This window comes from Idiotropiscis lumnitzeri, chromosome 10 (assembly GCF_059441095.1).
Source record: "Idiotropiscis lumnitzeri isolate Australia: NSW breed Sydney's pygmy pipehorse chromosome 10, RoL_Ilum_1.0, whole genome shotgun sequence".
Taxonomy (NCBI): domain Eukaryota; kingdom Metazoa; phylum Chordata; class Actinopteri; order Syngnathiformes; family Syngnathidae; genus Idiotropiscis; species Idiotropiscis lumnitzeri.
Genome location: NC_142400.1, coordinates 12,001,792 through 12,073,880, shown reverse-complemented (window position 1 = coordinate 12,073,880; position 72,089 = coordinate 12,001,792). Strand labels below are relative to the sequence as shown.

General features: G+C 40.6%; 2 protein-coding genes and 2 long non-coding RNA genes across 9 annotated transcripts in view; 1 reads left to right on the top strand and 3 right to left on the bottom strand.

The window, feature by feature from the left end:
* LOC148329379 (serine/threonine-protein phosphatase 6 regulatory ankyrin repeat subunit A-like) overlaps nt 1–6,052 on the bottom strand; it is a 17,509-nt gene extending 11,457 nt beyond the window's left edge. The window contains exons 1-5 of the mRNA XM_088307520.1: nt 5,777–6,052; nt 2,428–2,511; nt 2,061–2,139; nt 836–906; nt 510–710 (exon numbers count right to left, since the gene is read on the bottom strand). Coding sequence (XP_088163646.1) covers nt 510–710; nt 836–906; nt 2,061–2,139; nt 2,428–2,511; nt 5,777–5,803 — 462 coding nt within the window. The 5' untranslated portion in view covers nt 5,804–6,052. The remainder of the gene's footprint in view (nt 1–509; nt 711–835; nt 907–2,060; nt 2,140–2,427; nt 2,512–5,776) is intronic.
* Nucleotides 6,053–25,231: 19,179 nt separating this feature from the next.
* Nucleotides 25,232–45,512, top strand: hdac9b (histone deacetylase 9b). 4 transcript variants are annotated; one of them, XM_088307524.1, is made up of 11 exons: nt 25,232–25,675; nt 31,348–31,589; nt 31,920–32,127; nt 32,976–33,093; nt 33,217–33,338; nt 37,839–37,970; nt 38,540–38,655; nt 39,862–39,978; nt 40,415–40,592; nt 40,713–40,927; nt 43,815–45,512. In XM_088307524.1, exons 1-11 carry the CDS (start codon nt 25,567–25,569, stop codon nt 44,139–44,141), a joined length of 1,884 nt encoding a protein of 627 aa, XP_088163650.1. In that variant the 5' UTR covers nt 25,232–25,566; the 3' UTR covers nt 44,142–45,512. The 4 variants fall into 4 exon arrangements, with proteins under 4 accessions (XP_088163650.1, XP_088163649.1, XP_088163648.1 ...); XM_088307523.1 differs by having other exon boundaries at nt 32,976–33,099; XM_088307522.1 differs by having other exon boundaries at nt 31,920–32,129; nt 32,969–33,093.
* LOC148329377 (uncharacterized) lies at nt 38,747–45,604 on the bottom strand. 2 transcript variants are annotated; one of them, XR_015845676.1, is made up of 4 exons: nt 42,460–45,604; nt 40,957–41,107; nt 40,709–40,882; nt 38,747–40,607 (listed from the first exon to the last, which is right to left on the bottom strand). It is a non-coding gene; the product is annotated as an uncharacterized LOC148329377 (long non-coding RNA). The 2 variants fall into 2 exon arrangements; XR_015845675.1 differs by lacking the exon at nt 42,460–45,604 and having other exon boundaries at nt 40,957–41,649.
* A 4,680-nt stretch (nt 45,605–50,284) lies between these two features.
* LOC148329376 (uncharacterized) lies at nt 50,285–57,477 on the bottom strand. Of its 2 annotated transcripts, XR_015845673.1 has the most exons (4): nt 57,347–57,474; nt 55,589–55,696; nt 55,230–55,317; nt 50,285–50,723 (listed from the first exon to the last, which is right to left on the bottom strand). It is a non-coding gene; the product is annotated as an uncharacterized LOC148329376 (long non-coding RNA). The 2 variants fall into 2 exon arrangements; XR_015845674.1 differs by lacking the exon at nt 55,589–55,696 and having other exon boundaries at nt 57,347–57,477.
* Between the last annotated feature and the right edge of the window lie 14,612 nt (nt 57,478–72,089).

The following is a 72,089-nucleotide window of genomic DNA, read 5'->3' as shown; positions in this document are numbered from 1 at the left end:
GCAACAAACAAATAAGTATGCCCAATTGAACAATTTATGTTTCACTCCAGTAAGGCAGCTTGTCTAAAGCTTGGGAATTAATACATGATTAGACCAGGAATTTCCTCCCCTAAAATAACTAATCCACTTGAAAGTACATACATCCGTCAAATAGCTACTTGGGTGCAGCATGCAGTGAATGTTAGAGCACACATTCCGACTGTTGTTTTCGGATCGTATTATATTGTGAAGACCAACTAGCGAATATGCTCAGTAAATTCCACCTATCAAGGCATCTCTAACCCAGGCTAAACTTGGCTCTTTACCAAACCAAAACGACCTTAGTCTTTCAGTCACGATGTAACACTTCATAAATACTTATTGGGCACCAAATCCTACTTTTCTATTACAACGGACGCAAACTTGTAGTTTCTTACATCATTCCAGGGAGGATGGGTTTCACAGACAAAATGCAAATGGTTGAAGTTGAGGACAATGTACCGCAAATAGGTGAAGGTTCACTATATTACCTCCAAGTGACCACTGAAGGCTGCATGGTGGAGTGCGGTCCGGCCAGCTCTGTCCGATACATTCACATTGCTGAGCAGAGGAACGAGCGCTTCGGCACAGCGGACTGCTTTGTTGGCCGCGGCAATGTGTAGCGGCGTCTGCCAGTTCTTGTCTCGGGCATTTACATCTGCAGAGTGTTTCAGCAATACTTGCACAGCCTCCTGCCACAAAATGGAACAAAACATTAACACCATCATTTGACAAGTTTATTGTTTTCTGTGGCGTGCAGTGTGTTCTGTGTACATGTTTGCGTGTGTGAGAAAGAGTCCGAGGGACATTTTCATACCTCGCTACAGGAGGCAACAGCTCGGTGCAGAGGAGTGAGCCACTTGCTATCTTTGGCATTTACTCTGGCACCTACAGCAAGTCAGGGGATACGAGCAGTCAGTGGATTTAAGGACATGAACAACAATTGGCAGTTTGTCACAAAATTGAGCCTTGTGATAAATTGTCAAAATTCATTCTGTGGAAACCTTAAAATTGTAAAGTGACGTACAACATGTAAAATTAACAATTTTCATAAAAATATGCCTTATACCACACAACAACATATATGTTGGAAATGCCAATTGTGACATTATGAGAGGCCACCCAGTATTATGAGATTTAAGTCTCATGGGTGTTTTATTTTTTTTTCTTCTGTGGAGCCACCACAGAAGGGTGCCAGTGCTGGACAACCAAAGAGCCCTAAATGAATCTTATTGAATCGTCGCAGTAATAAGTATGGTTGCACGACATACCAATCAGTATCATTCGCCGTCAAAAAATCTTACTGCAACCCTAGTCCAAGTTATGTCGGCAGTCGGTTGGTCAAAAACAGGCACAATAGACTTGTTCATTTGAAGACAAATTACCACATGAGTCATGATGTGGAAAGCATCAAAATGCAAGTAAAGTTTAGGAGGTGGGGCCCCTGGAAGAAAAACGAGGATTCTGACCGTGGATCTACTGCATGCGAGAAGGCAGCTCTTGGTTGAGCGAAAAACTGGTGGGTTGTTGCTTTTTGGCTAAATGTTTTCAATAAAACCTTATGGATCGAACACTAAAGCATATTGTCTGTCTTCATTGTTACAGGAGAGTGTTTTGTGAATTAGCTGATGGTTAAGAGAAGGCTGCTTATCAGCTTGTGTTTGTGTGTGCCTTTTCAGACTAAATTTAATTTGTTATTAGACTGTGCATACGCAATTCGGCTATAGAACCACATCTTTGATTTTAAAAGGGACACCTCACTATTTCCTGAATTATTACCATCAACAGTGATTCTTTTCTAACCTCAAAGATAGTCACAGGTTTGGAAAAAAAATAAACTAAATAGTATTCAAAGGAGAAGTGGTGAAATTTCTTAACTGAATTGGGATTTGACTCGGAAAATACATTGTGAGGCAATATTGGTACTTGAATAAAAGATGTGACCATATTACTCAGATAGAACAAAACTCAACTTCTATTTTGGAATCATCAGCATAACTCAAAGTAATATTTTGATATATGCATTGTAAAATGAAACAGACCTGATAGGATCAGAAGTTCTATAATTTCTGCATCTCCAAGGTAAGCAGCAGCATGGAGTGGCGTCCGCTTCTCATTGTCCTGTAAGAATGAGAGATGGACTACTGTAATACAAGGCTCTGAGGTCCTGATAAGTAGTGAAAAGAAATACATTGTTCAGCCCCACAAAGATCACTCACATAAACAGTGAAACAATTACAATGTTTCACAGGAACACGTTAGATGGAACAAACATCCCTACTGCAGTCGTGAGAAATGCAACAAAATAAAGCGCCGAACACTGCTATTTTCATACTAAAAATCAATTAAAGTACAATAAAGTGTTTGACCCCCCCTCACCAAAAAAAAAGAACAATCAGCGGCGATTACCTGGGCATTCACGTCCTCCTTTTTGAATATAAGTGAGCGCACTTCATCAGGGTCCACATTGAAAATTGCTTTCAGCAAAGAAGGCTGTGGAACAAAAAAAGCATAATTTGATTCTAATTTCTATCAAAATGTTGACATATCACCGCAGTAGTTCCCATTAAGTGAACGCATCCAAATGGAATAAATGACAAACTAAACCCCTTGACCTCAGCACTACGAATGTCTGTGGGATCCTCACCCTCAAGAATCACTACACACATCCGACTCATCTGCTCAATGTTGTCACCCCAAAAAAGGTTCGACTTTCCGATGCACTTTCAAATAAAACGGATGACACGGGATTATCTTGTAGGCCCAGTGAAGCAATCACTGTGACATGTGTTGAGAGACAGCGATAACAGTCTTTAGAGGAATAAAAGTCCAGTCACAGGCTCAAAATGTTGCCATACGTGTTGGAAGTACAAACAACACTGCACATCTTCGTTTCTTTGCCAGCGAGAAAGAGATGATGCTGCAGAACCTCCCTCCTGCTGTGAATTTGAACATCCTTTGTGAAGCAAGACCAAAACCATTATTATTGGGTTGGTGGAGTGGTAGACAGAATCATCAAACAGGTTCTCCATGAAAATCGATTTAGGGAGCACCCTTCCTGCCTCTTATAAGGGCTATGTGTTAGCTCCACCCCATACAGAGGCGTTTGCACCAAAAAAGTACCAATGAACGCTTTGCATACAAAGCTACCCACCATTAAATCCAAAATGTTCTTTATCCACAGTTCGCCCCTATATAGATAATGACATTTTATTCTCTAATCCTAAACTAGAGAAAAAAATGCAACCATGTTGACCATCTACTTAGATATAAAACTCACTTGTTAAAGAACCATAATCAATCGGTTGCACTATGAAGTACTGTGGATCATTTGCTTCGGGTACACACCCCATTTGGAATATTTTGACCCAATCAAGCCCAATGCGGTCAAGAATTTATTCCCAACGAGAGGGGAGATTGAGATTAATTACTAATCTGATCTGTGTGCATGAAAACACTTATTCCGACATGTCTGAACAAACCGTTTTTACCGCGCATGTGTGTGACGTCAGTATACGCGTTTCGGTTATTTTCGGATGCTAGTAGAAGCAAACCGAGAGAAAGAAATGGCGGGCGCAAGACTGAATTGGTACATTTGCGCCTCCATTAGGAAGTCTTACCTCTATGTAACATCGCAAATGGGAAAATTACACAAAATAATACCAACATTTAAAGGACAAATGAACTGAGCAATGCTTTGTTGACACCGAAGTCGCTACAATTTTTTCTTCTTCTACTATTATTTCCAGTACATTTGGTCAATTTGCACATGTAAAAAAAAATTCTGATCGAAAATGTGATGCATGGGCACATGTCTGAATCGCATTCACATTTTCAGTGGCCATGAAAACGGTGCATTCCATTATAATTTTAACCCCAATTGGATTAAAGAAAATGATGTTCATGTAAACGTTGCCAGTGGCGGTATCACAGCAATAAGTCAAAATAGGTATCGGGAGTCATCATTCCTGATTAGAATAATTGCCCATGTAAACTGAATAACTATTAAATGTACCTTTGAAATACAAGGAAAATTGATTTCATACAAAACCACTTCCTTTGTATCGCGCATTTCATAACAGCTGCAGCTGTAATAAAGCGCTTTACACAAAGTCTAATAAGACAGTGAAATTTGCAGCGTATTTCCTTCCCTAAACCACAAGGTCAAGCCCAAAAAAATGCTTTTATGCTTTGCTTCAGGAAGCCTTCCAGTCTTTGAGACCCCTTTGCAAAATTAATTGACCACCTCAGTACAAAGTATGGGTTGCCTGCAATGATATTGAAGATCCAGCAGGTGTTTGTGTGCTGGAACAACAGACTTTGAACAGAATTTGCTCAGTGTGTCGCAGCACTTTACATACCCATCAATATGAAATGCATTCAAGTCTTGCACTAGTGATGAAGAGCTTGAAAATAATGGCAAGACTTACTATACACTGATAGTGTATTTTATACTCTCCTGCTCTGAATCAGTAGGAGACACGCGATAAATACATCTATACAGGTATTCTGCATTCAAAGCAAGTCTATGGCCTGAGTCACTGGCTTGACTTTACTGTCACTCTTAATAACACCAGATAATTATGTTACTTTGAAATGTCCACGGAAAGACACTACAAGGGTCATTTCAAGCTAACAAGTGGGCAGTTGTTCTTCTCAAAGTGTCTCATGTTGTTACTGTGTGTGGGACAAATGTGCGTTTTGTTTTCAGCTCAACTGCTGCAGAAGATTTTCTATACTCGACCAGAAGCGCAACTGCGTAGCTCCATGCCCCATTCAAGGCCTTTAATACGGTCACCATGGAGACTGCTCTTAAAGCAACCACACTGACGAACAGAACATCATTAGAATACAAGGATGACAGGAGGTATAGACATGCGTGATAAAAGAATTAAGTTTGCCATAAGTATAACAGTTATAATAACTGTTAACACACTGCATTTATTATAACCAAGTATTCGCTAAATATGCAAGTAATAACAAAAATCAGAGCAACTTGGACACTTGCATTTTTGAAAATATGGATTACAATAGTGATGTAAATATACGATACTGTCAAAAAATCGTTCCCCGTCCCAGTCAAATTGTATATACATGAGGTCTTGACCAGTTTATTAACTGGTTTCGTCAGAGTTACGAAGTCATTGAGCAGGTGTCACAATATCCATCACTTTCTATCCCGTTTATGTTCAATGAGTGTACCTTATTTGTTGACATGTGCCGCAATGGCGCAGTTACCGCAAAGAGCCAACAGCTTAAGGTTACCACGAAATGTCACAAACATTTAAACGTCACAGTCATTATCTCAGGTTATGTTGCCATGGTACGCGTCTCCAACAACGTTTTGGGTGTCATTTACCAATGGCCAAACTTGAAAGCAACTATTGAAGATGATTTACAATTGTTTTATATCACACGTTAACCAATAATACGCTATCTTATTAGCTGCGAGGAGGGGGCTGGCTAATTGTTGGAGAAAAGCAGTCCTGTTAGCAGGTTAGGACTCATTATGGTTGAGTATGGGTGATGTGTATCAACATTACAAGAAACGCTAAGCTTAAGCTTTGCTTAAACAACAGCGATGTCGCCAATGACGCATAGCATTTGACGTTAAATAAAAAAAAAAAATCAATTATAGCGCTACACGAAGCGATTCCGAATGGCTACTCTATTATAGTCTGTTGGAAAAACTCAAATGGAAGCTAGCAGTCAAACGTTATCTCAAACTTAAATGTCGCTTTCACCACAGCGCTCTTACCTGGTCTCGAATTTTGAGAACCACCATATTTCTGTGGTTGCAAGTATTCTCATGCAGGCTCGTGAAGGGCTATTGGTTTCCCTTGCCACACAACAAAGTGTTTGATCTTGTTGCTATCTCTGTCGCTAGTCTGCTGGAGGCCTAGCGTGACGCTAGCTTAGCTACCTTGCTAGCCCCCTGGCCTGATCGCACGCAAGTCAACGAGGAGCGGAAACGCCATAACATTACAGCCGCCATATTCTACCTCCCAAAAACAAGCATTTTCATTGGTCAATTTCCCATGTTGAGGACAGGAAGTTATTGGCTGTTGTTCGTTGACGCATTTTAGCTGCTTGGTTATGGTTTGACAGCACGTGCGATGTGGATTTTTAAGTCGTCTTCGAGTTGTGCGACTTGTTTTCCACTTGCAGGATTCTGTCGAATGAATGATTTCACTCAAGATGTTCCTATTAAATTTTGTTGAGGAACCACATAATGATGATGTCATCCACTATTAAAAACGGGCTACTATTTAAACAAACATATTTCTGCGAGATTTTAATGAAAGTTGCAGGTCCAGATGCAATGTAAGTCACTATTTTAAACTTGACAGAAAATAAAATATCATCAAACTCAATTAACATATCTTATGTGTGTCAAATTACATCAGTTTGTCGTTGGTGACCTAAAATTCTATTTGTGGACAGTTGTTCTTACGAATTATTCTCACATTAAAGGGGCACTTTAAAGATATTAACATTGGCTCTTGTATAATATATTTGCATGTAAAAATGACATTAGTACTAAAATGCTCCCCCCTAAAAGATTCTGCAGTGAGTTAAGGTTTTTTTATGTGATGAAATTTACAATTGTCACGCCCCCTTTTAGCTGGTTATTTTTTTCTGGTTTCAGCGCTCTACGTCACAGCAGGAAGGCAAGCATAGTGATATTGCTCGCTTTGTCAGTTCTGTTGTCTAAATTGGCGACTAATAGTCACCAAAATGCAAATGGACACTACTGCTCTTGTCCACTTCAACCTGTCAAAGTATAAAAGTGTTCTGCACAATAGTTTGGATTTCTTCACATCAAATGTGAGTTCATGTGATCACCTCCAAGAAATCAAAAATACTGTGCCGATCAATTCTTACGCAGGCTGAAGCGGACAAGAGCAAGAATGTGCACACAAACCCCGACTGGTTATATTTTGGACATTTAGCCATGCTAATATTTTGCTAAGTGTGAGGAGGCAGCCAACCTCAGCCTCTGTAAATATACAGCCTGGTGCTTTTATGCCGTGTGTCCTCACCGTGATCAGTAAAGAAGCAGTGTGCGAGTATGCCCTCCCAGTATACATCTATGTACCTCTACTCACTTCCACAGTTACTCATTCTCATATAAATCAGTCACGGAGTGGTGAATCCTTTTGATATGTTGAAGTGGACACAGGTAGGGATGTCCACGTGAATTTTGGTGCCAATTGATCACCATTTTTGGACGTTGTAAGCAATGAAAGTACAATGATTTCCAATGGAGAGTTTGTAATTGGTCCCTCTAATGACTTTTGTAGTCCATGAGGCTTGCAATTCGAATGTCTATGTTCTCTCCCGTGCTTGCGTGGATTTCACATACTGATTGATAGTCACTCTGCGTATTAATGTTTCAGACCATGCACTCCAGCGGCTGGAATGCAGCAATTGCTATAAAGTGGCTCTGGATATCCGATTTCTTATAGGTGCTCGAACTGATCATTTGATGGGAACAAAGTTGCCTTGGGGTGTGCTTATAAATAAAAATGATCCCTGCTGAGTCGTAACAGTGAGGCGGAAGTGCAGTGCTCACAGACATTATCAGAAAGAGGTGGTTAAAAAATATTTACGTAGTTGTTTAATTTCTCACGAATGTGTGAGCAAGGACTCCGGATACCCAACTGTTTTTAAACATAAGCCTAATAGGCTTGCAATCCAGGAGAGGACAGCTATTAAGCTCAAGCTAAAATGCATATGAGGCCATTTATTTGTCGATTAAAAAACTGGAATGCATGTTCCATACTGTGTACTATGCTATTTTTACTAAGAGTAAATGTGTTCTACTGTATCGAGACTGTTGTCTGTTGTAATGTGTACGTATTTGCAGTGATTTCCTATTAAGTAAGGGGGTTTAGTGAGCAAATGGGGTTCCAGTGAAAGAATGTCGGTTATCCTCACCATGGGGCTTTCTTGACTCATCTCATATTTCAAGGGCCTGAAGAACTGAGGGGGAGCTTGTGGCAGCTATGCTTATGATTTTAAGGGTAGGCAGTAGGTCTTTGCAATGAGGTAAGTTCTCCCGATGTGCTGCTAAAAAAATTGTGAAGGCCACAGTAAACCTCCGAGGGAATGCTTTAGCACTGAGGGCAGATGTTTTCCTACAAATTACATTTTCTAGCTAAATGGATGGAGAGAGATAAGTAGCTCTTAATATGCATTGCAGGAAGAAAAAAAAAAGGTTGTCGCTTGATTATCCATGAAATAGTATGACCAGTTCATGTCACAATTTTCAGTATTATTGTTGTAAGAAACGTTAACCAAAAACTGATAGATGCATTCACCAAAAGCACTGCAGCGAAGTTAATTAAAATACAAAAACTATCAAATTAATAACCCTGCGCACGTTTTTCACATCAGAAATTGTAAATAGCGGTAACCAAATTAAATTGCCATGCATGCCAGACGCTAAGAAAATGAGGCACAACAAATCACACAACACTTTCTACATTTATTCATCACGGGAATGTTAATAGGAAGTAGGTGTCCTGTATGGACTAACCAGTGATAACTGAATAAAGTGCCACAAATAAAAAACAAATGGAACAAAAATGCCATTTGCGGATTCATAATTATCTCAACAATCTAAGCAGGCAACAATACACAGACAAATAGCTGAGTGCACTTTAAAAGCAAGATGCAAACACAAATTATCGAATTATCCTCATACGTGATGTGAAAAGTCTTGTTAGCCAAAGACGTATCCATTAATTCAACAGTTTAATCTGCTTGCATGCCACCTGCAGATACGTCACCATAATGATTTTCAAGCAAAGGTGAGAGTATCATAAACGCCTTCCTTGGTCGTATTGTCGGATTCGTTGCTAATGCTATCTTGTTTTGGGATCACCTTGTTGCATCTTGGTGCCAAGAAACTGTGTTGAAGTGAGTTGAGGTGCTATATTTTGACAAAGGTGTGTTTTGCTGCCATCTTGTGGCATCTATAGACAATTCCAAGCCGTTTTGGGGATAGTCAAAAAGTCATGTTTTTTTGCTATACAGTATCCGGCAGGGCTTGGTCACTTATACACTGTGAATTTCAGAAACACTGTATTGATCATAATCGTCTTTTTAAAGTGTAAGGCTAAACATTTCAAATCTTACTTCGGTTGATCGGTAAATCCCTTCCCCTGTTGCTCGCTGTGAACTGAGCTCGTGTGGGTAAAATCTTCTCAAAGTCTTCTAATGTACTGCTAGCTTTAGCTTCGCTTGAATTATATTGAGCGACTTTTGCAACGCTTCTTGCGACTACTTTTTATCTTTTAAACGAGAGACTAGCAAAAATTAGAATTTGGCCCTAATTCTAGCAACATACTTATTTCCTCTCTGGTGGGGGGAAGAAGGCCAAGATTTGGCCTGAGAATTCTGTATCCAAATCTGCACTTTCATATACTGTTGGTATTGGGTGTAATAAAGGTCATAACGCTATCATTATACATTGCTATCTATATTATTATACTTCCTTTTTTTCTGCATATTTGTGGCTCCTGACTAGGAATGTAATTTGACATTTAATGAATGAACTTTTGTCAAAAAACATGTTGACATTTGATGAGTGGGACTGTGAGAAATATGTATAGGGAGAACTTTGTTGTACTCCTAGAATGAGGACATTTCTCCACTGAGTCCAACAGTAAAAGAAGAGCCCGACAAGAATGCTTTGAAGTGACAAACACAAATGCGAGACTGTGAAAAGCTGTATGTAGATTTATGACAATGACAAATATATGTATAATCTGAAGTAATCACTTTGGGCCTCACTCCTTTACCCAAAACTCCCACCAGTGGGGAAAGTGCTCCAATGGCACCTGCGTACTATCTACTCTCACTCAATCTGTACACCTGCTCAAGACATGAGGTATGAAAAAAAAATTCCTTCAAAAGACAAATGCTCAGTTTTGACTGACACTCTCAGATGATATTGTGCCAATTTTAGGATCATTTTACTTGGGCGAATGCAAACTGCAGCTCTAGTATTGGCTATCATGTAATGAAATGTCAGGTTACACCAGTGGCACAATACCATAACCGTCCATAACATACACAATGTTACGTGGATCAATGTTACCCACTGTGGTTTGCGTCATCAAAAAATATCACACAATGCAAATTCATTATTTCTTTTTTATTTCAACAGGACTCCCTCCAACATCACTGGAAAGTTAAGTGACCAATAGGTGGCACCTTTTCCATCATTACGATAGCTGCCACAATACAAAGTATTAAATACATAGAGAGGATCCTAAATTTGCAACAGAGTTCTGTTACAAAGGCAGCAAAGTGACCCGAATCAAATGTGAATTGAATATTGTATGGGAAAACACTTTGTGGTCAAACTGTAAATTTGGCGGGAAGTGAGCGTGCCACGTGGTGACGTATTCTTCTGCTGCTGCGCCAAGAAGTTAACTGCACGCCTTTTGCAAACCCAAAACGTTGTCATTGCCGAGGACATTCTGTACAGTACAGGTGACAAACTCAAGGTGTGCGGGTCAGATCCGTCCATCCTCGTCAATTCAGGTTGTGCTTATGCCTCATTTCCCCCTTGATTTCTGTTTAAAACAAGACATCAAATTGATAAGATTGAGCAACAGTAGGAGTACACTTGAACAATGGACTGGATTGGATCATCACTTAAATACATTATGACTGCATATGTACTTAACCACACTTGTACTACTTGTGTGCCCATTGTGGTGGGAATTGGGCTATATTTATATAGATCTACAATTTATTACTGCCAACAGCTAACACCTTCTCTTTCTGCGTCGACACCCTGACTTGTACAGTTTTTACCCTGAATGTCAAACAAAAAAAACTTTTAATGTCACATAATTAAATTAAGTTTTTTATCGCAGCACCGCAGTCCCGCTAATGACCAGTAGATGGCGCAGTATGTCCGTCTGGAATGAGCGTATACCCTACAGGTGCTCTGATGCTTCTTGAGGTTTCAAAATGCCAAGCAAACTCTGCTTTAATTCAAGTGTCGGACTTGACCGTAGCATTTAAAAATAGTATTTGTGAGCCAGTCGCTGTCATAGCTGCATATAAAAAGAGTTCACAGTTTCTGCATGATACATATGAATAGTGATTTTTTTTTTAACGAAAAGTGCACCTGCCGGGGTCTTTTGGTAACCAGGGGGCGTTATTGTGTCGGGTTGTCGTCATTTGTTTTTTTTTCATTGAATATTCAACTATTTATAGTTCCGTCGTCATACTGGCGCAGACACAGCTCGCCTCCTACACGTCTTCTAAATTTAACACGAACCGGTCAGACCCTGCTCTCAAGGTAGCAAAGAAGAACATTTCCTCCCTGTGGTACTTGGAACTCGATGGAGCGTGTGTGGATCAAATCATACTTTCCAACGATAAAAAGTAACGTAAAATGCAAAAAAAAAAAAAAAAATCACACACGCACAAATGTGACAAAATGCGCTCATTTTATTAACACCACTCGATTATGCGTGAAACACTTAAGGTAAGCACATTTTTTTAGCTAAGAGCTATAGACGAACGTTATTATGAAAATCATTTGTGCAACCGGTGGTTTGTTCGGTTGGCCCAATAAAATCTTATGTGCATCTCGGAACGATTGCCTAAAGCAGTATTTCCGTCACGACAAGAACAAAGTTCTGAGTCTGGGAAAAAGAGGTTATTACTATTTGTCCTCACCAACACTGTTTTCTCATACAGTTCCGAGAACATCTATAAATAGACACGTGCTTAAGGATGTATGATGTCATTCAGCGTACCAGAATGAAAAAGCTGATTCAGTTTCATCACCCCAGGTCACAAATATACAAAATGCTTTTCTCCTCGGACTCTGTTTCTAACTGATAAATGTTAAGTACATTTTTGGAATGCGAATGTGAAGTCAGTCAATTTAATGGCTAGGAACATTACCAGAGCAAATTTATTGTGCCTTAGGGCTTGCCTATAAGGCCTGAAAATAAAATATCAGATTTTTCTTTTCACAAAAAAATGACGTTCTGCCTTTAAACCACTTTTAACTTGCACATTTAATTAGTCTCCATTTGAGGTTCCACATTCTACAGTCACCAAATTATTAGCCTTCTATTCATATTTTAGGTTTCTTTACGGTTTTCTGTTTTTACTTCAACAGGTACGAATGCAACAAATGTGTGAAGAGACGAGACTGCAATAACATGCTTGAGTAAGTTGGTGTTTTTCTCAACTTAATTAGCCATGCAGCTGAAGCAAAGCATTATGACCGCCAACAAACAAAAACTATACTCCTGCTCATATGCAGGATTACATCAAATCTAACATTCAATTTTGATGAAATTATTCATTTTCCTCCTCCTATCCGGATTGGTGGGAGACACGTCCAAGTATGGATGCCCACACTTCCCTTTCTCCGGCCACCTCCCTAAGTTCCTCCGCTGGGACTCCGAGGTGCTCCCAGGACAGCTTTTTAACAGTCCAGTCCCTCCAGTGTGTGTGTCCTATGTGTTCCCTGAGGCCTTGTGCCGTTTGGTTATGTTTGGAACACTTCCCAGAGGATGTCCGGGGGTATCTAAATCCAATGTCCAAGGCTTCTCTGGATGGCTTCTCTCTAACTGTGATTCTTTCCCAAATGACTAATCCTCATCCTATCTCTCAGGGTCAGTCCATTGCAACCTTGTCACTGTAGAGTTCCTGACCATATTTGTGAGGGTTGGAACAATTGACCACCGTTTGGCTCAGGTTTCTCTTCATCCGATTCAGTAATACTGCACACTTTCCGCCAGTCATTCTGTTAATGTCACAGTTGACGTCTGCCTTACTTATCAACAAGGCCCCCAAAATTCTGAAATTCCTTCATTTGAGGCAAGGCTGCTCCCCCAATCTAATCCAGTTTCAACTCCTTTGAGGCAGGAGGATGTGGGTTGAACGGGGGGATGCAAACACTGACATGCACCAAAACCTATTCGTCAACGGGATGACTGACGGCAGCCGACATGCTACGCAAATAATTAGTCGACGGGGGTTGGGGGGAGGGGGGTTAAACCGACCCTGGTGTGTGCCAATCTCATCCTGGAATGGACTGGGCATAATAGTTCTCTCCCGAAATTCCCAATGGCCAACACGCCTCTGGGTGACGATAGGGAAACGAACAACAGAGAGTCGGAGGTTGCACTGCAGAGATGGATGTATTTATGGCCCCCATTCCTTATGCTCATTAAACTCATCTCAACATGCTTATTTTGGATCAACCATATCCTCTACATTCACACCTATACCGCCGCGTAACGCCACGTACACAGAGTTCCGCATTTCTCAGACAGCTTGCATGTGCCCTCCAACCACAAATGGGTGATGAATATTGAGCATGAGGCTGGACTCGGGACAGTTTCATTTGTCCACTGTGACATGTTCGGTAATGTCATTGGTCGGATGTAACGAGACGTTGGGTTAATATATTGACGGCTTGAAACTCGTCAAGATGAAAGACGAAGGGTTCAAATCCTGGGGAAAAAGTAGCAGTTTAAAGTCCGGAAAATATGTTCGCTTAATATGGCCATCCTTAGCCTTTGCAGAGGTCTGCAAATTCAGTTTCATAATTTATCTTAGTTTTTTTTTCTTGTTTTGCCATTTGTTAGGATTTTTCTTGTTTGAAGCACCACTTGAGTGACCAGCAATCTTCCTGAAGGTGTCAAAACATTCTGGAGTCTCTCTGTGCAAGGTAATTGGAAAGCAAAAGAACCACAGCTCCTCCAGTATACATATTTTCACATGACACTTGAAAAACACCACTCAAGCTTTCATGAAAGCCTTCTGTCGTCCCTCTGAATGACCTTTCATCCATCTTTCCATTTCACAATATTGAATATTTTTACATTAGACTTGTTCTTGGCAGGTTAATGCTCGCAGATGTCTGCACTGCTCAGATGGCTTGAGGGGGCAGGTACCATCTGAGCTGTGTCGAGGAGAGAGAGTCATTTTAACAGTACTCTTCACTTTGCCCGACACATAATTTCCTAGTACCAATGAATGTGCTAATGAGGCAAAAGGTTTTTTTTTTTCGATCGAACAAATCTTGGCAGGCATCTGTGAATTATTCACTGGACTTGATAAGTTTGCATAGAATCTCCAAACAGAATTCATAGACACAGCATGATGTATAACATCCCTGCTGTGTGCTACATATTCACCATTATAATAACCTTAAAGTTGCCATGTTCATGTTTGTTGGAATACAGTATAGAAAAGCATGGCACTTTAGATACGCCATAAGAAGTGTGAGTGAGCCTGTTTACACAAAATTCCGGTTACACAATGTATTTAGCCAGTGAAGGTGATGCATGACACATTCTCGCTGCCGATTTGTTTCTTGCGTATGTGGGCCATCCTTGACTGACCGTGACAGTGTGAAAGCAGTCTTCATGTCACTCTGCGCAAACGGCAGTAACAATAGACGAAAAAAAGAATCCCTGGGTGTTTTGTGCCCAAGAGTGTGACAAAGTGATTGATGCCAATCGTTTTTGTCGACTTGGCCACGCGAAATTCACACATGTAGGTGTGTGTGCAGGTGTGCTATTGTAATACAGGATGTTAAAAATAATGTGACAGTTGGCAGTTGGTAGATTTATTGAATTTCTCAATGAGCAGAATAATAAATATTCAGTAGTTTGTCAACTTGATAGCTCACTGCTGTATAAACTATCTTTACGTTATCATGTTGTATGTCCTGAATCATTAATCATTATTTTATAAGGTTTACTATATAAATATATATATATATATATTAGTGCTGTCAAGCGATTACATTTTTTGAAACTAATTAATCGCCCAAAATACCTAATTATTTGTGATTAATCGCCTTTTTCTACAACTATTAAGCTTTTAACAGGTATTTACTTGAATAATATATTGGAATTAATGTAAAATCACCTAATATGAAGTGTATTTTAATTCTAAGAATATCCTAATAGTTTTCTTTGATCATCTCTATGGGAATTTTTATGGTTTATTTTATTAATATGGTAAAGTGTTTGAATTTGGCTTTGCAAGCTATGCAAATACATTTTTGAAGTAAATAAAACTGAGTTAATTGAGTCAAAAAATAAATAAAAAAATAAATAAAAAATAATTTATATATATATATATATATATATATATATAGTGTATATATATGTATGTGTGTATGTATGTATGTTATATGTAGTGTTGCATCAGGTTACCAGTCACCGGCACCAGCCCGTGTTCACGCCACTGCTCAGTGAAGATTTATTTTGTTTAGTTTTGATGCTTTATAATAAGTGACTACATGGCAGATAGCCAAAATTAAGCACTGCTAGCAGAGCCCCGTAGAGTCTCGTGGATGTCAAGAGGCAGGCTATATTTGGCTGCTATGTTCCCTTCTCAGAGATAAGTTCTAGATCTGGACTTGACATTTCTCTTAGACTGGAAAAAATGGGTTTGGGTCAGTGAGTTTTGAAAGGCGGCAGAGAATTGTTGATGCCCAGAGGACGCTGTAGGTCTCTGTTCTATGCAAGCTTTTTGTTCCCTTTGTCTTTGCACTGTCCATGGCTGAGATGAAGAAATGTACTGCGGCATGAATAGTCCCAGTCAACTGGTAAAAACTGTGCATGTTTTTTTTCTCATATACAGCAACATGACAGTCATATGGTGTTTGGTTTTGACAAATCATTAGATGTCTGAATGGTTCTTTTGTAGTGTGCTGTCTGTCCATGGGCAGAAATCATGGTGTTGTCACAGGCTGAGGGTGTTAGTAGAGATACAACATATTAATATGAGATGTCAAATATCAGTTCACAGCGAGGATGACAGAAAGTGTCAAACCCACTGAATGTTTGCATTGTTACCGACATTATTTAGTCATTGTGAACGGAAATGCAATGTTTAACTTTCCTTTGTTTGCTTTCAAGGTGCACCACAAGCATGGAAGTCAAAAGCTATTTGTTGGTATGTTGTCATGAAAAATTAATTTAATTCACACCTTTATTGGCTTCTTGGCTACATTAGCTCCATTCTTCAGTCCTTCAATCAACACCATGGTGATGCTCATAAATATTCAAATCATTTTGAATCTCAAATCCGAGCCAGCATCGCTTGCTGGGTGAAAAGTAGTGTGGTTTTCACAGCGTAGAGTTTGGGCTGCGGCTGTTGATTCAGAAAGGAGCAAGAAGTGATACATGTGGGAGGAATAGCTCTCCTTCTGCCAAGATGCTTGAGGAGGAAGGAGAAGGTAATGCCCAGAACGAGAGGTTCTAGCCCAATTATTCTGTGAGTCGGCAGTGAGCAATCTGTTTGGACGTACCACACATGCATTTGTCACAAGTCGGGCAAAATTAGGCAGTCTTTGTTTGCTGCAGCTTTTAATTTCTTTTGTCAGTAGTATGTACTATGTAGTGTGCATTATTGTAGTACAGTTCATGAGATAACTGTAGAAGTGTTTGTTTCACAGTTTTTTTTGGTTCATCTTATTTCCCCATCAGTCTTAATGTCAATCAACACGCATTGTGAGTTAAATTCATGCTGCTGTCGTCAATCACTGAAGATGATGAATGAGCTATGCTTCCTAAGCTTTGCTACGACCAAAATGATGGGCAGATTGTCACCCGTTGCAGGGTGGGGTCTTCTTCCCTGATGGTCTAAACAGATGAACCTCAGACTTCACGAGCCCATTGGTCTTCCCGTCATCCTCCAGGTCTCGCACCTCTTTTCACAGTGCGTTACGCCAAAAATGTCTTTGTTGTTACCTTTCATCTGCGGCCAGCCACCACCTCTCTCAGGACATCCCGTGAGTTATGTAGCTACGGGCGATTGTGGCCGCTGCCCCTCCCTACTTGGCGTAAAATTTGCAGAACTAACCGATCCAGGAATTCCACAGGGACTGGACACACGGGCCGGATTTTTCTGAGCAGAACTGTCTTCAAGGCCTCTGTGGTCAGAGATGTGTGAAGGGGTTAGTGACCCACCTGCTTCCCAAAAAGATTTTCGCTTCCTTTGAGAAGTTAGAAAATTTTTTTTTTAATTTCATTTTCGTAGTATTAAGCATATTTGAATGCTAATATTAAACATGGCAATTACTGAACATGCAGCGAATCACTCAACCGACTTGACTTTTATCCAGTCTGTATTTCGTTACCACTCAGTGAGAAATGTAAAAAAATAAATAAATGTTTCAATGCGCCCTATAATTTAAATGATTAAACGATGAGCATGTTTTATATGACTGCCCTATTTTTTTTAAATCTATTTAATGAGGAGCTCTCACAATTCCTGATCAGTTCAAGGGTCCAAGATAGGGCAAATGTATAATGGTTATTTGTTCTGTCGTGGGAAAACCAGCACTCTAAAAAAGCTTCGGTGACTGAGAATAATTTTCTAAAATGATTAATCATTTCTGTTTTTCAATTTTTTTTTTTTTAGTGAAGAGAAGCAACATGTCTTCTTAACCACATATACTGTATTGTTTGTTTCTGATCATACCATATAAATATCTTGTCATGTTTCTGAATTAGGTAATAATAATAATAATAATAGTAATAACAACAACAATAACAACAACAACAATAATAATAATAATAATAATAATAATAATAATGATGATGATGATGATGATGATGATGATGATGATGATGATGATGATGATGATGATAATAATAATAATAATAATAATAATAATAATAATAATAATAATAATAATAATAATAAATAGTAATAATATAGTAATAATAATCTCAATGTGCAGGTGATTTCATTGAAGCATGAGTGAAGTCAACATAAGCATCGGAGCTGAGATGAACAAACAAAGACTGCATAGTATAGTGGGAATGCAGATAATACTGTGCTCATTTATTTGCTTTTAATTGCCCTTCTGTTTCGAGTGTGGTTGCAGCATTGAGTGTTGAATGTTAATTGTGGGTCATATGTCCATGCGCTGTAATTTCTCAAGCAGTTAATTGCACTCTTCCTAACCTGTAAAGTGCAATGTTGCAGATCAACGTACGAGTTGTTCTGTTCCACTTATCCCATTGTCACTTCCACTCTTGAAAGGCACTGAATCAAATGAAAAAAAGGCTAAGTTAACACACTGTACTGAGTGTGCCTTAATTAAAGTTATTTTAATCTATAGTATTTAATTTGAGATTTCTTGCTACACTTGTTGATTTTAAGTCACGTTTAGGTAGTTCATTACTCAACAGGATTAACAAACAAAGAAGTCCCTGTTGAAGTTCCTATTCTTTTTTCCTTCTAACTTTTCAAGGTAGACTTACAGAAGCACTTACAGACAGAAACCTGATTCCTGCTAAATTTGGAGAGTTTTGTGGCGTGTGAGGTTCGCCAAATGATTGTTGTAAGAATGAATCCCGCTCTTTATGAGTTTCACCAAGACAAAGCATTCAAAAGTACTGAGTATGGTACTGTGAGATGTTTTCATTGCCTTAATGATAAAAGGAAGAGCTTTTTTTGGGGAGGTATTGTTGTTTCTAAGGCCATTGAGACATGCACTGCAGGAGCAACAACTGCATCGTCAAGCTGTGTTGGCGTAGGTGGAAGTGGCCTGGACAATAAGCGTCAAACCGCCCTTCCCATAGTAAACTTGATTTCCTGCTCACAGCATTTGAGACAGGCCATGCAAAGTACTGTATGAATGGGACTTTGTCTTTAAAGGTCATTGACAAGATTGCAGTTGATGTTTCATATCGCTAGTTTGTCACAATGTTCTCGTCGTAATGGTGTTTGCGTAAGAGCTGGTTTATTCAGAGACCAGTCATTAAAGAACACTACAAGTATTAAGAAAGTCACGTTTTCTCAAACACTGCAGCACTTCACAAATATGTGCTTTATATTGTCATAATATTAAGATTATATCTCCAGGCCCCTCCGAGGGTCAGGATGTGCTCTGGAAGGACGCTTCCGATAGAGAACCTTTGTTTTTATGAATCCTTCAGGGAATATTTTAAGGTCAGCCAGCCGAGCGTTGCAGGATTGCAGTTCCACTTGTGTCACTTGCTGATGTGTCTCTAAAGTTACACATGATGAATTTGGAATCTTTCTGTTTCACTGTTGCAAGAATTTTGTCCACATATAATTGCATGCTATCATGCAGATAAAATCTTACAACGATGAAAGCTGCCATTATAATAAACAATTATCTCTTGCTTAATAGTACAATGTTGTTTTGAGGTAAAGGTTTATTGAAAGAGTGTTGAACACAGTGGGCTGGATGTATGTAGGTGGAAGTTGTACAACAACATGGTCAATTTGATCCAGCGGATCAATGCTTTCCAACACAGATGAGCACATTGATCAGTAAAAATACCAAGCGCTGCCCTCTGTTTCCAGTGTGCCTTTGTGCTGTGTCTATTTATAGAAAGCCAATGGCAACAGATGAATGCACAGCGTCAGAGACCGATTCAAAGTTAGAAAGTCAACTGACCTCAAGTTCAGTGCACAATACATGGATGGCTTGAAATTGCTTTGAAAATGTGTGTTTTTTTTTTTTTTTGTTTGTTTTTCATTTTGGAAGAAGGTGCTACAGTGGGTTCAGGCTATGCTTCAAAACTCAGAGGAGTCAGCAGATTATTGATGGTGCACACCACGCCACACTATATATATATATATATATATATATATATATTTTTTTTTTTTTTAAACTCAGTTTTATTTACTTCAAAAATTAATTTGCATATCTTGAAAAGCCAACAATTAATTACAAATTTTTTGCGAGCTATTCGTCAATTCAGTTATTTTAACACTAGGGGGCTTGAGGACAGTGTCACTCGGTTTGTTGGCCTTTTTGTGCCGTGTTGATGAGGGGAAGAAACTTTTTACTTTTCATTTTCACTCTTATAAGAGCCGAAACCGGCCTCCAATTAACCGTGTTATCATTAGCTATGTAGCCAAACTTGCTGGCAGCACTTCAGAACCAAGCTGCGCACTTGACTGCCTTCAAATGTTTTTTTTTTTCCTGTTATTTGATCCAACCTGTTAAGTGCATTCTATATCGCCCTGAAAGTCTAACAGGAAATACCACAGGATGCCAGACAGAGTCGAGTAACCTAATAAAAAGTGAGCGCACCCAAATCATTAGTGAGGAAACACTCACATAACGCATCCAGATGTACACACTAATTGGATTTCACCATCACATCAACAGTTGTAGGGCCTTTGTGCTTTTATGAGATTGACCGCAAGGTAAATGTAAAATGTTTTGAAGCTCCCAAACCTTCAACAGGTATAGACGCTGACAAGCAAAAAAACGAGACACACGAGCAACCCTTCGTGCACTCACACTCACATGAATGGAAAATGTCTTCCACCGTTGGAAGATGGTGACTCATGAGGAACTGATGTAAGTAAGATGGGGGGCCAATAAGGTCATTTGGGAGGAGAGTTAATTTCCCTCCAGTGTCAGAACAACCACCAGGGAGAAAATCAAGGAAAATGGTGGGCGGCGCTCTTACGTCAAGAGTTTGCTGCACCAGCTTGCCGTCCGTCTCCTGGGATGAACATCTCCTCTGAGCAAAGGAATGAACACCTGATAATGACCTTATTTGCTGAGTGATATGAGGAAACGGCATCTACACAAACATAAAGTCAGAAGCAGGCCAACGTCAAACAGATTTATATTTGGTCACTGGATCATCTCTGCCGCGTGAATTCACAGAAGCCCTGAAGTTCAGATAACAATAAAATGCTTACTCCCTCGCACAAATGGATTGTACACTCTGAAAAGAGAACAACACATTTCCTAGCCTGACCACATTTATATAGAGCGGTGTTTGTCCACCTAATTTATTTCTTGCAACACTTATCCCTCTCCCGCCTGCCTCCCTGCTGGGTTTCATCATGCACACTTTGTCACAAGGCAGCAGTGCCATGGTGATTAAGCCACAGAAGTCGGGTGTTGACTTGGGATTGCTTCAGTAACTGTGGCAGAGTGAGAGGTTTAATTTGGATGAAACGTACAAGCTCCTTCACGTTGACCACATTTTCTCATAATAGATTCGCGACCCCAAATGTACCACGACTGGAAATATCCATCCCCATGATCATTCAAGTTAACCATGCGTCAAAAATGATTATGTGCTTGCTATCTATTGTTGGTGCACTAAATTTTTTTTTTGTGTGTGTGTGTGTGTGTGCGTGACAACCCACTCAAAGACCTCTAGCGATATTGTTCACATCACAAATACGTTCATCCACTCAGTCGTATATAACCCTCACACCATTTATTTTAAACATTTATACTTGTCAGACAAGCAGTGCCCTCGTTAAAGGGTGGCTGTTCGTGCTCAGGCCCTGGATGGTTTGTAAAAGCCCGAATCTCAATTTTACTTTCATATGGTTTTTATTTGAAAATAAAATGTAAATTCAAAATAAATATCAACAAATAAGAACCAACTTGAAAGTAATATGCAGAACCAAGATAGAGTGGCAGCAGTAGCATTATAGCCTACGCACTGAGTAGCCGCAATTTGGTTTGCCGCCAAGGGGAAATGTTTCCTTGTTAACGCTGAAGGAAACATGAAGGATATTGCAAATTTTTTTTTTTTATTTTATTTTGCTTTTTGGAAAAGCAGTCACCATGGTGGTCAGAATTAATCAGCTGCTAAAAAAAACAAAAAACAATGCCAGCTGTGATGAAACGAGGTGATGTTTCAGTTTTTTTTTTATCTTGTTTGTGGCGTACTCACTGGATCAGTAGTCTTAGGTGACTTTAAACCTTCTGCAAAAAATTTGCCGTGCACTCAACTCATTATTTGAACTGTGAGGTTTTGTGCAAATTTAGAGGTGTATTTTTAATTTTTTCAATAAGTAGTTGAATTCCAAATGGTATTATTTCAATAGGGTCCTATGTTAGTTTTTGTTCTTATAAACTGCATTTTGTCGTAAGGCAGTTATCTTTTCGCAGTGGCGGTAGTTGTAATGTTATGAAAATATTGTTTTCAACTTTCATTAAGATTATGAACAAAGTTTCCACAAATATCCCAAATGATAAGTTCCTACTAATTGCAATGCATATTTTTATACATAGCCCACTTTCTTCATTACAGGCTGCATATACAATAATTGGTCAAATACATACACGCACACACACGCACACTCACAGTGGCAGTACACAGAGTGACTATCCTGCAGAGATGCTGACTTTCACACTTAAATGCTTTAATAGGACTAAAGTAGACAAAGGCCACGGGTGACGCAGTAGGAGCTATAACGGTCTCGCCACATTGCCGGTTTACTGGGCCCCGAGCAATTGGACGGAGCTATTTCCAATCCACAATCCCTCATCAGCCCCAGGAAGCTAGTCAGAAATAAACATTTTAGGTTAATCACTACTAACATATAGAGCAGGAACTGATTATTGACCTGTTGCCTCCATTTTATAGATGCGACATACAAAACAGAACAGGTTGAAAAGAACGCAGAAATAATCATTTACGAGCAATCGTAAATAGTTTGTTAGGGGAACATTATTGAAGTAGGTAATTCTCTAACGTATAATGCAACGGATTAATTTGAGCACAATGCAGTGCCGCTCTCTCTCATAAAAATAGCGACTCCATTCTCATGGTATTCATGTGATGGACTCACTTCCTCGTTTGAAAAACTATTCCTGGCCTTTGTGGAGGTCAGCCTCTGGGGCGAGAGTCAACAATCTCTCACTCCGACAGATGCTGCGACAGATGGAGTTCCGAGTCTTTAGCCATCATTACCTTGGACTTGAGGATTTGTTATCTCTCACACGATCTCATCCATTGGGAATGCCAACCATTCATGACAATAAGAAGAATGGAGAACTTAAGTGACAAAAGCTGTGTCATTTAAAAGTTGCACAAAAAAAAAAAAAAAGATTGCTAGTCACACTAATTGTCTCACAAGCGACATAATTAATGTCAGACATGAGTTGCACATCCCCTTAATGGCATTATTGACATCCTTGGCTGTGCTGTGATAAAAGGATGGAGAGGTTAAATGTTTGTCCAGCTGAAATAACATAGTAAAAGTCCTTCTGTGTGCGTGCGACTGTGCGCGCGTGCACGTGTGTGTGTGTGTGCGCGCGTCTTCAGCCAGTCGTCAGAGCTCAGCACCTAAAAATAGATGTTCTGGCTCCACGCCCCTGGCTGGGGGACAGGTCAAATTATGAAAGAAGATGAAAAATTTAAAGGCACAGGCTGCTTGGCCACAAAGCTGCCTTAGTGGTCAGATTTGATTTGACTTTTATGGGAGGGAGTCACATTATATCAACAATGGATGTTGGCTAGTTTTGGAAGACATATTAATAGAACACTCAAGAAATTGTATATTTTCTCATGGTTTGGCTTTTTCAAATGAGTAATGTGTTTGCCGTTTCTCATACCCCCACATTATACATGGCATTACACAGGCTGTTGCATGGAGGTGGCGGTAGGGGGGTGTAAACCATGAGAGATGCTCTTGACACAGTTGGTTTATGTAATTGCCGTCGTGCTGTTACGGCATCTTCCAGTTGGCTTCCCTGGCAAGTTGAAAGCATGCTTCCAGAGTAGCAGCACTGGCCTGAATACACACTTAAACCCCACACATACGTACGCTGAGCCGACACAGCGAGGGGACACACACTCTTCAATGTGTCTTCGATGAACACTGTGTTTATGTGGCCTACCACTTGAACCCATCATGTTGGGTGTTAGTCATAGAAAGATGGATTTACACTGCAGTGCTCAATTCCAATTTAGTGGTATCAGATTAAATAAATCTATTGAATGTTGGTGTAAACTATGAATAAAAAATATTTAATTGTCACTTAGTTTCACTACTATAAGGCTATAACAATACTACAAGTTGATTTAGCATTAATTCCAACATATTAATAAGTTTTTTAACTAAACAAAATCCATAATTAATTGCGATTTATCACATTTTTCAGATATTTACTTGGATAATATGTTGGAATTAATGCTAAATCAACAAATACGAAGTATATTTAATTCAAAGACTGTTCCAATTTCTTTGATTTTTGAAGACGATCTAAACCAGGGATGGGCAAACTTTTTGATTGGCGGGCCACAATGGGTTCTAAAATTTGACAGAGGGGCCGGACCAGGAGCAGATGGATGGAGTGTTGACCTCAACTCATCTGAGAAAAAAAATACATTTAATTTTAAATGAAAGGGAACAAATGCATTACAACAAAATATCTGTCACACCACAGTATTTTGAAAATAAAACATTAACAAGGTTTATTCATTTAATTATTTCCAAGTTCAGCGGGCCGGGTTAAAACGTTTAAGAGGCCGCATGTGGCCCCCGGGCCGTAGTTTGCCAACGCCTGCTCTAAACTGAGACATCTTTACAGGCATTTTTCTTCGAAACATTTCTCAAAACTGTCCACGAGCGCCACACTTTGCAAGGTCCAGAAGTAACTTCAGCACAGTGTTTTGTTCTGAGATGATGTGCTGAAGATGTACAGCTAATATGGTACAATATTTGCAAAGTATGCAAATTATTTTTGAAGTAAATCAAACTGAGTTAACTGAGTTTAAATGTTTAATTGAAATATTTTAAAATTAATCATTCAGATTTTACTTGACATAACACGATGGTGACTGATTAGTGCTCACCCTCTATTTAGTATAAAAAAGAAAAAAAAACATTCTCACTATTTTTGCCACCAATAGGAGAAGCGAGAGATCTCACATGGGCTGTCTTGACACGCTTATGTTTACTTATGTTTGGGTAGCTTTTACTTGTCAGCTGGTTCGTCCCAGAGAAAGTGAACAAGAGGTGGGAAAGCACCTTTAAGCATGCCTTTGTGGTCGCTTGCAGCAGGCGATATCTAAATATAGAGCCCTACGTTTTTGTGAATCACATAAAAGAAGCACGTTTGTGAATCCTTTGACAACTACATCAATGTAAAAAGGGATCCTACTGCTCGTCCACCTGAGAGAACAAAACGAAGACACAAATAGAGAGTGAGAGACTTGTTCCACAATTCAGCGAGGGAGGGGAGATCAAGACTCCATCTGCAGAGAGGGAGTCAGGAGACATGCCTTCTGGCAGGAGCTGCAGAAGACAGCTGTGTTTGGTGTGGTATTTTTAAACGCATCAATGCTGCTCCAATCCCCGCGCCTCGCCTGACCTATTTTTAGCCAGGGCTGGCTATTGTTCTATTTCTGTCACCTGTGGGCCACGCAGTTGTTGATTCACATGCAAATGAGGCTCACTCCCTCCCCAGCTTGTATTGCTGCCTGAGTGAGGTACTCAGCGCACAGCACACGCGACTTAAGCCAAGCAACTCCTTCACATTTGCAGGCTCCCCTCTGACACGTTGCGGAGAAGAGAAGGCAGGCATAAGCACGGTGGTTGACACTGTGTTAGTGTTTGGGTAGCGGCTGAAGGCAAAGAAAGTGCTCCCGCTTTCCAAGTGAGAGCGGTGCCTCAGCGCAGGAGGCGGAGAAAGGCTGTTGTGACGGTCGCTCCCCCGGGCGGCCGAAGGGGTGGCTATCTCTTGGTGACGGCGTGCGATGAGACCTGAGTGCTAAGTGGAGTATGCTGCAGACGATTTACGAGGGCGAGTCAAGTTTCTCCACAACAGACGACCGCGTTGGAGCCCAGCCGCTCCCCAACCAGAGCAGGATGCACAACGTGAACAGCTCAGGTGATCACAGCGCACAGCCTTTCTAGTTCGCTCACCTCGTGATGTCAGCTTTTCATTTTTCTTCTCCCCATTTGCTTTCCTACTCGTGCATTCCAGCTTCACATCGCACACACTCGTCCATCCTCGGCGTACTTGCCTCTCTCTCTCTCGCTCTCGCTTACTCGCAACTCTGCGCTCGGCGAGTCTCTCTTTTTCTGTGCAAAGAACAACTCAGCTGGGCTTCGTGGTAGGATCGGGCACTTCTTCCTGAATCGAGGTATTTGCTCTCATAATGCTATATGCCGCTCTGTGTTCTTATGATCAGTTGCACTGATGTGTTCAAGCAACCTTAAAGCAGCTCTGAATGAAGGAACATAGTTATTGTGCTGAACAATTCGAATAGGAAGTGTGCTGCCCTTATTCCCAAGCTCTTGCCGGCCAAAATGAGTCACTGAGATCATGAAGGGGATGTTGTTTTCGTGCACTTTTTTTCAGGAAGTGGAAAAAGTGTGATGGTAATGCTGAGGGGACAACTTAAAGGTTTCTCTCAGGGCATTTAGCCACAGATACTGTCTGCGCTATTTTTGGCTTCACATAAAGTGGAAATGTACAATACATGGGTGACTCAGATGAAAATGAGTATGCAGTGGTTGGACTCGAGATTGACTCAGGGCTCTTTTTGTCATGCTTTTCGCAATTGTTGAATGTTTGAATGGTCTGCATAGTTGTTATGGTCATAAGTGACACAGGTGTTTCGTGACGAAGTGCAGATTCATTCAGTTAAGGGCTTCTTTTAATAAACTCGAGTACATTATGTGAAATTAGGTGAGCCTCAATAAATTCACTCATAATTTTGAATTCGTGTTAAAGCTATATTTTGATCTTTAAAAAAAAAACAACATCACGATTTTGACTGCAGGCAAAACCCAGCGAGGCAGCGGGCCACACAAATTTAGAAAGAAGACAGGAGGATGATACATTCCATCTGTCAATAAATCATGTCACAGAGCGCCTGAATTCAGCCTCCTTGCTTATTCTGTGGGTCAGCTATTCTTAGGTGAGTTATTTTCGGCTTATGGCATTAGCCTGCTAAGATTAGGCGTCTGTGCATTATCACTCCATCTTGGCATGCTCCTGATATAACAGTGCCTTGGAACATATATTAATAGTGAAACCCTTGTGCTTGATGTATTTGTTCTCTCTTTTATTGTAAAGGGTGTTTTCGAGTGAAGTCTGTAAAGACGTAATCCTGATCTAAGGGTTATGTGCTATGAATTGAGGTTAATGGAAATGTGCTCTAGAAAGGAAACCACTATGGTGTGTTTTCTTAGATAATGCTGTTTCATTTTATGGAGTTTGCATAAATAAAAGGGCATGTGTGTCTGACATCAGACAAAAGCCTGCCGTGGGCTCTCTAACCAGGAAACTAATTAGTTGAGTCTAAAACATCATGCAAACCCACTTCAATAGGAACCTTGCAGACAATAATAGTCTTCATGTCCCCTCAGAATGTGTTTGAAGTGCTCACGACACATACACAAAAAACAATTATAATACTCCTGATAGATGAAAAGTGAAAAATCAGGTTATATAATCCATCTGTTGTTTGAGATTCTTGTTTGTTTCCACATCAGAAGGGAGCCATGTGGATGCTTTTTCTCTAGCTGTGGCTCACAGCATCGGTAGAATTGATTTCTGGTGATTGATTTATTAGCATATGAGTAATAGTAAGAAAGTGATATATTTACATAGGACTTTACTATCAATTTTAGAGGATGATAAGTTACTGTACATTTTTGGGGGCATTATTCTTGCTTTTAATAATTAATGTGTAGTGGATATTGTGTGTTGTTTTTTGTTGACGGCCAAACAAGAGACAGTAAGATGGCTGGCTCCTGCATGGTGATCCGGGTCACTTTTCTTTGTTAACAGATAGCCTGCAAGTCTGCAATCTGGCTCAGCGGCAAGGACGAGCCTGCGTCTTAAAAATAAAGCGCCGTTTCCTGCTTTAGACTTGCCAGCTGCTCGAAATAACAAGGCACTTAATGAGAGATCCAGTGCCACATTGCAGGCCCAAAGATCAACTTATTTTTCCCCCCTCGAAGATCTTCTGTGTCTCTGCTTCTATTTTGATTGTCAGACAGGGAATTTAGCTCAGCAAACATCTATTTTAAATGTCGGCAACATGCAACACAAATCAAGCTATTATGCGTAAATGCTGATGCCAGTTTTTCAGCCAATATCTGGACTCCTCGCAGCAGTGCAACTGGTGTGATGGGAGTTTCAAAGATGTACTAGTCTAAAGTTTTAGAAGTGTCTCACATAAAAAAAAAACATTGATTTATACTGATAATCCTGACGATGAAATGCTGTTGTGAAATTAATTGCACAATTGGTTTATGAGCAAGTTCCAATCAAGGCTTGTTTATCCCATTAGCATACTGCACGATTACCTCGGATGATGCTTGCACAGCAAGCTTCTTTTTTTCACTCGGAACATGATCAACTTTATTTAGTGACGAGACGCCAAACCGAAGGTGTAAGAACGGCTTTGCACTCTCAGTTCAGTGAGTGATATTTCTATTATGAAATGTAAGCCATTTTATTTTGAGCAGTCATCTCAAATTAAGGCTGTAATTGTCACTAACCAAGAGCAAGGCTCAGGCGAGGCAAACGGGCAGGAGAGTAAACACTTTTAGGAACAGTGGCGCGCCGACTGCAGCGGTCACAGGGTGTGAGTCACCCAATCGCCGCTCGCCGAGCCCTCTGCAGTGAGGAATTTGGATCATTGGGCAACAGGGTTCTTGTCTCACCCTGGTGCTAAAAACACATTTGGGAGCTGTCATTCATAAATATCTTGTTTACTAGTGCATGGAGCATCGGTGCTGCCATCCAACCATGAGGCACGTCATTCTAATCTAGAAAAAAAGTGTTTGTATCAAGAGTCACATTATTATAACGATGACCGGAAGATTACATGAATGCAACATGGCGCTTTTATTTTTGCGAGTGTTGAATTAAGATGGCAGCCTCACAAGTGTGACAGTCTTTCGCACATTGTCTATATTAAGAGCATTTATATTTGGCCCCAGTTACTGGTGGTTCGGTATTCATGTCTGCCTACGGATTATTTTTGTTTGTCAGAAGCTAAAGATTTCACTTTCAGGCAGTAATCTTGTGCAGTATGTGCTTAAAGCCCCAAATGCAATTTGTTGTTGGGTGAAGCACGTAGTCTGTTGCACGTTTGGACTTTTTTTTTCATGGCGAAACCAGGCAGTCGTGACGGATGTACATTGTCAATTCTCCTTTTGGTGCGCTTGAATAATCACCATACCTTAAGGATCTCATTATTTTCCCCGCAACTTTGCCGCTCCGCTCTTGCGCTATTCTTGTGGACGGTGGGCGGACAAGAATAGCATGGCCGCGTGAGGCTGTTGTGGTTTCCTCAAGGGCCATTTCGTGCAGCCTCGGTTATCAAATGTGGCCTTAAGCCTTCACACTGCCGCCTACACCTTCCCTCCATCTGAGAAATAGTGATAGAGGCTCAGCTTGATGCGCCGATCAAAGTGGCGATCCTTAATGTCATTCGCAGTCAGGGTAGGGAATGAAATATGAGATTAATTAAATATCACAGTGGCGAGTTCTACCCTGCCAGCAGGTGTTTTTTTTTTTTTATTGCTATTTTTAGGTCCATTAGGCAGAAGTAGCACTGACGGTGTCTGCCTCTCGGAGTCCTTGAATGGTTCACAGGTTCACGGCTGTCCCTGGAACAGCGCCCGTTACAGGACAATCCATTGTCAAGTACCTACATGCCAAGATGCATTTTCCTTGTCAACAGCGACGACTCTGATCTACAGGTTCTTATTCATGTGCCTGCCGAGCTGGTGTCCTCCTCTGTCATATCATTGAAGCTGTTTTTAGAACACCTGAGCCCAGGACTCCCTCCCGGCTCTCTTCACTCTTTGAACCTCTTCTAAGACTAGTTCTCACTCACTATTCGCTCTGTGTAATTTGTTTTTTGTTTCACCGCGTTTCTCTCAGTTGGGGACTCCGTCCTTATATAAGAGCTGATATAATCGTTCACATGTCACATTGCCACAGTAGGCAGGAGATGACATGCGGCGAGACTCCATATCTGCAGGATGGGGTGTGTGTTAGTGGGGGGGGCATAATTACGTAGCTGGTGTTGCTATGACAGCAGCAAGTTAGGGTGGTGGATACTAGGGTGTGGGGGTTGTCACAGACCAGGATTGCGCCACTTGCTTTTATGTTGCTATTTATATAATCAGCACCGCAACATACAAATGGAACGGTGGCTGTAAAAGAAAAACAAAAAAAAAAACAAACAAGTTGATGATGGTGTACCTGCCGCAGGGAATGTAAGTGATGGCGACTGCAGAGAAGGTGCTTGTGTGACTAGTTTAAAATCTGCTGTTGATTAAAAAAAAACGATGGTTGGTAATAGTGTCACAAACACAACCAAAAAAATGTCATTTGTGAAGTGTGTCAGTTTTGATCTTTTTTACAGCAAACATGCGATATACAGTGCGTGTTTGTGTGTGTGTGTCACCTCCTGCCTGGAGAACATTAAGGCAATGAATGCACTCAATAAGTCTCCTTTCAGCTACTGGAATTTCAAGTAGGTTTGGATGTTTCTTTGGTGTCAAAAACACAAGAATCCTGGTCGTTGTATGTTGCACCACCATCCAGCTACCATTTATTAGTTTTGTTGGACATTTTGGACAAAGTAGATTAATAGTGATATTATCCCAATGGTGATGTTTCTACAAGAAAATGTTTGCTTAATTAATTAAAAATTAATTAATTAAATAATCAAGACATGTTTATTACTAGGTTCACATTTTTTGGGGGGGGGCTATTTGATTTTTCATTTTATTTCTTGTAAACGACCTTCCAATATGTGAAGGAAGTACAAATATTAAACATAAAATCAGTGGTGATCTTGTGCTTAATATTGATACCTTATCACAATAAAAAACAGACTTCTTTTGATAGTTCTTTTTAGGAATATGAAGATGAAGGAGTCTTGTCTTCTATATTCTTAACTAGATATGGCTTTCCACTATACACAGAGCTAGGGGCATGAAAGGAAACCCGGTGTCTCCGTTTCTGACAATTACACATAATGACAAAAGCACTTCCCATGAACGTCAGCACTCATTAAGAAAACTGGAAAGTTTGCAGATATACAGTATAGCCTCATAAAGGCCTATAACATCCTGAAAGAATATTTGCCTTTGAGGATTTCTAAACGACACGATGCCCTGGAAGAGATGAGAAAAATGCCGTTTGTTTATTAAACATGCAGAAGACAGGATTTAAATAAATACTTGAAATGTCCACTGTGAGCTCCGTGCCAAATGTCCATTGGGTCCTCAGGACAGCTGCTCCCAGTAGACTCTGCCGGATGTGATCCCGTGTTTGTTTTTAGAAATGATTATAATTGCAGGTTTGCATGAGAGAAAGCTGTGCCTTCACAAGTCTCACTTTTTTCCTTCTCTTCCTCCCTCTCCATTTTACTTGTTGATCCTTAATATAATTATCTCGCTTTATTATGATTTTTTCCCCCCTCTATACCAGCACTGATATACCACCAAGACAGGCACACGTTCAGTGTTAGACATTTAATGTTTTTCTTTTCTTTATTCTCTTCGCCTTTTTTTTAAATACAGTGGAGATAAAGTCAGACGTCTCACTGGTTGTGGAACCCGTATCGCCGCTGGACCTGCGCACAGACCTGAGGATGCTGGGGCCAGGCTCGGACCCGGTACTTTGGGAGCGGCAGCTGCAGCAAGAGCTATTGCTCATCCAAAAGCAGCAGCAGATCCAAAAGCAGCTGCTCATCAGCGAGTTCCAGAAGCAGCATGAGAAGTTGACCCGTCAGCATCAGGCTCAGCTCCAGGAGCACCTCAAGGTGGGCGTCGCTTGTTAAGAGTTCCATACAACACACACACAGACATTTGGACACAGCACAGCCAGCACAACATAGTGTGGCAAGGTCCAGATAACTTGAAAAGAACAGTGAGAAAAAGAAGCAGCGGCTCAGTTATGCAGAGTATCGAGCATCACGGTATTACAGCACAGCGGGAAAAATATTTTAACATGCAAGCGTCAACTCATCCATCAGTGAAAAATAGAAAAGCAGAGTTAGCCTGCAAAAATAGCCGCCATTTCTAAAAACATCAAACGCCATTCATTAGAGTTGCTTTCCTCATGCTTCCCACTGTTTCCGCGGCGCTCTCAGCTTCAACAGGAGCTCCACGCGATGAAACAGCAGCAGGAACTTGCGGAGAAGGAGCGCCGTCTGGAGCAGCAGCAGCAGCTACAGCAGCAGAACCAGCAGCACCAACAGAACCAGCAGCAGAGCCAGCAGGAGAAAGAGCAGGAGAGGCACCGGCGAGAGCTGCACATCGCCAGCTTGAGTCTGAGGGCAAAAGAGCGCTCCAGAGAGAGTAAGAGCTCGACACCGAGGGGGAAAATCCAGATGAATTGAATGCTCACCAAAAAATAGACACAGTCGTTGCTGTTAGTATTCTTTATTGTTTTCCATTAAGGATCAATTATGGAGTCTTTTTTAATCAATGTAAACTTACAAACAGGTTTAGTCGTACAAAGATTTAAGCATATGGCATAATATTATGATATGCAAAATAATTATCTTCTACTTCTACTACGAAAGCGCATTATAAGAACTACATAAGCAGAGAGGCCATAAAGGAATAAAAAAAAAAAGTTCAACTCCAAAACACAATTTAATTCCCAAGTTTTTTAACATATTCTAATAGTGTTACTTACAGTGTTTCAGATTTGTTTTTTTGCATTGCTTCACTTGTAAAATTAAGAGGCTGAGACCGTCCCTGTAATTTTAAGTGCTGATTATAATAAAGACTATAATTAAAGCAATACAAATAGCAGAGGCTTCCCGGTGCCATTTAATCTTGGAATTTTGTTAAAAATGTTTTTTTATAGAACTATGAGAATAGCTTGGGATCTAAGGTTTCAGTTCTGTTTTTAAATTCTGTCTAATAATAGAAGGAGATGACTTATGACTTTGTCAGGTCAGGTAATTTGAAACGATGCCCTGGAACTGTCGGCCTCCTGTTTTTTTTTCCTTTCTAATGCTTGTTGGCCACTAGGGGGAGCTCTTTCTACATGACCAGGGAGAGAGCGAATGTAAAACTGAAATAATTTTGAAATTCAGGACGTGTTGTAAGTGTTGATGTACTGCTATGTATATATCCCTCGTCTTGTATCCTTAGGGTAACCCCAATCCTTGTTATTGCACCTTTTGGTCTCACAGGTGCTGTTGCCAGTACAGAGGTGAAACAGAAACTCCAAGAGTTTCTGTTGAGCAAATCAGCAAAGGACCCTTCCAGTAATGGTGGCAATCATTCATTCATCCACCACCCCAATCTCTGGTACAGGTGACTACTTTTAGTTCCGGCTGTGCTAAATAAAAAAGAAACACTTTTTGGGATGTGCGTTTATATCCAAACAACACATTGCACTCACTTGTATTCTTTGTTGTTTTCTGTGGTCAGGTCCTCCCATCATACCTCTCTGGACCAAAGCTCTCCACCTCTGGGCGGCATGTCCCCGACCTGCCATTACACTTTGCCATCACCAGTTGACGGCAAGGACGACTTCCCCTTGAGGAAGACAGGTCTGCTGCTTTGCATTAGTGTGACACACAAAGGACATGTTCAAATTCACTCATGAATCCACATGTAGGCTAACGCACACTTTGCTGCAACTATTCGGGGACTTTTGTGTTCACTACACTGCACTTGTAGTCAGAATTACGTAAGTGGACCTTGACTAGTATTTTATTATTTTGGCCCCTGTCTGTCAAGAGTTCTGAAAAGCCATTGAGTGTTTCATGGTTTCTGATGACCTACTAATAACTTCAGTTAGTCCCATTATGACCTGTGCCGCTCTCGTCTTTTCAGGGCTCGCCGCAAAACCACTATGAGGACACTCAAATTCCTTCTTTAGTTGTTTCCATTTCGTCATTCACTTTGAAATTATTTCACAGAAATGTTGTTGTTGTTTTACTAAAATTAGAACCACGACTAATAATATGCTGTGTGATTAACTGCAAAAAGTAGTAACAAAAACTGTAATGCAAGCCGTCAAATATTTCTCTGGGCTTTAAAAGCAATTTTGAATGGACACAGGTTCCCATCAAAAGGTGAAAAAACTTGGGTTTAGTGGTTTAAAGCTTGAGGAGCCATTTGGGGAAGGGTGAATAAATAAAGGCAATTCCCATCATTTAGTTTTCTCAAGACTTGGCAAAAAAAATAAAAAATCCACAATGAGGTCACCAAATTACATTATGTTCTTTCCTCCTCAGTGTCACTTTAATTACACTCCAAGACGATCCTACCTGTTGTGTTAGTTAACTACAAGCCTGTCATGGCGTGTAAATACCCAATTTGGACATTACTCAGAGTAATTCTATCCTTTAAGATACGTTTAAGATGGGGAAAAAAAAACAATGAAAAAAATGTTGATACATTAAAGCTTGAGGAAGACAAGAGCCGTGGAATGTGTTTTAGGCTCACTGTTCTTGAAAAAAAAAAAAGCAAAAACCTCAGCATGAAAAGCAGTTTGTTCAAAAATAAGCATTGTGCTCGCACATCTTACGCTGATAAAACGACTCGTTGCTTCATGGATTCCTGAATCTATATGCGGTCATTTCCTGCTCAGTCTTTCCTCCCCCGCTTCCTGTCCGTCATCATTAGAGCCCTTTAAAAGCATGCCACGCGAGGTTGACACACAAAGGTGCTGTTGTTCCCAGCCACCAACTGCCACTGATGGCTGATTGGCAGGTGATGCTGCGGTCCGCCTGGCAAAGGCAAGGACGGGCTCTGACATGATTGTTTGTTTAAGAAAAGATAGCTCTTTCAAAACAAGTTGGAGGTGACTCAAGTGCTCTTTGTGAGACACCCGACTGCTTGGTTCGGCCAAAGGGCAAAGTTCATTGTTTATCCTGGTCGAGCTTCATAATCACATTTGTCTGTAATATATATTTTGTCACACATACTTCTTTTCACGAGTCTTGGGTCTTTTACAATCCCAGTAAATGTCAACCCATTCCAAGTTCAACAAGAAATGTGGCGGTCGCTTGCCAAATAGTAAAATGGGAGTTTTTTTTTAAATGGCCACAGTGGTGTTCTATGGCTCGATTTAACAACAACAACAACAACAAAAGAAACATAGATCATAACTAAAAGGATTTGTGTACTATTCCCTGAAAAGTAAAGGGCAATTTCCCGATGTGTTAACAACCATACAAAAATCACAGATCTTGACTGGAATTTTACTGCTTCCTCCTTGGCCCTCGCTCATTTCTTGGGAATTTTTGGAAATGGGTACTATGTTGAGAAATGGATCTTCAAAAACAACAAGTGTTAACATCTCCTTGGTGCATAATTTGGCAAAAGTCATCAATCAAGACGTTTGTGGTACTTTTTCATGTGAAACAGCGAAAGAAAAATTTATCCCATATTTATATGCTATAAATGGCAGCAAGTTGGAGATGAATGATTCGCTTCTTTGCAGCAGTGTTGGTTCCAATTTTACCATCCACTTCCCCAACTATTCACCTCACGTCTGTGTTAAGATGACTATTAAGCCGACTCTCATTTCACCTGAAGACTAACGTACACAGTCCACCTAATTGCAGCTTAGCAGTAAGTAAGAACTGTACTCTTGGCCTAGTTGCCTACTCTGTGCCTGTATTGCGCATGCGTGAACTTCTCACTTGGACCGATGTGAAGCATCCTGTGTGGTCGATAAGGATATTTGCTACAGTCATTTTAAGACGGATGTGTTCTACTCCAGGACGATGGTCAACATCCAGGTAGAATTACATTTCGTACAAGAAGACAGAAAATAGAATGTTCCAGAAGAGCAACAGCCATCATCAACATTACAAAAAAAAAAAAAAGTGATGAATTGTGCAGGCAATGTTTCACGTGCATTTTCACTTGATTAATTAACTGCTAATGCTATAATGTTTACTCAACTTTAACTTTGAAAGACTGAGGGCCTCTGCAGAGGGGACGTTACTGCTTGGAAGTTGAGTCTATATATAGGACAGGCGTAAATATAGTTCAAGTTCCGGTGTACATACCGTACTTGTTCTTTTATTATTGATGTCAACTTATTTTAGTTGTGGCCTTGCTGTACTAAGCAACCAAAGCAGAGACACGTGGACAAAACCATTTTTAATTCTTTGACATGCCATCACTCCTAACCTGTCATTTGGAGTGAGTACGTATCACAAGCCAGAACACCTTTAGTGTAGGTAGTTTTCCCAATACCCGCTGAATTGGATCTCGGGATCATAGACGTTTTTCCAAGTTGTTCGGCCATCTAACCATTTAATCTTGGAGGTTCTACTGCACTTTAAGGCTGTCATAATTGCCTCTTGTATCTCGGAACATCAGGGTGTTTTTTCCATGGGGACCAGTGAGAAAGTGTTCCTTCTCATGCTGCTGTCTGGCGTTCCCGTGGCGACCAATTGGCATATGTTGCTTGGTGGCAGCAGTGTGTAAAAATAGAAAGTAATCAAGGCAGTGGGGCGTGAAGCAGATTCGCAGGACTCTCAGCAGCCTTCTCCCTCCCATTTCTCTCTCCTGCCTCCTTTCTTCCTCCCTTGCACATTTTCATTCATCCTCACACCCACAGGATTAGAGGTCCGCACCACGTATTAGGGATGAGGCTTTGACTGCTTTGACAAATGCCAGAAATAGCAGCATCTGGCCCACTGTGCCCCCGTCTACCCTTCAGCACTACCCCCATTTCCTTCATCCCCTGCGGCACTCCTACGTCATGGTCCCACTTCCACATGTTCAGCTGTATAATCTACACGATGTACACATAAAAAGAGCTCTGGAGATATTGATTCGGAATATAAATAATTAAAAAAGGCTTTATATTGTATAACAGGTTTACATAACATTACTGCAGAAATATGCCCATTTTATCTGATGAGAGTTTATTTTGTTCCTTTGGTTATGTGGGTGAATAATTCCAATGTCCGCTATAAAAAAAGATGTTTTCATTGCTTTGAAATTGCCTGTTTTAAAGCACTTGTACTAACAACAAAGATCATTATGGAGTAATTGATTTTATTGACATATTACACATATAGATAGATATATAGAGAGTATGTGTACGCCGATGACTGAGTGCCACCTCTGCCGACTTGTGATCATGTGACCTGTCTGCTCTACAGGTTTCTTGATTGACTTTGAAAAAAAAAATTATATTAGCGTTAGCCTTAGCTAGCGTTAGCCTTAGCTAGCGTTAGCCTTAGCTTGCTAGACTTTATGGCAGATATATATATATATAGTATACATATATATATATATATATATATATATATAGTATACATATATATATAGTATACATATTATTTTATTTAAATCACTTTTATTTACTTCAAAAATATATTTGCATACCTTGCAAATCCAAATTCAAACACTTTTTTTTTTATATATATATATAGTGTGTTCCGGCATTTATTCTCAGTAACTTCTAAGTCTAGTCGCAAATTACTATTTTTTACGTACTGTATGCTTTGAAAATGATTGATAATAGCGGGTGAAAAGTTAGAAAAGATATTTGGGCTGTTCTATCATCGTTGATTGATTGAGTCTGGATCAGGTTAGACCGAGCAGTGTATGGGTATTTCTGTTTTGGATTAGGAGGTGGGAGGTGTTGGGGAGAGCCTGAACATCTGCCATGTTTTTGTGTTAGTTTAACTGTTGCTACTGTATCAGACTGTGGTCACCAGGGCGGCAGGTAGCGGCAGAATTTCACTTGGAGTTCAGTGTTTCGCAAGCTAATTTAGTCCAGATGAGTTGGAAATAGACCTCATCCTGAGTCATTTAATTGGTCAAAAATGTTCTGTATTTTTGTGGAAACCCAAAATTGTTGAAGTGTGAGAATATAATAAGTTGATTGATAGTCTCTATTTTATGATGATCCAGTTTGCTTTCACAAGTTTCATTATATTGGCTGGATAAAAAAAAAAAAAAAACACTGCTCGACTTACTCACACCACCGGGTACTTTTTCATCGAATGTACTGAGTCTAAGCTAAAAGTCCGCTGCCTATTTTTGTATCATTTCTTTCTTTTCTTATTTTTTAGCTTCCGAGCCCAACCTAAAGGTGCGGTCCAGACTGAAACAGAAAGTAGCTGAGAGGCGGAGCAGCCCCATGCTCAAGAGAAAAGATGGCAACCTCATGACACCTTACAAGAAGAGGGCACTGGAGCTAATGGGTATGATCAAGCTAAGCTCAATGTTTTCTTTTCCAGCAAACACAAACTGGTCACAAATTAATTAACCGTTTCGAGAGGTATTTATTTAACAATGTTTCTCATCATGGTTGTACTGTGTGGAAAAATAATGCATCACATTAAGGGATGTTTATAATATTTTGGTGGCCTCATTTAGCTGCATGTCAAACAACTGGAAAAACGTAAGCATGTAGTGCAGTGTGCATGTAATTAATGGAACAGTTATTAATTGTTCAATGACATACAATCGGAGGATGCCCTTGATACATTGTAGGCCATACATTTGTTTTTATCTGTGATATTTTTTTTTTCGTGTACAGTAACTTTTATTGGGTCTCATTAGAATGAGCAAGTTGATCTAATGTTCAGGCAGCTCAGTTTATGGTAGCATAGGTGAGTACTAAACCATAAGTGTTATTTACTTATTTTTATGTAACCAATTAGTCAGTTGTAATTGTTGTCTCAAGAGGGCATTACGTGGACAAAAAAAAAAGTGTTTGTGTATAGTGTAAGTGTGCATGAATAATCTCTAATTCCTATATGTTCTGTAGACTCTACGCCCACAAAAAGTGCCCCTGGCTCGGGCCCCAGCTCCCCCATTGGGGCCTCCAGTGCCTTGGGGGCAGAAAATGGACCGTCCTCTTTGCCTACCACCACAAAAACTGAGGTACATTGGCCAAATGTCTGCACTGCCTTTTAATTACCAAATGAAGGAAACCACAGCATATGCATGTAAATTTTTATTTTCTTCGTGGGGGAGTACAAAATGCTTGGCTACCCTTCTGCTCGCAGCTATAAAAACAGCCATTTGCCCTCTGTCTGTTCCCCTCCAGTGAAAATGACTACCCGCACCGACATTAAAGAGGCACAGCTTGACCCATGTGTCCGACTGTGCCAGGTTTACTTGTGTTAAAACAACACATTTTGCAGGAAATGTGAGCGTTTAAGAGCAAACAACAGCAACAGTTAGAATGCTGCTCGTTTTTTTATCGCTCACATTAATCCTCCAGATGTTCTCCACAATTACGCTTTTTAAAAAACAATCTCAAGTTTGGCTCTGAGTTTCGCTGTTGGCTTGTCATTGTATTTCTGTCATTGGCTTGGCTTCGCGCCCCCTCAGAGGCATTTCTTGATCGATTCAAGGCTGATTTCTGGCCCATGAATCCCCTTGGACCGAGCTCACAAAGAGGACCATTATAACGGGTGGCAGATATGACACATCGACTTGCAATCTCAACAGAGCAGCTGTGTTTTCCTGAACTGTGGCTGTTTACTCTCGCAAGGACCTCTGGTGACTTAGAATGCAGAGACGCCCTGACATCAGGGCTCAGGGAGACAAACGGACTGTGGCGTTTAATTGAAATCCCAGGCGCTGGTAGCCAAAAAGACACCCACGTGCGAGCAACATAAACACACAAGCTTGCTATTGTTTCAGTGCATGCTGAAGCTCTCGTGAAGGTCATTGGTGGAGAGCGAGGCTGCCTGTAGACCTCATGGCTGTTGCAAAAGCAATGCATGTTGATGCACCGTTACATTAGGTATCCTTTTTCAGAGGGGACCGGTCCCTCGGGTCGAATATGGGCCGGATATCCCCATACAGGTCACTGAGTACTGGTAGGGGTCGCAAGGATAAACAAGGCTGTTCCAAAACCACATGCTGGTCCGCTTCTCTGCTGGGTACAGGAAGTGTGCCCCAGTGGTGGTGTCCTCCTAGAGAGTGGGGACCAACTAGCGTTTGACCCACTGGGGATGAAGGAACAAGGGATGGAATACTGCTTTTACAAGTTTCAGTAACCTAGCACATATTTCGAACTGCTGCCGTTTCTTGCAAGTGATGTCATATCTCTTTTTGTTTCTGTCCTGTGTCGTATAGCGATGGCCTTCACAGCCAAGATTATTCCGACCAGAGAGCTCCGTGTTGAGTTTATACACATCCCCATCCCTACCTAATATCTCTTTTGGGCTTCCGACTGCATCTTCACCTATTAGTGTAAGTATCTTCTCAAAATTGGATGGTTTTGCATCTTGAGAATCTGCCATCAGTGGCTGTCTGCATCTTTTATATGACCACAGGCCACTGACCCATGTGGCCTCCAAAGGTTTTATCAGCCATTAGATAAATATTGTCATGCAATGTCTGGTGTCAAGCGTGCTCTTATCTTCCTCCTCATTTATCACCACCTTTAAAAAAAAAAAAAAAACAAGTCCATTTAAGTCCAACTCTTGATAACACGCCACGTGATTTATCATTGTTCAGCTCTGGCACATTCCAAGTCGGCTTGGTCATCAACAGCAGTGTCTTTTAACCATAAACTGTTCATTTTGTACTCATTTTTACGACAGCAAATTATCCTATCCAATAACACTATTCTGAGTCTTGCTTGTGGTGCATAAAGTGAGTGACTATTTGAATGTTCTCTTTTTAGGCGGCTGTGGGCCTGAAGGACAGATCAATAGAGAGCAAGCATGGACTGCCGGGGCATCTCCTGGGTCCTGTGCCTCTTCAAAATGGTCTGGAGTCCAAAGTGAGCTCCAGTCACCAGGCCTTGCTCCAACACCTCCTCCAGAAGGAGCAGATGAGGCAGCAGAAGATTCTTTCCACTGGTAAGAAAGTCTTACCTGATGACAAATGTTGCATCACAGTATGTTCAAGTACAAAACCAAAACATTTGAAATAACATGAAGAGGAACCTAATATTTTTTTGGGTTGGTTACCTTACCAAGGTCCTGGCTCCTTGCCATCCCACCCTCCGTCCCCTCTGGCCATGAAGGATCGCCTGTCCGGCAGTCGCCCAAAACTACCCAAACATCGGCCGTTGAACAGGACCCAATCAGCGCCACTGCCCCAAAACACGTTGGCGCAACTTGTCATCCAGCAGCAACACCAGCACTTCCTGGAGAAACAAAAACAATATCAGCAGCAGGTCCATATAAATAAGGTTGGTCAACATATTGGAGTGCATATCACCTTCTGGCAGTCCTTTCCTTGATATAGCAGGAAGAGCGATGGACTTATTTTAAGGACATAAATCCACATCCAGCTTTTGTGAAAGTGGTGGCTGAAGTTGAAAGTCCTGACCTGTAGTCTGTTCTTCACAGCTATTCTGCTGCTTTTAAATCTGCAACGCACACTACTTCAAAACAGGGAAGAAATGCTTCCCCTGCACTAATTCTGTTATCATAGCTCAAGGCACTAGTGTTGTTCACATGCTAACACTGTGAAATTCAATTCAGCTAAGTTCAAACGGAGAAGGGGGAAAAAAAAAACCAGAATACATTTTTTTCCCTCTGTGGCAATATTTGTGTTTCTGAAAGCTGGCCGAGGTCACCTCGCCAAAACACAAGAGAGTAATTATTCTGGTGAGGGACGCGTGTGAGGTGACTGACGCTGTGAAAGGCAGCATTGTGTGAGCTGCACTGATGTGTCCTCATACTGGGCCCTGAAGGAGGAGTGGGAAACCACTGAGGAGGAAATAAAAAGCAAAAACTTGCTCAAGTGGTAACTGATGTGTACAGCTGACACGTGTTTCTTATCTACAACTTTCTGAGTATACCACGGAAATGAAAGATTTCTTTTCGTAGAATGTGTGATGATCCTTATTTTTTCACTGGCCTCCGGTCCAGTAGACGCTGGGTCTCAATCATCAGATGTGTAGACCAATATCCCCAAATAGACTCTTACCCCCGCCCCCCCCCTTGCACTAAAGCGACAATTTAAACTCTGATGCTATCCTGGACAGTGGTACTGAGGCCCGTAAAAAGTCTCTTGGACAAGTAAAAGAGAATTGAAGATTGTTGCAAGCATTAGTTCTGCCCAGCATTTTTGTTTGGGCCTGACACATATTGTAATATTTCATTGAAGTATCATCATTTAATCATGGAAAGAGATGATAAAATATATACATTTAAGGCTAGAATTAATCAACAGCCTGGGCAAATTTTCAATTGAAGACCATTTTTTTAGCTGAAATTGCCCCATGAAAGTGGCAGAAGAGGTTATGTTCGAAATATGTGAAAACGCTTTTCCACTCTGAAAGCACTCAAAGCGCATTAACGCTCCCTCCTCATTCACCTTCTGATGACGCATCATCAGGAGCAAATTGCTCCTGTTACCAGATGTAATAGCAGGAAAAAATCTTGCAGCATTCTGACATTCTAGAAAATTCTAAAACAAACAGCTATCCATTTGATAATCCTGTAATGACAAAAAAACAGGCATACAGAAAAGCCCGGTCCAAATAAACACGTTTCCGTTAAGAGACACCCGCCCCTCTCTGCTGCTGAGTAATTAAACAACCCCCATCCACTGTATTTAATAAGCTAAGGCACCCATTTTTCATGAAAAAAATCTCATTGCACACCACCAAACATAAATGTGATGATGAATAATATTGTTTCAATTACTCACACATTTACTTACTGAGTGTGAAATATGGGCTTGTTCACTTGAACACAAAGCTGAGATACTCACAGGTGACTTATTTGGCCTTAATAGCAATGTAGATTCACAGGTTTATTCCACTGTCAGTTTATGGAAGGGCATTCAATTATTCTGCTAGTCCCAATACATTGCTGGAATAGATAGAAGAACAAAAAGAGTTGTAAATTTAAATAATTTTGTCCAAATGAAGTGAAATCGGATCATTGGAATCGCTGGTGTACATGAAGCTCTATGAAGGTGATTTTATCTCCGAAGAACATCCCGTGAATAAGATGGGCTGTGATCATCCGGCCCAATGAGATCGCGGGGTAAAGCCACTTAAAGCGGAGGTTATAAATGGCCACTAATCAGGGATGAGCTCTGAGTGTTTACAGCGAGGGATCAGTGAAACATTGCCCTAATTAATTTCCAAGTAGAGGCTTGTCAGGAGTGGCTGTTTTTACACGTCCTCCGGTGCCTGCTACAGTTGGGGGAAGCAATGGAAATTTACAAGAGATTAGGCATTTGGAAACTTCTGCACCGTGTTTACACAGACAGAGCTAAAGAGATTAATAGAGATATTTATAAAAGGCCTACCTGAGGTAGATAATTTGGTTAGCAGGCACTTCTCCTTGTTGGCTCTAGAGCCCCCTTCTGGAGGAACTATTGAACTAATTAATTTCCAAGCATGCACTCACAGTACATAATCGCCACCAGAAGGGCAGCATTTTAGCATTCTTAACTGTCATACACGTTTAAAGAAAAGCTAACCACTGTAAAACAAGACAAAAAATGTTCTATTATTGATAATAAATTGTCGTGCTCAGATTATATCGCGCAGCCAGACACTTTCTCATGTTGCAGTAAGTTTGGATTTGGGCTGTTTGGTTATTGTGGCAATTTTCCACTCGGCACCACAAAACTGTGAAGAAGCCAAGGAAAAGCAAAACACTCTTGAGGAGTTTTAGTCACTTATTGAGCTTAAATCTGGCCAGATCCTTTGACACCGATTGAGTAATTGAATCGAATGTAACGTTTGTTTGGCATATTTTTCCAGAAGATTTGCATTGATTGTGAAATTAAAAACCCCCCCAAAAAGTGTTGGGCATTTGACTGGAGTATCTAATGAGCTGGAATTAGTCAATTTTGCTGTGCAGCAGGACAATTTGTTATATTCACTTTGTTTTTGTAATTGTGTTGAAATGTTAATTATTAAAAAATGAGTTGAGCAAAACAAAGCATGAGAGGGGACAGACAAAGATAAAAAGCGAACAGAGCGAATGTAAAACTCTAACGTTACATGGAAGTTGCATTTGAATTGTGATTATTTTTTTTACTACATCTTTGAATTCAATGCACAAAAGTGGCTGCTACATGAACAATCAAGTTGTCAATGTGTTCCGCAGCTGCTGTCCAAGTCCATTGAGCAGTTACGTCAGCCCAACGCGCACCTGCAAGAGTCTGAGGAGGAGCAGGAGGAGCTGCTGCACCGAGAGCAGCCCGAGCGCATGCAGGAGGACAGGCTGCCCCCCGGAGGAGTCATCCGGAAGCACACGCTGAGCAGCAGCGGCAGCAGCAGCGGCGGCTCCAGCGTGGAGCTCCCCGACGCCCACTACGGGGTCATCAAGGTGAAGGAGGAGCCCCCGGATAGCGAGGACGAGGGCTTGGAGGTGGAGAGGAGCACCTATCTTCACCAGGTTAAAGGGAGGCTGGTGATAAGAGCCATGATCTGAGGATTACGGGGAGCACGTCACACACTCCAACATTCGCAGAGAAACAAACAGCACATCCCTGTAGTGTACACACACGCGCACACACATGGCGGCACTGTAGGCCCTTCCTGGTCGCAGCAGCAAACGATCCCCTTTCCACTCAGTCGCTGCCTCGTTCATCAATCCCTTTGAGACTCTATCCGTGATCCTCATGTAGTAAATATGTAGGATACATTGTTGTGTACATAATACGAAGACAAACGAGCTGCCTATGGTCGTTTGGAGTCTGCTCGGCTGACACAAGTTGATGTACATGCTCAGTGTACATCTCCAGGGGACAGGTTAAGCAGGTGCACCGTGCAGACGAGCCAACTCGCGCTCCCACCGTGCACATTGTTGCCACTGAATGCTCCTCAGCACTGAATATGATCATGAATCTTTGCAGTGTATTTAAGGGATTGGGTGGGGGGGTGGAAGAGCCCTATCCCTACTCTGTTATTCTGGAAAATCTACATTGATATTCCATGTTAATGTTTGAACATCTGTCTTAGCCCGAATGTACATTTTAAAAGCTGACACGAGACGCTCCTCCCGTGTTGAGTGATGTCGACGGAATACGGTCCACTGCTCGGATTGCAGTTTTTAGGATAAAGCACTAAACCTCCCACCCCGCACCCCTCCAACTCGGGTGTACATGCTTCACCCAACACTCTCTCTCTCTAGCATTCTGCCTCTCTCTGGTCCCAGTGTTAGCTGAACTCTCCTCCCTGCGGGTCCAAATCAAGAAGCTCCTGCCCAGCTTTCAACAGAGGAGTAAGAGCGAGCGCGCGAGAGGGCCGGGCAGGAAATGCCTTCTAGAAGCCAGGACTTGGAGTGATTCATGTGTGCAGGAATGTTTGCGAGAGAGGAGGGCCTTGGCTTCGGCTAAGTAAGGAGTCTAAGGGGCCAGGCTTCACAATTGATTTACTGTCAAGGCGAATTACAAAGTGAGTGGGGATACGGTCAAGGGTCCTATATGTGGGAGATGGCTTCCTTTCTTTTCCCCAGTGGCATGCTTACCTCAACATGCAGGTTTGATGTAACGCATAAAGAAAACAAACAAAAAAAAAGACCTGGATGGGATCCTGATTCTTTTTTTTTTTTTTCTCATTTGATCCCATTTCCCTTGAAAGTGCCCATTGTGACATGTATAGTCTGTCTTAAAAGTGATCAATCCAATGTATTGGATAGCTGTAAACCGTCTCGTTCCATTTGTATCGTCAATGACATGTAAAATTGCTCGTGAGAGTCTGTGTTTGGATCCACGTGAGCTGTCTGTCTTATGAACTGTACATGTCACTTTGTCCAGGTTTTATTGTGCTCGGTTAAGTAAACCCCGTCAGAACAACATGAGTCCTGTTCTCTTGCCTCTATGATTTTATTGTGATGAGGAGAGAAGAACCTCTTGGGTGTGCAATTTCAAAAGGGGGTGGGGTATGTTTTTTTTTTTTGCATTTGGTCTTTTTTTCTTTTTGGCCTTGTGTGACAATTTTTTAAAATAAAAACTACAATTAATTTACCTTCGAAGTTATGGCATCTTTGTAGATTACTTTCAGAACTTGGTCAAGAAAGAGGTTTCATACCGATGGAAAAAATAAGTGAGCTCAAGTGCCCTTGTGCAATATTCCATACTCCAAATTTGAAGCATTCCTCTCACCCTGATATCCTATAGATAAGATAATAAAGGGATTTCTAATTCTAATTCTAAAAAGTGTAAACATCCACAATTGTGCACATGGTGGCATATACTTTCTTTTGGTATTTTCACAGACGTGAACAAAGCCGATTAGTTTCCTGTCCAATGGAAGCGGCTCCCTTTCAAATTGGCTCGTGAGACGTGCATAATCTTTCAGAAATAGACTCACTGGAGTCCATGTAGAAGACTTGTTGTTTTCCAACTCTCACGGCTGCAACATACCTGATTCAAATGAGCACGATACTTACCAGGCTTCTTCAGAGCTTGCTGATGAACTGATCATTTGAATCAGGTGGGCTGCAGCTGGGAGAGATTGAAAGCGGCCCTCCAGGACTGGATCTTGACACCCCTGGTCTAAAGTTTAGTCTACTTTCAACCACAGAATGGTCAGGTGTGCTGAGAGCGTGTGAAAGAAAATACACTCGAAAAACCATAGTGCCGTCTGCCAAATTCCCAAACATGCTAAAGTTAGCACAGGTATGCCCAACTTTTTGTAGTGCCCCACCACCAGCACACACGGAAACCAGAATCACAGAGTGAGTTTAAAACAGGACCCCACAAGACACAGCTTGGGGGTCATTTTAAAAAAGTGCATACTAGCATATGAGTACAAGTACGCCAATGAAATGAACATACTAAAACATATACTTATCTGTACTTCAGCCTCACATAATCGAGATGTAGAGTATAGAATTTATCTATTTAAAGGAGGGAAAGACGCAAGATGGCCCATTTTTCACAAACAAGCACAGTTTTTTTATGTAAGGAAATGGAAATTAATTATTTGTTTTATAACTATTCATTCTAGAAAAATTAGGAAACAAGTGACGATTTTTATTAATGAGGAATATCAGAGTCTGTCTCGGGGAGCATTTAAGTACTGCTGTCATTTTTACATGCACACCTATTATATAAGTGCCAATGTCACTGAAGTGTCCCTTTTTAATTAGTCATGAATATTTAAGTTGAGCTATTCAAAAAGAAATTATTTCCATGACATTTCGAGCAGCACACGGTAATTATGTTCAATTATAAATATGGCATTAGGATTAGGAGGGGTTTCTTTGACCTCTCAAATTTGAGAACCCCCTGCTTCAGATACTCACGATTTACGATAATTGAAATGATTTTTTTTCATTTTGGGGCACTTCTGTACAAACTACAGTTTTGGGACCCTCAACTGGAAGTTCCCTTGTAAACTTCTGTTCAATTTGACACAAACCTTCTCAAATGGGCTTTTCCCACGCTAAGGCAGCTCTTTATTCTCCGGCATCTATGTCAACTCTTTACAGGGGGCTTAAGAAGCTCTCTGAATTCTCCGTTTGAAGTGAATGAGCAGGGCAGATTGTGGCAGCATTAGTCCAGTCAAGATAAGGTGACCTGATGTATGACTTGCGCGCATACTCTCAAACACAGCTTAGGCAATTTCACAGCACGTTTAGCGAGTGGTGCTGGCCTGAGATGCCATACGCGCCATAAAAAGCCACTAAGGCCAACGTGTATACAACACACAAGAGTTGGTTCTGGAATTGAGCTACTGTTAAGTGTTGCACAATGAAACAAATGTTAACGTTTGGAACTCTCTCTCAGTGCATGTTAGGCATCTATTGCGGTTTTTTGAGAGTGAATGAGTTAAAGTGGACATATAGAAAAAAATTGTTCAATTTGTATACAAACAGTTTGCCCTCCGGGGTGTCAACTGGAAATTGTATTAAAGTCAAAATGTAACACATAGGAAGAAGAGTGTTTTTAGCAACCCAGCCTAATTTAATGATTAAAAAAAAAAGTTAAAAACATGAGGCTTAAAAATTGTAAAATCAATCCCTTATGGCCCCTTTCAATCTCTGAGTGTGTTTGCGAACTGTGCTAAAACCACACCGTGACAACGAGGCACTCTAAAGTGGCCACGCCAGCCTGAAGCACTCATCTACGTGTTGGATCAAGTCATATTTTATATTTTTTCTGAACACTCTTCCAACCTTTCTCTGGGTGGCGCTCTAAAGTTGCCATGCCAGCTTACTAACTGAAAATAAGGTATTTTTAGGTATTTGATTTTCAGGGTGTATGCGTAGCAAGCTAGCTAAGCGCTCAGAGAGAAAAATAAACTCCATTCCATTCCTCGTAGGAGTTTTGATTTTGTCATACTGACATGAATCACAGCTAATCGCTTCGACCGCACACGTCAGGCTTGCTTCCTAACGTTCTATCCATGACGTAGGCTCGCCTTTGAAGCCCTCCGTAGGGGACCATGTTGCAGAGTGTTGAATTTGAGAAGGTTTCAGCATTTTGGCCGCTTCACACTTCCATCACGACTAATTGGACTGATGACCCGCAGCCGCAACGTGGTCGGCTTGTGGTCGTTATTGGAGACGACTGATTGATTGACTCCCAAAATGAATCCAGTACGCTCAAAAGAGAGACGTGGAATGTTTCTTTGGGCCCCGAGGACCACAAGGTTGGAGATCGGCTTCGCTGCAGTCTACATTTCAAGCGCTGTGCCACAGGATGACAGTTCTCTCGTTTGCAAATGACAAATTAAGTCGAATTTTACGTTTAAAGTTTACAGCATTGGCTTCATCACCAAGACTTTTTGTTCTCTCGCTCTTTGATGCATGCCCCGAGCCCACTTAAACATTGTACGTTTTGATGTAATGAGGCAGGACACGTGCCAAAGTAAAGACCACGGAAGCACACGTCGACTTCATGTCCAAGCTGGCAACACAAACTTAGGAAACACCCTGATCCGCAACACAATTATTTTGCATCTTATTTTAACATTGGGGAAACACATCTGCCACGCAGTCAAGAGGCTTTGGGTTCCAATCTCAGTCTTCTGTCTCCCCCATTTAAAACAATCGGGTAAAGCTTTTATTTTACTGTTGGCATTAATATACTGGAATCTAAATGGATCTTTTAATGATTCCTCTATTATAGATTAAAAAAAAAGAAATAGATTAGAATGTTATGAGTAACACGCGCATTCCAATGGCACCAGGAACACGCAAGTACTGTAAAAGTCTCACAGTGGTTTCAGATGATTGACATTGTTTAACCAATCAGAGGCTGCTATCCTAAATGAAGTTTGAACACCCACGTAAACAACGCTTTCGCCAATTAGGGCTCCCATGTATGGTCGAGGCAAAAGGTGCACAGCTGGACAATTTTCTGGCTGTGCATTCTCACATCACATCATTTATGCCGCTTTGGTGCCAAATAGGCACTCTGGGTGGAGAAACCCTAAAATATGGGCGTTTCCTGTCAAATTTGGCATTGTGTGCTTGTTTTGTAGACTGAATCACGTTTTCTCTTACACGTTATAGAGACTGTTGTGAGTTGAGCGTGTCGGGATTCTTAAACATTATATTGAACTTGAAGTTTGGTGGCAGTTGGAATACTGTATAGCTTTATAAGGATTGAAATATATCGCATATAATGTTGAAGAGCAACTTTCTAATTTTGTGGAGCTTTTTTTTTTTTTTTTAAATTTCTTTTTTTTATTGAAGGTTAATCACAAGGACCAGAAGCAGAGGAACATTTATTGCGCAGACCTCGAAGCTCATACTCAGGAATCTATTGTTGAAACAAAGAAAGAACATTAGTGATATCACTGTCCTGTACTTTTAACATTACAGGCCACCTCTCCAAGCTGACAACATGGTACACGGCGTAGTGTAAGGTAGTTCATTTCACAATTTACATCCCACAAATGCCCATTATCCCCAATTCTACAGGCGCAAAGTCTAACAAAAAAACACAAGAAAAAAAAAATCTCACCCATACGCACAGTTAGTTTGTGCTTTTTGCTAGACTTGTGGTCGGAACTCATACCTACTATATTGGCTAATTCATGATAGATGCATTGATAGATGTGGATGGAAATGTGGCACTCAAAATCTGTAGGATTGCTTAATTCCTTCATAGTACCATGGCTGTCAATCATATGCGGACTGTAAGAAATTGACGTGATGTAATTTTGTGTAAGTACTGAAAAGGTACCTAATTTATTTTCTTTATTATTATTTATACTGTTTCCATTTCCGTTAATGCAAAAATGGCAAGTTTTATGGCATTGATATGGTCCAGAATATTTCTTTTGTGATTTAAAAATTTGAAACGGAAATAGATCGTTGAAATGTTCTGGGTCAGAGCTAAGGGTAGCTGCGAAAACTTTAACATGATGAAAGACTGGTTAGAAAGTTGTTTCTTTTTTTTATTTATTTATTTTTTTTCGTTTGCATGGCCGCTATTTTGTGTGATGCACATCCAATGAAGATGCGTTGCTCCGGTGGTCTTCTCTATGTTGTGAATGTTCTATATATGTTGGAAAAAGGATGCGTTTTCTGTTAAGATATATCATTTCATAAATCATTTCAGTGACCTGTATTAATTACAAGGTAACATCTAAGCTAGAGGAACCATACAAATTACATTTGATGATTTACACTCAGATAAACTTTATTGTTACTGAGGGACACATGTTGGACCCGTAACAACTACAGCGTCCTCAGAAGGTAAAACTGCATTCACCACATCTTCCATGGTCACGCTCAACTGTCCACAAATCTCAATATATGCTGAGAGTTTGACATCACATAAGAGCGCGCCCTCATAATTCAGAGTTAAATGAGTAAAGACATTTATTCAGTGAAACTCTACTCTGCCAACTCCTGCCCTCCAATGTTGACGATGACAGACAGCTTAGAGCGGCAAAGGAAAATTTCCAGCTTTCGAGCGTGCGCCTTGAGAGTTGCATGAATCTGGCATCTAGTGGTACAACGTGGTGTTTTTCTTTCCATGTGCTGTTAAACTGCGCTCGAGACGTGGGACAGTGCAGCACTGGCAGCCAAAGGAGGAGAGTGTTTTGTGTCCTGGCGTGAAAAAAAAGAGAAAAAGAAGGGAAGGAGGGAGGTGGGCTGATGTCAGATGGGTGTGCTGCCGAAAGCTGACTGAATGTTTGTGGCCCGCGATGCATCGGCCTGTCCAAAGGCCAGAGTTTTATTCTTTATTGGCTGCCATTTGCCATTAAATCATAAACCTCACAAGATTAATTCATTGGATGCTATATAGTGTAGAGTGGGGAAATGGACTTCAGCAAACGCTTTGAAGCGTTTTATTTTCATGAAAGGAATGTGAATGAAAAACAAGTATCCAGAGGACACGGAACGCAGAGGAGGAAGCAGAGCAAATGACAGCTTGATACTTGGAGAAAGGATCACGTCTCATCTCTGAATCTTTTCAGCTTCTTTTAATTGTAAATTATTCTCGTGTGGTTTCTTTTAATAGAAGACGTGCAGGCCTACATTGCAGTTCAACTTCACATGAGTCAGATTCGTCTTCAGGTCGCCAACAAGTTGAAACAGTGCCTCTCCTCGTTGCAACCAAGTATGTCCTTCTGTTTTGCCCAAATTGCTTCATGACAAGACTAACGATAAGATTCAATCAGCAGTTATTTGCATTTATCAATCAGTTGATGAAGGTTTAACGGTGAAGTCACAGATGGTTAAGTCATCTGACTTTTGTGCAAGCAGTGTGGGTTCACCAAGTGACTGACAACCAGTGCGGTGTGTAGTTTGCCTTTTAACCAAAGGTCGGAATCGGCTTCACAACCCTGAACTGGAATGGGAAAAAAATGCATGCATTGATAGATAGAATATTATCCCGTTATCATTTCTGAATTCGAGGTTACCACCAATTTACTTCCCAAATGAATACGAATAATTTATCTTAACAGACTCCAAATGTTTAAACAGGTTAATCCAAGATGGACTTGTTTACATAACAAAAGCAAGCTTTTGGAAACAAAACAGAACCGTGCTATTCCCTTACATTCATGTGCTGAGCAAAAAAAGGTGAGCGTTCCCCATGTAGTATTAACTCTGCGTGACCTATCACATATCACGTCATCTCTATCTCACGTGTTGACTTCCAGTGACGGGAGTTTAGTGAATGGGAACTGAGCACATGCTGCTGCCTTCACCATCATTGGGTAATTTTTTGTCAAATAAACGTTTACTAGAATTTGCCACGTTAAATTTGAGTCGACTTATGTAGACAGTATGGCTGTCATGTGCATGCATACTCAATAGTATTTCAATTGGACAACATTTGAACAAAACAAAGTTCAGATTAAGTGATAGAAATATTTTTTTTCATTACAAATACAGTATGTTTCATGATGTGACCTGTATTTGAATTGTCAAAACAAATGTTGGTATAGAAAATAATGCTGTAAAGCGAATACAGTTTTTTAACTAATTAATCGCAAAAAAAATCTGCAATTAGTTGCGATTAATCACATTTTTCAACTACTATTTTTTGTGAAGCCTGTATCAATATCATTATCTTGTATTTAATACAATTAATAAAAGCAAATATTAAGTGTATTTTAATTCAAAGACGGTTCTAATAGCGCTCTTTGATCCTTAAATTTGATCTAAACAGTCATCTTTCCTTCGAAACAATTCTCAAAACTTATACATTTAGTTGTGACCACAAGCATCGCACTCCAGCAGTGATGGTTTGCAAAGCCCAGCGGTAACCTGAGCACAGTGTTTCGCTCTGAGATGATCTTCTAAAGATGTACAGCTAATGTGGTACAGTATTTGACTATCTGGCTTGCAAAGATATGCAAAATATTTTTGAAGTAAATAAAACTGAGTTAAATGAGTTAAAATATTTAGATATATATAAAATCTGCATTCAAACAGTTTGTTATTAATCTTGAGTTACCACTTTAATTTTGACAGCCCTAATAGAATATTTGTGAGCAAATCCCAAAGTAGGGAAAAACTTGTTTTAGTCAAAAAACAAAACAAAAAACAACATCCTTTTAAGAGCACAGAAAGAAATCCATAACTTTTCCTCCTGTCTTCTTTGATAAAACACTGATGACCCTTTTGAGATAGCGTTTATAATACTGTCAGTGTCCTTGACTGGTGTCAACCTTGCCGTTATCTTAGCCTTTCAAGGATTAATATACCTTTTCAAGTTTAATGAGATAAGAGACCTGGGGGAGTTCGCCCTGCTGTGTTCAAAGACCGTCCGGCTTTCGGAACTGCTTTATCTCAGCCAGCGATTGACCTGAGCGATACTGAGGATTCTTGCGATGTGACCACGCCGTTGAGGGAAGAGGCTGGACAAACTTGGGCTCTCGTGTCTGTGAGACTAACCATCACTGCGGCTCTGACGTTGCAGGGTTGCCGTCTCTTTGCTTTGATTGCAGTGACCAGGCACTTTTATATGCCTTTACCTCCCTCACACCATCCAGTGCAGAGATCATAAAACGAGACTGGCGCTCTCCAAATGGTTGGACAAGCTGTGCTTGTAAGTGTTGCCTGACTGCACTGCTGGCTGAAATGACATCCCGAGGGCTTGCAGGAAACAAGATTTCTTCCGCCGCTGCATGCCAGCAGACCATCGGGAGATCCAGCTCGGAACTACTCATTTTGCCAGTTGTGGGTTGTGAGCGTGGACCATTGAGATTTTTTTTTGTGTCATGTACATGGTGTGGCACATGATATGCAACAAAATAAGCGAAATTTTAGCTAGCTTTTCTAATTTTTTGAAAGAGTTTCCAATTTTCCTAACGTCAAATGATCAAGTTTCCCTTCCATTATCCATTTTACTGACTGGCTGTCTTTTCTTTGCTTCCAATATAACCAACCACAAAATAGTCAATAATAGTTGGTGATTCAAAAGCAATACTCATGATTGAAACTAAACTTAACTCAGCAAGCAGATACTTCAATAAAGAAAAGCAGAATTGCTTTGAGTTTTGATCCAAACTTTGTTGCTAGGCCGAATTCGGAAGTAACGTTTTCCCCATGTACCAGGCGTGTCAAACTCATTTTGGGCCACTATGTAGTTATAAATTCCCTCCTTAGAGTATTGTTAATTTTTACTATGGTGAAACCAAATAAATGTTACATCATCTCATCATATTATTACATACATAAAAAGTTGATGGATTACTCGCTTTGCAAAGTCAAGGAAGTTATTCTACTCAATTTTTGTTCAAATGATTGGAAAGAAAGGACAGAGTCAGGAGAAAGTCAATAAGAAGAGTTCAGACTGACACCCAATGACGTCCAAAGCAGCACTTTACAGATCAGACAAGTTTATTAATTCACATTATTTTTCAAGCAAACCTTTACTCCAATTTTAAACAAGATGTATGCTGCATGTGTGAAAAGACATCTCATGATGGACTCATTCAGGGATTTCGGCCCCTTAGGCCTAAAAGAAATCCACATGTATAGGAGTTGATTGCATGTCACGCTACATGCTATAATGGCTAAACCTCTTAGGGAAACATCTGTCTATGCATGCATCAGACCCGAGTTGCTCCAACTCAGTAGCAAGTCGCCAATGCTGGGAAATCAGGGCTTCAAGCTCCATTAAAATTGCCGCCACTATGTTTGCTCATCCGTTTGGTTTCCAAATGCTGTCAAATGCACTGCAGTGCACGATATGCCCGATGTGTCTGATGGGTGGGCCTAGTGTGTAAATTTATTGCGAGTCTTTGAGAAAAACACACTAAGGAGCAGAGGAGCTTGATCTCAAACTACCGGCGTGATACAGTTAACGTCTCGAATGGCAGTACACGAGTGTCATCGGGAGACGTCCCAGAGAAGACAGAACTTAATAATAATAAATGCTAGACTCTCTGGCCACAATGTGGTTAATAGTTGGACTATCATTGACTGAGTGCTTACGTTAGCATACCATTAAACCCAGAGGGGCTGTTTATACTCATCCCTTTTTTTTTTAAAACAGAAAGCTACCACTTTGACAAATCCTTAAAGCAACAACTGTGTTTTGTAGCCATAAAGTACAAAACAGATCTTAGAATTCACAGTAGGTACGTACCAACACTCATATTTATGTACATTACTGAAAACCCACGCAAGTCAACGTCTTAATCCATCCATGTTTGTCTTTTTCGAATTGGGATTAACACTGACTTGTTTGTTCTGTACCCCGATTCTTCTCACTTGTGTACACATCCGATATTTTTCTCTCAAGAAAACGTCTGAACTTAAATGTATTAACAGTTATCAGATAAGATCCTGGGGAACAAAATGCTGTTGTGCATGGTTTTGTAAATGGCATGTAGTCTATAGTAATCATCACAATATCGCAAAGCAAACCTTTGATATAGAAAGAGGAGCTTCAAGACATGAAACAGAGGAACATAACCAAGCACTGAATGTCCATCACATACCAAGGTAGAACGAGGTGTGTGAGAAAGGTTCCAGAAATGGTGTCAAAAAAGAGAGATTTCAAACGCAAACGACATGATTTTCCCTTCAATGTGGCCCAAATGATCAGCTCGCGCAGCTACAAAGACCTCCTGCGGTGTTTGCTTTACTCACTTTGTGAGAAGAGTTGTGGCAGGAGAACACGTTACTGCTTCACCGTGACATCTCACCTGCTCACAATGCCCTGAGCATCTGACAGTTCCTGGCAGAGAAATACAACAGTGTGCTGTAACGTCAAACAGATTCCAGAACATTCGTTCCAAGAGTGCTTGATGGTCTGGCAGAGAAGGTTAGGAAAATGCCTTAGATTCGTGGGGGGGATGACTCTTTTTGGATTTGGAATAAATCTTTTGTGATACCAATCCTGAAACCTTTCTGGCACACATTGTGTGTTCTTCTAATTAATTTATGAATTGTATTTACATTCAACTCTATGTTGTTCACTACACAATCGACAAAAAGAAGCAACGAACCTGGAGTCTTGAATTTTCCATTAGCATCCATGGCAAGCATTAAAATATAACTGTTCTTTGCGTTCAGGAAAATACATGCTTCACAGTATTTTGTCCAATGGTCCAAAGCTGTAAATAAAGTCAAGTATATGTCTGAAAACATCTCAACAATTCATTGAGCTGAAGGACAGCTACAAATGCAGCAAATTCTAATCAATGTCCGAAATGTAATTTGACGCTTAATTTAAAGATGTCTTTTCTTTCCATATCAGGTTTTTGCTATACTTTCACGTTTTTGTTTTTAAGCTTAACCTATAAAAGCGTGTACAGTACGGATTTTACCGTTTGTTGTAATAATAGCAATGAGATTTCAGAAAAAAACTACCCTGTTTTTGAAACTTACACTGAAATTATAAATACTACAGAATATATTGGCATATATAAAAAATTAATATCATTGGAGGGAATTGTCAAAATTGCATTTAGGAATCACAATAACAACCAAAACGATAGTACACCATTTTGAGATACGTGTAAGTGTTACACTGAGGTCACAGTATGTCGACATAATTCAGGCTTTGCTTTACTTTGCTATGTGCAGTCACAGTGGAGTCCGGAGGGACTGTAATAAGTTAAATTTATAGCATTGCAGAAGCCAATATATGCTTAAAAGTGCCCTTGAGACTTACTGTATAATCCACATGACCTATAATTAGGAATAAACTATACAATTTGCTGTTTTGGGGAAACAGCAGGGTGACAGCTTGATCCGCATTGCTCCATAAAAATTTGGACAGACGAACAGCACAGTGGAGGCAAGTTGCTGGCCTTCCATCACATGACAACTATAATGTAAAAATGGCTCACATGCCCATGATGGTGTGACTGTGCGTTTCTGTTGGAGAGCCTAGGGGGTGGACTGTATAGGTGATTTGGTTCAATGGGGGTATGCTCTTTTCACCCCTGGGTGTCGGTCAGAACACAAGGATGAGTCCAAGATGTGGGTTGGTGGGTTTAATGGCGTATCTTCAAATCAACATGCAATAGCACAGGCAACAGGCGGATAAAACATGGGCACAGATGAAAAGGAGGTGATTGACTCATGCATGCTGGGATGCATGTGAACTAGTGAGAGAGGGGGCTAATGTGCAAGTGCACATGGGGTAGTGAGCTTGTGGCAGTGAGCTCGTGAAGCAATGAGCGGGTGGGAGGCAGTGAGCGTGTGTGGCAAACAGTGAGCGCGTGTGTGGCAAACAGTGAGCGCGTGTGGTACTGCAACAGAAAGAAACAGCACATAAGTCAACTCAACAAACATAAGATGTAAAATGCACCTGCATGCGCAAATTACATAAATGCAAATGAGACATATCGACTGCATCAAACAGTTGCCAACTACAGCCGTGGACGGCGCACAATGGCGGCGGCAATAGGGATTGCGTACTACCTAGGTTACAGCAGACGTACTACCTAGGTTACAGCAGACCTGACGCACCTAGGTGTATAAACTATATCAACTATACAACGGAGCGCGCTTTAGTGGAGCACAACCTCCTTTTATATAACTAGCACACCGCGGGGAACATTTAGGCATCCACACATTGAGCTAAAGGCACACATTCAGTGACGCGGCGAACTTCAAAGGGAGCTCGGAGACGGAGCACGGCAAGAAAGATGGCGGGGACGCACGACGACAAACAGACTAGACAGGAGTAGACATGACGATGCACAGCGGCGCGATGAATAAACGATGTAAACAAACAAATACACTAGTGTACTCACTTGAGGTCAGGAACGCACACGGACACTAAGGCATCGAACACGTCACATGCTAGTGGTGGTCGGCTAACAACTGCTGTGCAACAGGCATTTGCCAGTAACCCGTATGCGGGCGCTTCCCGCGAGAGCTCGGCACCGACGCGACTCCAGTCATTCAACAAGCACACAAACAATGACGACACTCAACTTCGGAACCTTTCTAACAGTTTCATTGCCATGACAAACCATCTAGAGCGCATTTCAATACGGTAACGCAACACATTGTGATGATCAATTCGTGTCAAAGTTTGTTTGGTACTACACGTCACCTCATACGGCCTGGTGTTGATGTGCCAGGAACTTGTCATACAATTTCAGCCAGCCTGCTTTAACTTGTGTGTTGTCCTCTCAGTGCTATTTGTCGTAAACCTCCAGTGCTTCAGTGGCTTTACATTAGTCACATGTTCAATTAAGATTTTTTTTTTTTAACACTTGGGCCATTAATTAAGCGATATTACTACAGGACTCAGCCTACCGTTGTAAATTGGGACTTTCAAACCACTTTTGATTTGAAAGGTACTATATTTTCCGGACTATAAGGCGCACCAGGCTTTAAGCCGCAGCAACTCTTTTTGGGAGGAAAAAACAAAAACAAACCAACTAAAAAAGAAACAATATGCAAGCCACACCAGGCTATAAGCCACAGTTTTCTATGTTAAAAAAATAGTTGTTTGCTCTAGGTACAGAACAATTCTGTACTGTGAATGCACATAAAGTTTGTTAACACAGTGCCTTTTAACACGCAACAACTTTGCCAATTAAAACAGAACTCATCCAAGAAGAAAAATAATTTTTGATTTATTTAGCATATTTTCTGAACTATCGAGCGCCCTTACCGGTGAAAGAAAAATCCACAGAAACGCTGCCCCGTTGTATTAGCTGCATGGTTCAAAATCTAGGAAAAAAGTAGCGCCTTATAGTCCGGAAAATACAGTAATGTGTCTTTCTTTTCTTTTAAAAACACTGCAGGGTTTCAGACTGAGCGTGCACCATCAAAATAGATGCCAAGCTTTGGAGTCAACAACATAGCAATCCTCACTGTAAGCCAAGAAAGCATCATCATGAATTTGAGTTTTGACTTTTTTTTTCTTCATATTATGGTTTTATTTGAAAGCCTATTTTGGAGTATTTGTCTATATGCCTCTTGACTATGTGAATGCTGTAAGGTTATACTAAAGTGGATTTTAGGTTCATTGGAGAATTCCTCCCGAGGACTGAATCCATAACTATTTGTGAATTGTGTATATACATTTACACACCAACCACTTTTCCCTTGAGGATATCTACTTCATATTATGCAAATTTAAGTGGTACTGTTTCTCAAACAAAATGTGGTCATATTCATGCTGACCATACATCTTTGCTGGGTACTCCCGCCTCCTCCCACATTCCAAAAACATTTTAGGTTTGAACTTAGACGACTCTAAACGGACCGTAGGTAAGAATGCAAGTATGAATGGTTGTTCGGGTGTCCTGTGATTGGTTTGCGACAAGTCAAGAATGTACACAGTCATTTGCGATATGCTCACCGTGACCTTGAACAGGACAAGTGGTGTAGAAAATGGATGGATAAACGTATCCAAGTCTCTTCACTTGTGGATCTGAAAAAATTGGCCGCAGATTTTCAAGGCAAGGCCATAGTAACAGCACAGCAATTGGTTCGCAAATTAGAAAACGTAGTTTCTTTTGTCGTTAGAAAAGAGTTTCTTGCCGTGAGCAATTTTGGGAAGGGGTTTAAGAGGAAAGTCTTTGAAATCAGGTCATGACTTTCAAGTTATAGCTTGTTCCAGCCATACAAAGAGCTGTCTGAAATCCAGCCGACTTTGTGTGACTGTCCACTTCCCCCTTTAGAGTTCAGAATACTTTGTGAGCAGGTAACACAGTGTTGTACCTTCTGTTCTTTAACACGCTCTAGTGTCGGTCAACGAAATCCAGAGAGGCAGATGAGTGACGGCTGCTCTGTTCCTCTGGTGCCGCATTTGGAGCGACTTGAAAGAGCGCCTGGAGAACGGAGCAGGTCTGCTTTCCATAAAGATGTGGTATCCTGAGAGGCGGCTCCACTTCATAATCATAAATTGTCCGCTTGGAAGTCAGAGGGGCTCAACCATCCCAGTATGCCAAAGACAGTTTTGATATCAAGACAGTTTAGTGTCAGAATAAATAAATACAAAAGTGAGGTCATCGCTTATTCACTCTTTCAAAAAACATTGTCTTCACATTATCGACGAGTCAAGTATTACTCATAGCTAGATGCGCTTAAAAAAAAAGTCTGAATGTGAGGATGACTGCTGGAGCGACTTCATCTTTTTGCAGCAGGCTTTGGACAACTTTAGGGTCCGCAGTCTCTCCCTGGCGGGTCCTCCGAGCGGTTCCAGCCCGTGCGTGTAATGCCGTTTGTGATGAGAATTCTAAACAGGGAAAGCAGTGAGGCATGACAGGAATGTGTTGCTATTGGAGGCAATACCATGCAAGAAAAAGACGGAGAGAAAAAAAACAGAAGAGAGTTGTGTCCTGAAGGAGGAAGACTAATGTTATTATACATAGGCTGTCACTCGGTCGGACCGATAGCTCACCAGTTCCTTCCCTGCTGCTGTGCCCCCAGAAAACCTCCTGGTCCTGTTTGTACAGGTGGAGAGTGTAGTGACACAACCCATGTGGGCTGTAGCTTGTGGGTCAAGCCACCTCATAGTACCGCGGGAAACTGCGAAAACCCAACGAGATACTTACAAATAACTACGATGGAGCAAAACAAGGGTCTCGTGTATTTGTTTTTCATCATGTTGCTGTTTGAAAGGAGATATTTCATTTCGGAGAAGACTGATGGTAGCAAGAAAACGGCCACATGCCTTAAAAGGGAAATTTTAGACTCATTATTATACTCTAAAGTTTAGAGTGTTATGTTGCAGCGTCAGAGGTTTTGCTAGTGGGCCCGATTTGGGCCGTCTAATTATTTCAATAATTTGCTGCTGACCACAAAGTCTTAAATAATGCAGCAGTAACTGATGTGAAATGCATCGATCTATGCGTTAATATCCAAGCAGCAGCATGTGTTGCATCAGCGGATGTGCTCGCGTTGAGAGAGGCATGATTATAGCGTTGTGGGTCCCAAACATGCGCGGATTATATAAATGTAAATCAAAAATAGATTAAATCAAAGAACTAGCACAATTTTTGTTCGCGTGTTGACGGAACGGTTTTCCAGATCTATCTCACATAAATGCACAATATTTTAACATAAATATTCACTGTACTGATGAGTGTGACAACAACTCCTGAAGCTATTTATCACTTGGTTGGTGAATGGTGTTTTTATTTTAAATACCTTGAAAGGCCTTCTGCTCTGTGAGAGAGCTCTATTGTCTTGTTCTTTGGTAGTTTTCAACAGCAATAATAACTATAGTACTGTTACATCTCATTTCTTTTTTACTTAAATAGGGCTCATTCCACATTTGGACGACATTTGGTCTTGAAAAATAAGTATATAAAAATAAGTATATATATATTCTACTATTCTAATAGTTTGTCGGTGATAAAAGAACCAATCAAATATGTTACGCAGTGTTGATGAATCTGTTCAATCATTAAGTGACCAAGAGTTGACTCGATGCTTAGAGCACCACTGAATCAGCCGTGTTCGCTTTGGCCGATAAAAAGGTGTAGCTACTGCAGCGGATGGAGCCATTTCCATTCAAGTAGGTAGCACGCAATGGTGAAATGATATTAGCGGGGCAGTGTGCAAGGGGCCCATAGCGAGCTGGAAATCAAAACTCAGACCCACGTTCATTGTGAAAGGACAGGAGCTCCACGATTGAAGGTCAAATGGGGGGAGAAAAATGGAGGGTAAATGTAAACGTGCATAAGTGAGTGCAATGAGTAGCATAAACAGGAGAACAAACAAGTGGAAGGAAGAGGTTTGGATGGAAGCGCCAGACGAGGAAAAGTCAGACCACCCATTCGGAAAACGAGAGGCGGTAGTTTGTGGAAGGCGTCTTAGTTTATGAGCATTGAAGGATCCTTCAGACAAGGGCTGTTTATAGTTTATTCTATCATGCCACACAGTCTCAAGCCCTCTGTCAGCAGGCTCATTCTGAAAAGACTAATTACAGCGTAAACACAACATTAAAGACCGAAGGCCACTCCATTCCACTTCACTATTTACCTTTTCCCCCAAACAATCCTGACATCCATTTCCAGATTAATCCTGTCCACAGAAACCATTCCCACTTCGTGTTTATGTGTTTGCGAGCTGGCATATACGTCATGCAGAATTTGATGGATGGCCTTTTTTAGCACGGAGAACGAAAAACTAAATTCAGTTTGAAAGACTGATGCAGTGATCCCACCTGCAGATATGTAGGTCAATGTCACTCACTCTAAATTTGAGCAGAAACCGTTTTTTTTTTTCATCGTATAAAAGGACTGGGAAAAGCTCCAATGTTGCCATAACATTCACGAGGTATAGTTCAATACATACATGGTTACTGTGACAATGGAACAGTTAAAAAAAATAAAAAAATCTGCCAGTCTTTGTCAAATAATGTAAAGTTAACCAGGAAATGGTGCTTCATTATCACACGTATGACTCGTGAGGAGTGGTCACTCAGTGTCAGTCACCTGCATGGAGGCCTTAATGACTTCCACATGGAGCCCAAGGGCCCGGAAGAGAATGCTTTTAAGGCAGCCTCAGAGTTATGGCCTTCCCCATCTTTTAGCATGTAAAATAAACAAAGCAACTGCTACTGGGCGCAAGTGGACGTGTGCGTGATATTAGAAACTCTTGAGGTTACGTTTGATCACAGTTATGTAGCAATGAAATTAACCTTGACTGAAGACCACATAACTTTCTGTAAAAATGCCGTTTGCGAGTGAAATACCAATAATTTATAAATGTAGCATTTTAATATGACTATGTTAGTAAAAATATTAAACGGCTTAAAGAAGTGTAAAGACCCAATATAATATAATTTCCAGGTTCTTAGGCGTCAAATCATCTTTTCCCATTGAAATGAATGGATATGCCATTTCAGTGCCCCAACAAACACGAACAGAAATTGTGCTTTTAATAAGATAATAAATTGCACTGTTCAGTATTGTACTTAAACAACAACAAAACATAAATAAATAACATGTAAAGAATGAAACATTATTTGCGCCATGGAAAATCGATGGGTATTGTGCCATTCATTCTGGTATGCGTTCCTAGCAGGGGCAGTTTAATACTTCCAGGCATACTGCACGTAGATTTAATGAAAAAGCACAGAAGATTGTCAGAAATAAGATGCAATAACATTGTCGTTTTGCACAGATGATAAAGAATATATGACTGTGAGTATTGCTCTGCTGTATGATTTGTTTGCATGTGTTGCTTCCCCTTGTTTTCAAACACATTCAAAAAGTTTAGAATTGTGTTAGTCCCCCTTTGGTGCTATTGCGCCATTGGGCATTGGCGATACGCTAGTGGTCGTTCATAAGACATAACCAAAATGGTTTCGTTCCATACACAATATTTAATTCTCTTTGTGTTATATTAAGTTGTACAGTAAACTTGAAGTAAGCTTGATGTAAGCACTTCTGTACATCAACCATTAGATGTGTACCAAACCTTCTCAACCTTGGTTTCAAAATTTAGGGGCAAGACCCAGGCGCAAAGAAATGCCGACTTGAAAATCATTTTGTCATTGCCTGCCACACAAATATAAAGAGAAGCTGAACAATTATTTCAAATGTTAACTGATAACAGGTTAGCATTGATAACGCGTTAGCCGCTAATGTTAGCTGCCCGGACTTTAGTCACTCCACATTGACTGATCTCCCTCTCATGTCTATTTGTGGGAAGCATTGTGGTGAAAGTGCACAGTAAACTCCATGTAGACAATGAAGTGAAATGATTTCTATGTTTGCAAGATGGTATAAAAAGCCATATCGGTAAATATTAGGTAATGGCAGCAGTTGAGCAGATCGAGGTTGTGGATGCTGAGTGCTTCCATCGCTGACACCTGAGGAGTGTTGATGTCCAGGCTGGGCCCGTGTCGCCGGCAGCTGCCTGGGAGGTGTAATAGGTTGTCTTACAAAGCACAGACAGGAAATGAACCTTGCTATCTTGCATGAACTAGCTACATCTGGACTCAATTATTCATCATGGTTGTTTTTGGCTGGTGATAAATGATTTAGCGACACCGCCAACACCATTCCACCAACCCCAATATAACATCCAGGCTAAGAGAAGAGAAGAACAACTAAAGACAGTCTGGGATGAGGCGAGTGTTACTTGTTAAACCAAAAGCAAGCTATTAAAACATTAAATGACATAATTGTATTGTCATAGTGTTGATCTCAGTGTTGACTTCAGTGTGAAAATAGCATGTAATTTCATACTAAAGTAAGACCATTATCCTTATCTTTATGTTCTGATGTCAAAGCTGATTACAGCGTTTTTTTTTTGCGCTTGTGGGCAGGGTGGAGAACAAAAACACTCAAATATCTTTCCAGTCCAAATCAAACACGGACTTCTCTGGTGCGACCACAGGAGAACGTTAAATAGCTCCTCTGAGGTTATGAACTGTTGACGGTTAATAAGTCATAAAATTCCCCCCTTAAAGAGGATCCGAGATTCCATCTGCAGGGCACCCAGTACAAAGAACCGGAAAATAAATATCTCACTGTGGAAGTGGACTGGAATCTCTCAATGGCTGCTCATGGAGAGTCTCCCAAGCATGTCCCTCAAGGTTTCCTGCTTTCTGGAAGTGTGGACGAAATCCACCACCACACTGACTCATTTTTCCTGAAAGCAATTTTTTTGGGAGTGGGGCGGGTGGACTGACTTTGGAGTCTGGAGAGTCAAAACTGTAAACCCTGCAGTCAAGTGATCTTGGTGATTACACCTCATATAATTGTACTTGTCATCTATTTTCTTTGGCCCTGGGGTTGGTTGCCGGGGTAACGGGCGCACAGCAGGCGATGTGCTGACCCCCGCTGTCCTCTGCATTTCCCAGCTTGGCGTTGATGAAGGGAAGTCTAGGCCCGTGATCCCTAACCCTTGATGAGGAGGCTTCTCAATTTCAGGCTCCGGGTCCTGGGCCTCATGTCCCACTCTGCTTATTTACCTCCACTCCCCACCCCCCCAACTCCAATCTGACTCGGCAGGCCATCGTCCCCTGAGCAAGCCCCTCTCGTCTGAGCTTTAACTGTGGCAGTGTAGCTTACCTGATTGCCAAAATTGTATCTTCTGCTCTAATGTCTCCATAAGACAGAAAAGCCACTTGACATTTTAAACTTTTCCAGATGAGCAAGTGATTCATCTACCTCAATTGAGTAAAAGCAAGCTGTCAGATAACAGTCAGATATCTACTGAAACATAATTAAACCTTTCTTGGATCAACAATTTCAATTATATATAATTATATCACAGATATTTATGTGATTGCTTTTTAAAGTAAAGTCTGAATTGAAAATTAAGCTCCTTCAGTGTAGTTCCACATTGTGCCACAACATGCCGGGCAGCGCTGCCAATCATTGCTGGGAGAGTTGCAGTGTAACCAAGAAGAAGAGGCAGAGATGGGCGTGAACTAATAATGTTGTCTCGAACAGTAGTGGTTGTTGCATTGCCAAAGATCAGAGAGAATAGATTATGGAAATAAAAAATTATAGTCACAATAATTTTGTTTGAAATCATGATGAATAAAACAATTATTCATAGACTCCAAAATTTTGTATTGAAAAAAAATACGATCATTGCCTCATGCCCATTCATTCCTTCACGCTGAACACTTTATTCTTGAACTTACAAAATTACCTTGCAAATATAAAAGGAAAATCAAATCTCTCACATTTTCTATCTTTATTTTGACAAGTATTGGGAATTGTGTGTATGTGCTTTGTTGTTTGTGTGTGATGTTCATTATTTGAAGTAATCTCTCTCTTGAAGTACATGCTAATTTAAATTGTGGCATTTGTGTTGTTTGTCATGTTTTAAAAACTAAGTGTGTCCTGTAATTTTTTTTTTTTGTTATACGTTTAGTTTAAAAGTCAATTTCAACTACGGTATCAGCTTAAAAGACGCTTAGGGATGGAACAAGCACATGTGGGTCCCATTTTGTGTGAAGGAATGCATTTCCGCACGTCATGCATGCACGCTGCGATAAGCACATCACATATAAAAAATGTGATGTCTTCTGCAATCGCACGCACCACTCTCCTGTCGACAGACCATTTTTGTTGTAAGAACGGCTGCATCAAACGACGTTTGCGCACCGTTGTTAACACCTGCAACGTCCCCCATCCCGCTTTAAAAATTGTGTTACCAGAAGTTTAAACATGCTTAAATCATATGGAAAGGATAAAATCGGTCATTTTGAGATGGCCTCTATGCATTGTGGATTTTAATCAACCTGTTTACAGGGCTTCACCATATTATATTAATAAAACAACGAATTTAATATCACTTTACAGATACAAAAGTGTCACAATCAACGGCGGTGTTGACAGGTACCAGTACCGTGGGGCGCACTGTGCACTGATGAAGACCAGCGTCCAGAAACCCGACACAAGTGCCGACACGCTCATGCAGCTTCGACTGCGAGCAAAACTAACAACGATGGCCCGAATTCTCTCAAAACGTTCAACATCTCAGAATATCCACAGCAGCCATGTTGTGTTTTTAGTGTCCTGTGGGGTTGAAAGAAGAAAATCTATTCACAAAAGCATGAAAATATTTGATCACTAGCAGCAGGGACACAAGTGTTTAAAGGACCCCATCCACAGGCCTCTGGCTGGCTGCGGGCCTTCTCAAAATGCAAAAAGCCCGCTGGCCCGCCTGCCAACCTTTGGGGCAGCAGTGAGATGAAACAGATAAGATAATTGTCTCTAATGAAATCCAGAACCCTGGCTCTGTCTGGACCAGAACTCTAGCACGGGCCCTTTTCTCCCTCGTCAGTCTTTTTTTTTTTTTTTGGAGGGGGGGGGGGTCTTCCATATTGATCTTGAATTTAGAGAGTGGCCGTGGAAGTCTGCCGCTAATTCAAACCAGAACTGTTGTACTGGCCCGGCAGGAGCTTTGATAGCGTTTGAAGTTCTCTCAGCGATCGTGGCACCATCAGCTTGGTGGACCCTGTCGCCATGACAACCCTAATTATCGTCCTTTACGGCCTCGTTTTTACACAGGAAGGGAGCCATTATGTTCTTTGGGGATTTGCATCTCTCCGGGCCAAGTGTCAAAGGTCAGAGAAATGCACTGAAACAACATATAGTATGAATACCACTCTGCGGACGAATGATGAATACTTTGGTACAAATTAGTTTTGTTTCTGGATCTGCTTGCTTGAGTTAACAGTCAACAACATTTGCTGGTGTTTCACTCTTTGTGTCAAGGTTAAAGCAAATAAGCCTCTGTGATGTATTGCTACTTTTCATGCTACGTTACAGGCCAAAATGAGACTTATAAATTCCGAATACCCCCCACAAAACCCTCCACCGACGTCAGAGCGATACTTAAATTTTGTCCACATAAAAGCAATCCTATGACAATACATTAATCATTCTCTTAACGTGATAATATGCTTGTAACACAAAATAAACACAATTTCTGTTTTCCCTCAAGGGCTTCCAACAGAGTCTCTGGAAAATTAATGCACCATGTGTACTTCTAAGCTTTTGGATGATGGAGAAAACCGTTTCAAAAACAGCAGAACAGTATTCAGGCTCAACTGCTTTTGCCCTGACATTTGGTCTGATTTGTTTATTTGTTTTTAATTTAAAAAAAATGTCTTGTTTCTTTGCTTTTACTCGCCTCTCTGTCCATGAAATAATAAACACTGGTTTGATTAGTTAAATAATCTAGCTTTTTCAATCTTGAATTTTCAATTTTTGGGGGGAGGGATGATAAAACAAAACAAATCTCCAGCAATCATTCATGCATATTTCATGCATGAGTTTGAGGTAAATTCCCAACTTGACAAATTGATTGGGTGTTTGGACAAAATGAAAAAAAATCTCTTCTGTTTCCTTGTCTGTGATCACTTGTGCATCAATCATCTCATCAAATCGCTGAGGAGCGGCCTATCTTGTTACGCGTTTTAAAGGGACAACATTTTGGTACACTTGCTGAAGAACGGGATCAGACCGGAAGTGAAAATGATTATTTTTGCAACCACAACGTTGCTGATACATTTCTTTCATTAGTACTGATTAGATAGTGCAGCTGTAGCGACAATTCTGTTCGTGCAAATATATTGATGAGAGCAAGGTGGACTAAGTCCCGTTGTAACGAGCAAAAAATTTGGTTATGTGACCAAACCCAGAAAACGTGAGCCATGACTTTTGCCATGCCAACGTGAGGGCAGTTTGACGTCAATTTCAATTGACTACAGAGGGCGGTATTGGCCAAAAATGGCGAGACCATGAGATGGATAAAAAAAAAAAATATTCATGATTAACGAATGATTATTATTCTTAATCTTTTCTCCACAATGACAGTATTAATCAATCAGAAAGCCGTCTTTAAAGACGTAAGATCAAACATAACATATTGCAAGGAAAATTTTATTGCAAAGAATTTTGGGGCGTTGATTCCTCTATAACGCAAGTTATGACTTGACTTACTTGAAGTTCATTGGGAACTCGACTCGCCTTGCGCGGTTTTTATCACAGTAACTTTGGACCTGCTTGAAACTTGAAGGTAAAGTCTTGAGACGTGCTTATGACTAACACATATGGGACTTCCCCTTCCAACTCTGTTGCGTTTTGAACATTGCCTCAAGGAATGTTCAAACTAGGACGAGTGATGTAAGCACTGCGGAAGAAGAGCGACAACAGCTACCATTCTGAGCAGGCTGGTTTCAAGATGACACATGAATGGAGAGTAAGCTCTTAAGAAAGCAGGTGTGGCGCCATGTGATAAATTAGGAGTAAGAGAGTGCTGAAGCTCAAAAATGATTTAAGTTTGCATCTGCTTTTTACAACCTCACCGGTAGTTAGGTCAGTGTTAAAAAGCGAAAGCTACCCTGTTCAACGGTCAATTTGGGTGGTAAATGAGGCCAATAAACGAGAGTGTTTGAGTCCATTTGAGTTACGTTATGTTCCATTTTTCAAAACTGGGTTCTGACAACTTTAAGCCTAGCCAAGTGTTTTTTGTGGCCAAACTCAACCAAAATGACGTATTAGAAATCACTTTCAATTAATCTCACCATCAGTTTTCGAAAGGCCCTGGTGCCTGTGAATTCAATCAAAGGAACAATGAAAATAATAACAGCACATTCATCATCTCGTCGTGACTCAAGGCGGGCATTGTGGCCTCGAAATTATTGCGCAATACGTTGACGACATTTTATTATTATAGTTCACACGCTGCAGTATTTAATCCATGCGATTGTCATGCTACCCTAAATTGTGAGGGAATGTAAACCTTACACGGCATTAACAGGTGCTTGTGCACCCTTCTCTTTGTAATATTACTACATGCTCACAACACTATTGAATTCTTTGGAATCCCTTGACATAAATATGTCGATTTCAAATTGCCATGTAGATAAAAAATGTAGAATAATCAGCAATGAAGGAGAAGCAGTTAATGCACATGCACAATTCCTTTGTCAACTTGTGACGATGGATTGTTGTGAAACTGATGAAAAGCCCCTGGGAAAAACTATGCTATTAGTGATGCACTGTAAATTTCCTTTTGCTTTGGTGGTGTTGCCTTTAATGATTTTAAAGATTATAAAGTCATTAAGTGGCTTATCAAGTGGGCCTGAGTGGGTTAGTGTAGCTCTTGAAGGGGTCAGAGAATGCTCCGAATCAAAGCGGGAGGAGACAGAGGTTGACCAAACATGCTTCTCTCCCACTGCCCTCGTGTAAAACTATCTGCCAAACAACAGTCGTCCTCTTTGAACTTGATTTACCACAAAGGTCATCTTCTAATGTGGAGGCTGAGAGAAGTAACTGATGACAAGGAGATAAGCTGGGCTTTATGTCGTCAAAGTCGAAAAAAGTGCAGTCAGACTCAAATAAGAAATCTTTTTTTTGTATTTATTGGGAATGTACAGAGTATTTACATAAGACAGCAATTTGTTGGGATTATTTTATTAGTTTTCAAACTTTTTCAGCACAAGACCCAAATGATTGGAATGTTGGTTGTGTTGATCATAAAAACATTTCCACAACTTTACTTGAGTAATCGATGGAATAATTGATAGGCTAATCAATTCTAAGAAGATGACTAGTGACAGCCCTACTGTAAACATGTTAGATTTTATTTGTTATATTTCATATCATTTGGGATTAGGACATTATTTTCATTGTACAGAATAGAAAGAAATTGTGTAGAAATGATAGCTTTACTTTTATTTATATACATATGAAATCCTAAACGGGCCTTGGTTCTTGACATCCAAGTGGTCCCTTTATCAGTGCGATGGTGTGTCGCCTTGACGCCCCAGCTGGAATGTGAGAAAGGGCAGTTTTCTGTAAATCACAATTTGAGTGATACATTACAACCAAGCAACACCGCACATCAAACACAAGCCTTGTTATTACATTTCGCCACAGTAAACAAAGAAAAAAATGATTGATGAATTTGGTTTTCATAGTGGAATGTTGTGTTATGTTCTTTTGTTTTCAGTGCTTGCCTGGTATATATACCGTGCTTTGGGAGATGTAAAATTTGACACCTTATAAATCTCATTGACTTTGATAAACACAACAACGTACATACTTCATTTATGTTTACACCATACATACATAGACCTCGTCTTCTCATAGTTTAAAGTTCCAATCAAATTTTTTTGTAAAATTGAGGACTGGTGTTTATGATTTTCTTTTTCAGTTTGAGTGATTATAACACGTTAAGACAATATATGAGCGCCGAGGTCTAAGTTTCTACTTTAAATATCGCTTCGTGAATTGTGAAATTGTGGCCTTAAAAAAATAAAAAAATAAATAAAAAAATGTAACTTAATGGGTCCACATGTTCCCCAGATAGAACCACTGCCGTTCAAGAGTCACGCAAAACAACTGCCACCACACGAGTTTACCAGTGGAAGCAAACCGGAAAAATATGCTGATGATCACAGAGTTCATCGCGATGTGGGAAATCTTTCTAAACAGCCCGAGGGGCATAGCATTTCAAATCAACAGTGGTTTATTTCTTTTGTTAAACTCAGAATTTTAAATATCTAGTCAATGCATCAGAGTGTCCTAATTTTTTTTTCCATTTTAGTTTTATTGTTTTCCCTTTTTCGTGGTGGCTAACCTGTTTTACACTCAACTTAAAAAGTGCAATGAAGTTGTCAGCAACCTTGCCTCGCTCCACTGACAAGTCATCAAAGGGTGCGTAGTTTTATTTCATTTTAATATGTAGCACTATGCGTTGACGGTACAGTTAATAACGGTTTCACTGTTGCAACAACTACTGCAACAGAACGAGTGATTCCATCTCCATTATTTCCTCTGGGGGAAAATAGTTCCTAAATCCAAACAGGAGGTCCACCGCCGTCCCGTAACTGATTGCGATCAACCTCAGAGGTTCCACTGAAGATTTTAATACCACATTTTTTTCTTTCACGCAAGGAAACTCACATGTAGTGCATTTTCTTCTCTAATTTATTGACATAAGCGCCGAACGTCTGTGCTACAACAGGGTGTTGATGGTCAATTTGACTTGCCTCGCTTCCACAAAAGGATCCTGCCTTCCTGGAATCCACTTAACGGGATAAGAGTGTTTGAAACGGTGTAGGAGCAACAGGGGGATCTTTGTAAGTGGAGGTAATGACACATTAATTGTCAGTGTGAGCCCCACTATTGGTGGGCCACCAGGTTAATGAAGGCAATGGGATTAATACCCAGGGAGCTGAGTGCCTTCGGGGACAGGATCAGGAACGGCCTCTATCTGTAATCCCCTCTGGCAATGCGGCTTTCTCTCTCGACTGCAATACAAGGACAAATTGTCTTGTGCATGCATTCATCCTCAAGAGGATGTGCATGGCTTTTGGATGATGCATGCTTTTTTTTAAGGTCCGTAGTTTCGAGACAAAACTCTTATCGGAGCAAGTTAAATCAAGGTCTCTGCTATCAGTTATAATAACAAATTTATTAATTGCATCATACAGGCACATTTTATCGCATGCTGGAAGTGTCTTTTGATGCAGATGACAAGTGAAATTTTTGAGCGTTATAATCTGCGTAATGCTATGCAGTGCTGCACCATTGCAAACGACAATTATAAATATTTTTTTCTTATGAAATGTAAGATTCAAGTGTGAGGTGTGAGAATGACTGAAGTTGAAGAGATTACTTTGGATATATATACACGGCTTCCCCTTGGTTTGCTTTTTTTTTGGCCTTTTTATTTATTTTGCAACACTTATTTTTTAAGATCAATTCAGTGAGCATCAAAGGTTTAACTCATTTTGCTTGTTTTTGAGTTGATTTGCTTTTTTTTTTTTAAACAGCTTTTTAAAATTGTGCTAAGGCATAGGAGAATATGACACATCAGCAGATCACATATCAAACTAATACGGAAAAAAAAGCAAACACAAGCAGCTAAAACACATCCTACAGTATATTCCCATTTCGTCCTGGCACCTGCAAAAATAAATCTAGTTCAACTTTTTTCAAAACACACCTCAGTCAGTATTAATTCTCTTTCTTTCTTCAAAATCTATTAAATGCTCAAATTTGAGATGCAATTGTTTTATTAAGCCAACATTTTTAGTCAAAT

Bases quoted from the DNA above. Each gene is read 5' to 3' on its own strand.
- hdac9b (XM_088307521.1), top strand. From the start codon at position 25,567: ATGCTGCAGACGATTTACGAGGGCGAGTCAAGTTTCTCCACAACAGAC. The intron at 31,590-31,919 runs GTGGGCGTCGCT...CGGCGCTCTCAG, and splicing joins AGCTCCAGGAGCACCTCAAG to CTTCAACAGGAGCTCCACGC. The intron at 33,339-37,838 runs GTCTGCTGCTTT...CTTATTTTTTAG, and splicing joins CTTCCCCTTGAGGAAGACAG to CTTCCGAGCCCAACCTAAAG.